The following is a 72,089-nucleotide window of genomic DNA, read 5'->3' as shown; positions in this document are numbered from 1 at the left end:
ATGCTGGAAGTTGTTTTAAAGTGATCTTAGTGTAAATGGGCTTAAGTGATTTCCTTTGATAAATTTGGGCTTGATCTTGGCCCTTTCCGAATGGGTATAAGTCATCAAACCCACTTCTTCAATTTGGCTTTTAGTGTTCATGGCCCAAACTCATGAATCCTTATCTGACCCACGTTTGAATCGGGCCGAGGGCCCGGCCCGAGTTACTATTTTCGGAATAAAAAAATTGCAAAAAATATGTATTTTTAAAAAGTTTCAAACGTTTTTATTTGTTTTTAAATTACAAAAATATAGTTTTTGAACAGTTTTCTCTTAAAAGGTGTGGGAAAATCATCTGCCTAAGATTGTTCATAAAATTGAACAAACTCTTGTGGCTTTAAATTAGGGTCTTAATTATCCTCGGATGCAATTGCCCTTGATTGTACGCGAGATGATTATGGAGGCAGCTTCAGGGGATACTACCATACTCTCTGGTTGATCCGCGCACAATGAGGGTTTTCCTGGGCAGCCATCTGCACTGGATAATGAGACGTGACTCAATGCACAATTCGGCAAAAGTGCCGGTGGCTTTTGTGGCTTTTGATATTCATACTGAAAACTCCGTGGCCAGCTTAGTTTTACAGACAATAGGTTTCCAATGTATTTAGCTATCCTGGGAGGGTGTCTTTGCTTTATTACTTATCGTGAGCAAGAATGGGGTGTTTGTGCGTGGATTATCAGTGGATATGGATCAGAAGAATCACGGGAGAGTTTGTTGAGGATACGTGACTACTTGATGGATGGGGTACTTCTCCGGCCATTGACAGTCGTCAAGTTTTGCTGCTGTACCATTGATCGGACTCTCATTTGGTACGATTTACTTACCCATGATGAAGAGCCATTCCATATTAACCGCATGTCAGGCTTCTTCGAAGTAGCAACTTGTTTTTTCATAGAGTCGCACTTCAAGCGCTCCATGATCCTCTACCTCTTCAGTGTGCATCCCCCTGAGACTCTACTCCTATCGATTTTTGACGGACGTGAAGGAGTCCTGAATGAGTTGCTGTTCCAGCCCAGGTGCGTGTCCACACGGTGGTGCTTGCGTTTATGGATTTGGGTATGACAATAGGAACGAAGAGTACGTGTTGTTGAAGCTGGTTCAAACCTTGGAGAATCCAGTTGTATCTGCACTTAGTATCTATAGACAAAGAGCTAACACGTGGAGGCAGCTTCAGGGGATATTGCCATACTCTCTGGTTGATCCGCGCACAATGGGGGTTTTCCTGGCGGCTAGGATAATGAGACGTGAAGGATTCGGCAAAAGTGCTAGTGGCTTTTAATATTCATACTGAAAACTCCATGGAGGCACACCAGCTTAGTTTAGGTTTCCAATGTATTTGGCCATCCTAGGAGGGCGTCTTTGCTTTATTACTTATCGTGAGTAAGAATGGGGTGTCCGTGCCTGGATTATCAGTGGATATGGATCAGAAGAATCACAGGAGAGTTTGTTCAGGATACGTGACTACTTAATGGATGGGGTAACTCATGTCTCATTATCCAGTGGAGACGGCTGCACAAGAGAACTCCATTCTACCTGGCCCAACCAGAAAGTATGGCATCCTTGGAGCCGCCTCCACGTGTTAGCTATTTCTCTATAGATGCTAACTTCAGATATAATTGGCCTTTGCAAGGTCTGAAACACCCTAGCAACATGTACCCTCTAGTCAGTCCATCATACCCAAATCCATGAACAGAGAGACCCAATCCACGGGATATCTCAGCATCTCAAGCCTAAAATGCCTAGGGTCGGTCTCCATAGAGCAACGTGGTCGTGGTCCACATTAGAAATGCAAAGTACACGATGGAAGGGGATCCACGCTGAAGAGGCAGGGGATCATGAACCGCTTGAGGTGCGACTCTATGAAGAAATGTTGCTGCTTCAAGAAGCTGGCATGCCGTTAATATGGAATGACTTTTCATCATGGTAAGTAAATTGTACCAAATGAGAGTCCGATGGTACAAAGTAGCAAAACTTGACAACGGTTCTCGAGTGGTGCGAGATTCGACAAAAGTGTTGGTGGCTTTTGATATTCGTATTGAGAGTTTGGCGGAGGTGGACCTGCCGAATGTTATAGATAATACGCTTCGCATGGATTTGGCCGTACTGCGAGAGCATCTTTGCCTTTCCATTTATGTTGAGCCAGGGCTGTCGATGTGTGGATTATGAGACAATATGTGTCCAACCGGGATTTGTTGTTCTCGCTACGTGACTAGTGGAGTTTCCGACCTGTCCGGCCATTGGCTTACTTCTAGTATGACCATTGAGTTTTGGTGGAAGTGGTCAGTGAAACTAAGACTCTCGGTTGGTACAATTTAGGTACCGATCAAGCCGAGCAGTTCCATATGAACGGCATGCCAAGCTCCTTTGTAGCAGCAACTTGTGGTATTAACATATGGGGTAAGTAGCTAGTTTTTTCGCGTTGGACTATCTCAGATTCTTCGTAGACATACCTTTAATAACCTGGTTAGCATAGTGGATTTTGCTTGAACTGCTTCCTCCTTCTTGCATGTTTGTGAAAATATGAAGTGAAAGAAACTTTTTTCCACGGCTTTTGGCATGGAATGAGGAAACTGACGTGAACATGATGAATATCCCACTTAAGGGCAGCTCTTTCTAGAGGAAGAAGAGTTGTTCAATTGATGCGAGGGACGATGGGATCCTCTCTCTTTTGTGGACGGGATAACTTTTGGGAAGTTGAGGAAACAACTAATGTGGTTTTGCGATCTAATTAATTTGAAAATATGGACAAAGAATGAAGGAGATGATTGAGTTATAAGGGGAACTCATGTGGGAATTGGGAACTTGGAATTGAAGATTACATTCCAAATTATGTTTCACAAACACATAGTTTTTATCCATATTTTTACTGATGAAAGAAAGAATAAAGCTGTTTGAAAGGAGAATCCCTGTTATGGAAGGGGAGTTTATGCATAATGCGGAGAACACATTCACTAAGGTTTCTGTGGAAACAATAGGTTAGAGAACATCTATCTAAGAGCTAAAACAGCCAAAAAAGAAAAAGAAAAAGAAAACATTTTTCATTGCTTTAGTTCGTAGCTTACCAATAAATAGGAATGAAGTTCCCTTCATTGCAATTAATGTTCCATTCAACATGTTAGGTTTGAGACTACGGAAATTAAGGGAAAAGGATGTGTGTTAGTCTATTCTGGTCATATTCCATCCATCGTACCGTTATGGCTGCTTAATGATAGATTTAATTGTCGGTCTGCTTGGTCTAGTAGTGGGGAACTGATACTTGCCATTAGTTATCATTGTTATATAGTGTCTGCAAAATATTGTCTCTGGTAAATATTTTGGTGACTTGGCTTACTCGCACCTCTCATTTTCACTCTTGTTGTTGATCTTTTAGTTAATTAGAAACTGCCTTCCTCTTGTCCACGTATGACTCCTGAGCTAATGGAGGCATAGTTGTGCAAGGGCAGTGAATCATCCCTGTGAACTGTGATTGCTCTGATAAGTGAATTTGCTAGAATATAACTTAATCTGGGTTGTCGATTTCTAAAGCAAGATTGTCGTGTTTTGGAGGGAGGCACACATTTGTTGTATCTGACTAATGTATTTAAGCATCAGATAGTGCTTTTGTTTTCTAGGTAAAACGTCTTATGATGACACATGCTGTCTTGGCCCATTTGTATGACATGGTCACGGAGAAACAAAACGTGAGCAAAGTTATAGCTAATTAGTACGATGGTGTTATGACAAGTGTGGAAACTGTGATGGAATTAAAACTGAGAAGAATAAAAGATGACACTGATTTGCACGGAAACCGTTGCAGGAAAAATTAGGGAAGAGTATAAGGAAAATCAACCATGAAAATTCAAGAATTACAAAAAGTGCCTCGAGAATACTGTCATGTTTTTCTGATGTTGCGATGCATATTTGCCATACTTGGTGTCGAAAAATGCCAGTGTTAATGGCTTTTCGTTTATGAACTTCTTTTAGATGCGGATTCAACTTCCAAACTTGTGGCTGTTTGCCTAAGGATGTTGATATTTGTGGGTAGCCTTACCAACTTGTCATGGATGGAGCTTTCCACTTTTTTTGGTTGCAGTAGTGTATCTTTGCTTTCTTATGCTATGCCCTAAACAATATAAGTTCCATCTATTACTTCAATTTGCTATATCTTTTCTGGGCTCTCTCTGGGATCTGATTCTAGAACCTCTAAGCACCAACCCCCCCAACCAAAAAAAAATAGAAAAAAGGATGGAACTTTCCACTTTTTCTGGTTGCAGTAGTGTCTTTGCTTTCTCATGCTTTGCCCTGAACAATATAAGTTCCATCTATTACTTAAATTTGCTTGTCTTTTCTGGGCTCTCTCTGGGATTTGATCCTAGAACCTCTAGTCCCCCGCGTCCCAAGAAGGAGATCTTGAAGGATTCTATTAGTGAGTTTCCCCATCATGTGTTTATGCTCTCAACGCTTCACCTTTTGTAATGCCTTTTTAACTTGCTATATATTCTGTGTTTTATTTTGTTTAATTTGATACTACCATGTTTGTCTGATGCTGTTGACGCGCTTTTGCCATGCTTGTGTTGAAAAATGTCAGTGTCAGTGGCTTTTTGTTTCTGAACTTTAAGATGCGGATTCAACTTTCCAGCACGTGTGTGTTTGCCTAAAGATGTTGATATTTGTGGGTAGCCTTACCAACTTGTCATAGACGAAACTTTCCATTTTTTTCTGGTTGCAGTACTGTATTTTTGCTTTCTTATGCTATGCCCCCAACAATATAAGTTCCACTATTGCTTCAATTTACTATGTCTTTTTTGGGCTCTCTCCGGGATCCGATCCTAGGACCTCTAAGTGGAAAACAAGGCTCCCAAGTACGTTGCGATGGTACCTCAAATCTAGATAAATGAAATGACCGATCTTTGCACATGGTACTGCTGCAACTGAACTGCAGTCGAGTTGTGTGATGCGGTTGCTGTGACTCTTCCGTTTCGTGATATGACTCCGAGGTCCGAATACAATGTGAAAAGTGCAGCATCCTTTTTGACCGTCGAATGTGTCTCGAAAAGCTGTATCGCACGGTCTCATGTATGAATCGCCTACAAATTTCCTCCGACAGTGAAACTCAATTGGTTTCTCATCGAATCAACCCCTCCTATTTCTTGCGATGGAGGGAAACGGAATGGACAGAAGGAAATGACAGTCAAATGGGTGATATGGCAGAGGTAGACGGGCACTCAGGGAAACAATGACGGGATAAATGAGTCAGAAAGGCAAACAACAATATATCTCGATTTCTAATAACCAAGAGGCAAGTTTAAGTTAAAAGTCCTGCTCCTGAACATCATGGGATCAAGATTAAGTTTGCTTTAGTTATAGTCTCTCATCATGTACTCGAGTGTTTCTCATGTTTAGATTTAAATCTTGTTCGCTGGGAAGTGTTCCCTTGCGAATATCTTTCACCAAAGTGGCAAGTCTTTGGCTTTTGCTTATTAGGACAGGATCACGTGTAGTTTGGGAAACGGAGTGCGATGAAAAGGAGACAAATAAGTCGACCCTGTAGATCTGCTCCTTCAAGTTCTTGAGCCCACGCTTCAATTTTCCCGTGGCCTGCAACACTTTGGTGAGATTTTTGTCGAAGGAGGACATGACCTCCCTCAGTTGAGTCCTCTTGGCACAAGACTCCACTTAAGCCTTTTCTCCAACAACAGCAATAGGGATAACATCTGATTCCAACATTCACTTGGTATGCACTACCAACTCTCTTAGCCATTCTCTCTGCTGCTCAATCTAATACCATTTGTCAGAGGGCAGAAACTTGAGATCGTGAACCGTGCAGCACCTAGGCTTCACAGGACTCATTCATCCCTTACTGTAATTGTCTAAGCTCAGCCTACCACTGAACTATTGCTCACTTGCTCACTTGGCCCATCTTGAATCATACGGACGAGTGTTTACACTTGAACCGATAGTTACTCTTGTAACTGAAGTTCCGACCAGCTAGCTCGCCCTTGACATCATTATCGACACCTCTATAAAAATTTAAAAAAAAAAAAATCAATGCTCGAGGAGGAGGAATGTGACATTTGGATTCTGCAACGTTCTCCCTAAGAATACTTGAATGTCCTCTTATGAAAATTACAATTGACTGCAGCAGTGGCAGGGTTTGGGATTTAGTCAATACTGATGGTCACAAGTTAATGTAGATTGGACGAGCAGATCCTTCTTCTGAAAATGACATTTTTGTTGAACCCAAAAGCGATCACGATCAGAGTAGGAAAGGTTTCATTCATGCTACTAGCGTATCCTTTGCAGGCTTTTAGCGATCAAATTGCCAAAATAAAAGTAAGCTGCTCCAATTTTTTGTCTTCCAGAGGAAAAGGTGACATGTAAGCTCTGTGGAGAGAAGTATGGTTAATCAGGCGTATTATACCGGCTCTAACAGCTGAAGAAGCTTTGTAACAATTCTAATCTCTTCTACGAGACATCATCTGGTTTCTGGTTAGAGTTGTAGATTGAATAGAATTACACGGAGAGGGAAAATTCCTACTTCTGGTTTGAAAGTGACTGTTGAGTTTTGCCATCTTGGTGTGTTATGCTTGGAAGTGTGCTTCGAATACAATTCAGTGGCAATGTACCACACGTGAATGTTGCTGCGGCCAATTTTTATGATAGTGCCTAGAACGCTATAAGAATGAAGCATCTATCTTTGGCTGGCCACGCCAATATAGCTCAGTCCAAATCCATGGGAAGCATTGTCCTATAACAAGCTCTGTTAAACATTCCATACCCATTGTGTTGAAGGCACTCTGATTGCCTGAGAATGAGGAATGTCGAACGATGTTGTTGATTAATGGGGGCCTTTTTCTGACGAATCAGGAATCGGTTCTTTTCCAAGGAAAGAGTCCCCTTATGAAGCATTGTTCTATAGCAAGTGTTAAACAGTACATACCCAATGGGCTGGAGGCACTCTAATTGCCCGAGAGTGAGGAATGTCGTGCAATGTTGCTAATCAAGGAGAGTTTTTGATGAATCGAGAGTTAGTTCTTCTCGAAGGAAAGAGTCCCCTCGTAACCTCAACTTTTGCGGGATCTTTCTTTTCCCGCTGAGAAAATCACGGAGCTTGGTTTCCAGGCGATGCTTCCAATGCTTCAAGCCATTATCACTTAAGCAATCAGCGTATCACGGGATAGTAGAGTTTCATATGGACAGATTGAAGATCGAGAATGAATCTTCTTTTTTCTTTTTCGCCCCTTCAGTGGTCCTACTAGAATGGGGGCTTGAGCACCTCATTTATGCAATATGCAGGGTTGGATATGTCAGCTTCTGACACGTTAATTATATAAGCTTGTATTGTTGTTCGTAGAGTTTTAGATTTCATCTAAGCGTTTGGAAGGATAATCAAAGATCTTTGTTGTAATCACCCAAAGCGAAGTCGAATCTGATGTACTCTGGAGTGTACTCCGAATGCATGTTGTGGTTTGAATGTACTTTGATACCAGAAGTTTCCGGCTTGTTGCATCCGCTTATTTGCTCTATCTTACTGAACGATGAAATTACAGTTCCTTCTCTTGAGGACAAGATAGGGTTCTTTAGCCTTTCGCGTCTTCTTCTCCGTTGCGATTGAACGGGGGAGCCGCACCAGAAGACTTGTAGTTGACTTATTATCATGACTTTCACTGCAGGTCGAATTGCGTTGACGGTCTTTTTTAGTCGTCCAGAGTCCCGTCATCATGCACTTTTTCCCCTGGAAATCTGCTCCGTGCATGGTACATGTGGGGCACTTTTGTCCGATCTGACCTGCCCTACCTTTGCATTTTCTCGGTCCAAATTCCTGTCCGAGGTGTGTCACTTTTGTATTTTCTCGGTCCAGATTCCTAGATCGAAACGTCATTGATGCTCTGGTCCTGTGGCATGCACCCCTCCCCTTTTCCCCTTCTCCTTTTTTTCTTTCCCTTTCTGTCATGCTTGCGCTTGGCCCTTTTAAATGGAGCTGAGGCCGTCCACTTTTCTTGTTCTCCTCTCCATCTTCTTCGGTTCGTCTCGAATTGTAAGGATTGCCAGTGAAGTCGCTACTTCGGTTCATGTGCGTGTCAAGGTAATGGCGTTCAGGAACATCTGAAGTTCTTCAATCCACGGATTCCTCCATATGTAGTTTCTCAAGATTTGCCACGTAAAGTTTGTATGATGGTAGAAGTTATTTTAGTTACTTTGTCAATTGTTCAATTTTGCTCGAGTTCAAGCATGCATGCAGGTGTGGCAAACAAACAGGAAAGCGTACATACATGGACACGAGATTAAAAGATTATCAAGTTTTTTCGTTCAAAGATATTTCCTTGTTTTTAGGATTCTCGATAGCATTTCAATATAAAATGACTTTGATGCTGTTTTCGTTAATTCGAACTGGCATTTTGACGTTGGCCGGCGGTTGTACTCCGAGCTAATGCTTGAAAGTGAACCGGTTCACGAGAGTGAGGGCATTGTTTTTTTTTTTTTTGGTAAAAAAAAAGACACGTATTGTTCCTTGGTAACCATTAGTTGCAAGCTCCAGCTCCGTGGACTCGCTCACACCGCAAACCGTCTCATCATCAGCAGCTGATAGTGAATTCTTTGCGCCGGTCCCGTTTTGGAAATAAAAAATCCAAACAAGGTAATTTTCTTGAACTAAATTTCATCTTGATACTATTGCCTAAATTGAAATATCGATGTCAATAGTGATTTCATCGAGACTTTAGGCATTATCCAATAGGATATTATTGGCAAAAAAAAAACTTTAATTGCCAATTTGATCAAGAAGATTTCCGATTATTTTTTTAATTATGTTGATTTTGATGATATTTTGACTTTAAATCATCAAAATTATTAATTTGATCCGTGAGACTTTGGATCAATTTTTAATTATTTTGATTTTTCTTGACTGTTGTGATGTTTAGGGTTAGAATAATTGTTAATTTAATTCATGAGACAATGGATTATTTTTTCAATTGTTTTAATCATTTATTTGATGAATATTGAGTATAATGCTTATATTTGGAAATTGCTTGTTTTGAAAAAATCCAAAAAAAATTCAAATTGTGTATCAAAGTTTCCTAAAAAAATCAACTCGCACTAGTAATCCTCTTCCCCCGATGATTCTCTCAAATCGAATCTTTTCCTTACAGATCACGTGAATCGACGTGCCAAAATCGAGCTCGGAGGAGGCGAGGCTTTTCACAAGGGGAGAGCCCATCGATCGCCCGATTCACTCGCACGTGGTGAGGGTCCGTTCCCGCACCAACAGGAGGAACCGCCAGCCTCCGCAGCGCTTCATCAGGCCGAGATATTGGACTTGATCGCCGGAGCAGGTGCAGGTGCAGGTGCGTGTCGTCCCTTTATAGACAGCCATCTCTTCATGGCGTGGACCCTCGGCCTCTTTCGCGAGCATCGCCCGAGCCTCTGCCGTATAGATCGGGGTTCCCGACGGACGAGGTGGAGAGGCGGTACCTCGGCAGTGGAGATATGTCGGGTTGCTAGGGTCTTGCCGTTCTACCTTTTGCATTGCTAATGTGGCCAACCGTGAGGTTGCTATCTCGGGATCCGATCTCTCGATCGCCACAGCATCTTGCCCCGATGCTGAGATACCCCATGGATTGGGTCTCTCTGTTTATGGATTTGGGTATGACGAATGCAATGTTGAGGTCGTGTTGTTGAGGGTGGTTCAGACCTTGCGAAGGCCAATTGTATCTGAAGTTAGCATCTATAAGTCAGAAGCTAACGTGTGGAGGCGGCTCCAAGGGATGCCATACTTTCTGGTTGAGCCGGGCAGAATGGGGGTTTACCTGCGCGGCCGTCTGCACTGGATAATGAGACGTGAGTGGGTGCGAAATTCGGCAAAAGTGTTGGTGGCTTTTGATATTCGTACTGAGAGTTTTGTGGAGGTGGACCAGCCTAATGTTATAGACAATAGGCTTCGCATGGATTTGGCCGTCCTGGAAGAGCATCTTTGCCTTACCGTTTATCGTGAGGGGTTGTCGAAGTGTGGATTATGAGAGAATATGGATTGAACCGACCATGGGATCTGTTGTTCTCGCTACGTAACCACTGGTGGAGTTTCCGACCTGTCCGGCCATTGGCTTACTCCCAGGATGGTGGTCAAGTTTTGGTGGAAGTGGGCAGTGAAACTACGACTCTTGGTTGTTACAATTTATGTACCAAAGACGTCGAGCAGTTACATCATATAAACGGCATGCCAAGGACCTTTGTAGCAGCAACAACTTTTTCGTGGTATTAGGGAACTGCCAAGATATGGGGTAAGTATTTCATGAAAAGAAGCTAGTTCTTTCGCGTTTCGTAGACAGGCCTTTAATTAATAACCTGGTTAGATGTGAAGCGAAATAAACTTTTTTCCACGGCATAAATATACTGCATGAGGATAGCTCTTTTTTGAGGAAGAAGATCTGTTCAATTGATGCGAGTAATGGTGGGATCCTCTCTTTTTGTGGACTAGATAACTTTTGGGAATTCAAGGAGAGCTACTAAAGTCGTTTTGTGATCTAATTAATTTGAAAATATGGACAAAGAATAGAGGAGATGATTGAGAAATAAGGGGAGCTAATGTGGGAATTGGGAACTTGGAATTGAAGATTACGTGCCAAATCATGTTTCACAAACAAAATAGTCGTGTACTCCTTTATTTTTATCTGTATTTTTGCTGATGAAAGAAAGGGTAAGGTTGTTTGAAAGGAGAATCCATGCTATAGGAGAGGAGTCTATGCGTAATGCATGTGAGTAGAACACATTCACTAAGATTTCTGTGGAAACAATAGGTTAGAGAACATCTATTTAAGAGCTAAAACGGACAAAAAAAAAAAGGGAACGTTTTCATTGCTCTAATTTGTAGGGTACCAATGAGTTGGATCGAAGTTCCCTTCATCGCAATTACTGCTTTATTCAACATGTTAGCTTTGAGACCACGAAAATTAAGGGAAAGAGACGTGTTAGTTTATTCGGGTTACGTTCCATCGACCGTACCGTTATGGCTGCTAATGATAGATTTAATTGTCGGTCTGCTTAGTCTATTAGCGGGGGACTAATACCTGCCATTAGTTATCATTGTTATATAGAATCTGCAACATAATGTCTCTGGTAAATATTTTGGTGACTTGGCTTACTCGCACCTCTCATTTTCACTCTTGTTGTTGATCTTTTAGTTAACTAGAAACTGCCTTCCTCTTGTCCAGGTACGACAACCTTCCAGACTATTTCTAGCTACTCTCTGAGCTAATGGAATCGTGTAAGTGGTTTTGCGGAACAAACTTCATCGAGCATGATATTTTGTAAACAGGACTTTGATTAGGAAAATACAGCTCCATTTGGGCTGTCTATCTTATTGAGGAGGGAGGCGGACAGTTATTGTACCTAATTAGTGAAATTTTTGCATTGGATAGTGTTTTCCTTCTCTTGATGAACCATCTTATGATGGCACATGATGTCTTGTCCCATTGGTATGACATGCAATGGAGGAATGAAACGGGAGCGAAAGTTTTAGATATCTAGTGTGAAGTAGATCTTGAAGGATTCTATTGGCGAGTTTCCCTGACATTTGCACTTTATAACTTGACATATATGAGGTGCTTTATGAAGTTTATTTGGATACTGTTGTGTTTGTTTGATGTCGATGATGCATCGTTCGTGATAACTTTTAGACATAAATTGCTATAAAAAATGAGAACCTTTTCTATTTACTAATTATTTCAAGTAAGCGATCATTTTTTCCAAATCGTTCATCTTTTGCAAAGTAAACAAAACCTTAAAGTCTTGCTTCTTTCCTTTGATTTTGCCTTGTAACATCATCACAGGAACATTCAAAGTGCTTCAATTTGAATTCCTCCTTATGTAGTTTCTTAGAATTGCCATGTAAAGTTTGTATGATGGTAGACACTAGTTACAAGTTACTTGGTCAACTGCTCAATTTGCTCAGAGTTCGAGTACATATTCAGGTGTGGTAAGAAACCAGGAAAGCGTTTATACATGGACTTGAGATTGGATGATCACCAAGATATTTGTTTGAACTTGTTATTTGAATTCTCGACAGCATTTCAATATGGAAAGGCTTCGATACTGTTCTCTAATCCAAACTAGCATTTCAATGCTGACCAGCGGTTGTGTAGTCTGACCAAAATGACTAGCTATGCTTGGAAGTGAACCAGTTCACGGAAACAAAGGCATTGCTAGTCACTCAAGCATCCTCATTCACCCTTTGCCTTATCACCAACTTTATGTTTTCATCCATAATACGACCTCAAGCTATCACATTGAATGAGCCGATTTATGAAGCCGTCCATTCTACAACGGTAACAATTTAAGGAGAAAAATGACTAAAAATCCGGGTCAGGTGAAGTAGAGGTAGCTAAATTTGTATTTTATATAAACGAGCCAATTTGAATTGGATCATTTTCAATCCTATCTAATTTCGATGCTATCCACTCATTTGACAGGTGTACCAATTGGCTACAAGCCCAATTGCTTCAATTTGCCACCGTTAATAGCTAGTCAATCCTCCTAAATGGCATAAGCTTATAACATTATTGCTTCCGATCAGTTTGAAACTTTCATCGTGTGAGAATTTTTTTTTCCATCCCAATTAATGATATCTTACGCGTGTTAGATTGTCCTTTTTGTTAGTAAAACTATTTCCAAAAAAACAACTTGTAAGTGCTTCTGCGTGGCCAAGGCTTGCCATGATTGCTAATTAGTTTTCCCCATGTGCCCTGTGTATTGGTCAGAGAAGGAAATGCAATAGGAAAAATGAGCCAAGAGGACGTGCCATAATTTTTGTACTACACTCATTTTAAACGTCAAAAAATTTCAAACAGTCATTAAGTGCCTTTAAAAGATGCCGTTGAAGTCCTTTCTTGCCCCCTTTAAGGATTCAAGACTAAAGTAGGTTGCAATTCAAAACCTAACCCCTGTTTCCACGTGCAAATCAAAATCAATGCTTCATCTCGAACGCCACGCCCCTCCTCCTTTGGCCACCACCACCATCATCATTTGAACTCTCTCTCTCTCCCCCTAACTGCTCGGTGCCCATAATTCCTCCTCCCTTCATTTTGAAAGCCACGTCGCATTATTTATTCTAAAACAATGGCACGTGATATTTTCGGCAACACAGGTGGCCAATATAACTTGAATGATCGATTTTTAGAAGTTGTGGCATTTAAATGATCGCCTGGAAAGTTACGGCGACAAGATGAGCATCGACACTGTTAGTGTCCTCCAAAGAATTGAGGACCCAAAAGCTAGTTGCTTTTTAGTAGTGGCATAAGTGGCTTAGCTTTTGACGATCTTTTGAAGGACAGGAGTCTCAATGGGAAAGGTTTGGCCAAAATATTAATGGATTTATCCGAACTGCATATTTTTACCTTTCCAAGCAGTAGAGAAGTAAAATTTTCGTTCCATGAAAACGAACGGCCAAAATTGCTGTCAGCAGAACGCAAAGAGGAACAAATTAGCACAAGAAAACCTACTGTCAGACAAGCCTGCTGACAAGAACCAAACAACTTGAAATTCAAGCTATGCAATGGCAAGATTCCCTGAAGATGGCATAATAGGTCTATACTTGAACCGATAGCTACTCTTGTTCTGGACTTCCAACCAGCTAACCTGCCATTGACATCATTATCAAAGCGTTTACGAAAAATCGATGCTCTAGAACTCTACAAGGGTGTGATGCCCCCACAGGAAGAATGTGACATTTGGAATCTGCAACATTCTCCCCAAGAATACTTCAATGTCCTCAATCAAATTACAGTTTACTGCAGTAGTGGCAAGGGTTGGGCCTACAAGCGTCCTCCAAATGGATGGATTGTAAGTTCCTCTTGAAAGATTTTTGTTAATAATGATTGTCACAATTTGATGTAGAGTGTATGAGCAGAGCCTCTAAAATTGACACTTTCATGGAATCCAACGGCAATCGCGATCTGTGCAAGGAAAGGGTCCATTCATGCCAGTAGCATATGCATGTAGACTTTTATTGAGGGAGAATTACCAAAAAAGTCCTAAACCTATTGCAATTATGCCAATTCAGTCCTAAACTTTTTTTTTTGGCCAATTTAGTCCTAAACCTTTTACAATTGTGCCAATTCAGTCCATCCGGCCAAAATTGGCGGCCGACGTGGACACCGGTCGTCCGGTGAACGGCGACGTGGAATTTTTATTTTATTTCGATTTTTTAATTTTTTCGATTTTTAAATTTTTTTCGAATTTTTGAATTCTTTTTGTTTCCATCATCTTCTTCGCCTCTGGCCGGCCGGAGGCGAGGGCCGGCGAGGGCTGGCGAGACCGCGAGGGCGAGGCCCCGCCCCGGATCCGCGGCGACGGCCTCGGCCGCCAACCTCGCCGGCCAGGGAGGGCGAGGCCCGCCGGAGATCTCGGATCGGCCGGAGGAGGAGTTCTGGGCAAGGGAGTTCCGGATCTACGAAGAGGGGCCGGAGAGAGGAAGAGAAACCGAGAGAAGGGGGCGGATCCGAGCAAGAAGGAGGCGCCGTCAACGTTGCCCGAACCCCCGACGCCGTCGCTGCACCGGATCTCCGTCGCGTCGGTCGCCCGCCAAAGCATCTGCTCGGCGTAGCCCAGCGCTGTCTCGGAGACAAATCCTGGTCTTGTCGCCATTTGCAGTGGCGCGCCATCTCGCCGACCAGCAACGCCGTTGTGCCGTACCCTCGCTACGAACAGGTGACAAGCTGCCGCCCGACGCGTCGTCGCCGTTGTCTTCCCCCGAAACCCTATCGGCCGCCACGTCTCGGTCACGATTGGCCGAGCATACTCCGCGCTTGCACCAACCGCGCCGCTTGACCCGTCGCCGTCCGCTACGTCGCCGCCGCTCCGTCACTTCAAACGAGAGAGAGAGAGAGGGATAGTCACCCGAAGATTCACCGGTTGAGGAGGTTGCCTCGCCGCTCTCGGAACCGTTCTCTCTCTCCGCCTCAATCCGTGCCTTGCGATTGCGCCTCCGGAGTGCGGCGAGCTCGCGGCTTCCCGATCGGCGCCGCATTGTGGACGGCGGGCGAGGCCCTACCGGATCTGGCGGGGCCTCGCCCTCGCCGGTGGCCGGCGGGCGACCTCGCCGTGAGAGGCGAAGAAGATGATGAAAAAAATAAAAGAATTAAAAAATTCGAAAAATATTTAAAAATTCGAAAAAAAATTTAAAAAATTCGAAAAAATAATTAAAAAATTCCATGTCAGCATTCACCGGACGACCGACGTCCACATCAACGCCGGCCGGCCAATTTTGGCCGGATGGACTTAATTAGCACAATTGTAAAAGGTTTAGGACTAAATTGGCAAAAAAAAAAAAAGTTTAGGACTGAATTGGCACAATTGCAATAGGTTTAGGACTTTTTTGGTAATTCTCCCCTTTTATTGATCAGAGTCATAAAATGAAAATAAGTTGCTCCAATGTTCGTCTTCCAAGAGGAAAAAGTGATGTTGTAAGAGTTGTGGAGAGAAGCATGGGTAATCGTGGGTGCGATCCTGGCTCTAGCAGTTGAAGAATCTCTGTCGATTCTAATCTCTTCTATAAGACATCATTTGGTATTTTGTCACTCACACATTGAATAGAGTTGCTGGTCAACGGAAGATACCTACATCCGGTTTGAAAGTGTCTGCTGGGAGTAGCCATCATGGTGAGTTATACTAGGAAGTTTGCTTTTGATAAGGTTGAATACTAATGTACCGCACCTGAAAGTTGCTGCCGTCATTTTGTATGATAGTGCCTAGAATACTATTAGACCTTAGCATTTATCATGGCTCGGCCACGTTCGATCTAGTTCAATACAAATGCATGTGAAGCATTGTTCCATAACAAGCTTTGCTACACTGTCCATAGCCAATGGGTTGAACACACGCTGATTGCATTGTCGTGGCAAGTTGTTGATCAATGGGAGAGCTATTTTCTGAAAAATTGGAAGTCAGTTGTTCTCCGGTGAAAGAGTTCCCTTATGACCTCAACTTTTGGAGGGTCTTTCTTTTGCTGCCGGGTCAACCACAAAGCTTGTTTTCCAAGTGATGCTTCCGAGCCATCTCTCGCTTGAGCGAACAGTATATCACTTATTATTAGAGTTTCACCTGGACAGATTGAAGATCGAAGTAGAATACTTCTACACTTTTTTCATCATTTTTGTTCATCATTCTATTGGCAAGTTGAATTAGCATTCTAATCCCGAACCCGTCAACTACCTGTGGACTGCTCGGCTACTCTTGTGGCGAGAGTAGGTTGCCAAATGCCAATCAGGGGACGGATTAGGAACGGCTCCTTCAAGGGCCTTCCTCGGACATTGAATAGTCAACTCAAAACTGGTATAGATAAGAGGAATCCAAGTGCTTAATTAAAACAAAGCATTGCGATGGTTCCTATGGATGCTCACGGAATGTGATTTCTACCCAATGCTTTGAATGTTAAAGTGAAGAAATTCAACCAAGCACGGTTAAACAAAGGAAGTAACTATGACTCTCTTAAGATAGCCAAATGCCTTGTCTTCTAATTAGTGATGCGCATGGATGGACTAACGAGATTCCCACTGTCTCTGTCTACTATTCAGTGAAATCATAGCCAAGGGAATGAGCTTGGCAAAATCAACGAGGAAAAAAGACCCTGTTGAGCTTGACTCTAGTCCGACTTTGTGAAATGACTTGAGAGTTGTAGGGGGAGCTACAAACGATAAAAGTGAAATACCACTACTTTTAACATTATTTTACTTATTCCATAAATGGAGGTGGGGCAATGCCCCTTCTTTTAGATCTAAGGTCCGCGCACATGGACTGATCTGAGTAAAAGACATTATCAGGTGGGGAGTTTGGCTAGGGCAGCACATCTGTTAAAAAATATCGTAGGTGTCCTAATATAAGCTCAACAAGAACAGAAATCTCGTGTATAACAAAATGGTAAAAGTTTGTTTGATTCTTATTTTCAGTACGAATACAAACCGTAAAAGCATGGCCAATCGATCTTTTAGATCTTCAGAATTTGAAGCTAGAGGAGTCAAAAAAGTTACCACAAGGATAACTAGCTTGTGGTGGCCAAATGTTCATAGTGATGTTGCTTTTTGATCCTTCGATGTCGACTCTTCCTATCATTGTGAAGTAGAATTCACCAAGTGTCGAATTATTCACCCACCAATAAGTAACGTGAGCTGAGTTTAGACTATCGTGAAACAAGCTAGTTTTATCCAACTGATGATTGTGTCACAATTAATGAGCCATTCATAGTTTCAAAACCTGAATTTGTTCATACTTATACATGCATAGCTTAATCTTTGAAACAAGTATATGATTACTAGCAGAATCAACCAGGTAGCCTTCCTTCACAACGTTCGCCGGGCATGATCGATTGCAAAGCTTAAGGGCTTTACTTGGTCAAAGATAAGGCAAGAGCGTCATTCCGGTGAACCAATAAATGCTTAACAATTTAGGAACAAGGGCCAATGACCCCATACCCATGAAGAGGTTCCGCATCCAAGAGAACAAGTAGGCATTCGTGGTCCATCTGAACAATCGAATGAGATCATGTTCATGGAACAGGAACCCTACTGTCTAGTCCAACCAAGCATCCTAAAGGATGCTGTGATGGAAGGGACAGCCAAAGGCACACATGTTCATCACAATAGGCATGCAACATAGGAACCCACGCTTTTTGCATATAACGTTAGCTCATGGAGCAACAACTGATCGAAAATGAGAGAAGAGTTCGATGCACCAACATAGAGCCTGCCAACACACACATTCTTATTGTCTTTCACATGCCATTGCATACACTAGAAATAAACCAAGCCAACTCATCCATAGCTCCTCAAGCATGAGAACCGAGGACCACATGGACTCATCGAATGAGGTCACATCTGCACCACTAGACGCTAGAACACCAATATCTTGTTCGGATCATGGCTTGATAGCGCGTGGCTCATTCATTCATGCCCGAAGCATGGTCTCATCTTACTAAAAGCCATAGATTCATCAATTCCCAAGTGACTCGGTCACCGATTCATCCTTTATGGCCGCTTGGCTTGAACACAACCCATGCACTTAGCCATGATGCCTGCATGAGGGGAGCCATTTCAGTTAAGGGCAAAGCACATTGAAGTGAAGTATCATCATATTCGTTAATTGATAGATGATGAGATATTGTCATTGAAGAAGACCTTTGGTGCAAGAAATCCAGTACATATGTTAACCAAGGCTATCACCGCTAAGAGATTGAGGTTGTGCATTGCCACAGCTGGCCTCCTTGGTTAGTAATGAGGAGACTACCGCACTAAGACATTTTTTGTTATAAAGACAAGTGAAGATATAAAAGACTATTGCCAGTTTAAAGATCACCCTCCAGATGGGAGATTGATGGAGTTGTGGGGTTCGATAGAGGAAAATAATATAAAAATAGAAGGGTTTTTCATTGTTAATAGCATACATGTAATTTATTTGTTATAGTAGAGAAAAATTATTGTTGCTAATGGCATATATGTAATTTTCATCATAACTTCGTATGCTTTAACTCCTACAAAATGGGACAATATCTTTTATAGTTGTAACTTGTAACTCCGAAAACCGCGAGCTCATGTGCTTTATTTTCTGATTTTGATTGGGCTTTCCATGTAAAATTTCGCTTGCCTTGTTCTCCAATTTCTTCTCATCAACGTTTCATGTTCCTAACATAAAGGTCCTGCATAATCAGCATAAGAGAATCATTGGAGAGACTCCTTTAGCATCTGCGTAAAAAGAGGAAAAATACTCTGTAACAATGCGATGTTTAATTCTGATAAGCTGAAATGGATCAAGGTTTGGAAGATTTGTCCACAATCCTAAACAGGTTCTTCTCAGAGATGATTGTCTTATCTTTTTGGCTGGACAGTATACGGGCCGTGGATTGGCGAGTAAGCGGGTCGGGCCTAACGGATCCTAGGTATAAAAAAAAAAAAGAATTAATGTTTTTAATATAAATTCATTCCGGGCTCTTTTTAATTATTTATCTTTTTTATGAATTTGAATCAAATTAATTTGATTAAAATAATCATAAAATGATAATTTATCATGTATATATAATATATAACATATCTGAACCTGTCGAAATTCTCTATTTTTGGAAAAATGACATATTGACGTGTCGTGTCGCGTGTTGGTGTCGATGTTATTTAGTTCATGATTATTCTCCTTTTTGTTTTGTCAAATATTGTGTGGCCCAACTCGACAAAGTTGAATAAAACATGCACGTTCTTCCTGTTTTCTTTGTCTCCTACATATGCAAAAAAATAAATGTAAAATGAAATCCATGGGCAATTTCTTCTTTTTACAATTGTGGTTGAACATAAATGCAATCATGAGTGGCTAGACTGAAGGAGAAGTCCCACATAATCACAAGGTCGGCCAATCTAATTTATTTAAACTAAATATTATTCAACAACTCAAACTCGAGATATATTTTAACATGTTATATTGCCAGCCATCACCCTATTCTTGTATACAACAGGAAGAATGGATGCATTCAAGTTCGGCAGATGAAGTCAGTGTCCTAAATCCTGAATGTCTCGATATCCTGTCATTTACACGGAAAAGGAAAAAGAAGCCACAACAGTAAGATCTAAATATTACCTATGAAAACGCGTCAACTTTGGAGAAGTGGAGAAGAAAAAGCCCAACCTTAGCGGGTCATGCAGGCTGTACTGTCAAAAATGATTGCTGTTGGGAGCTATAGGTCCCACTCAAACCATTTTGCTATTGCCAAACGAAACTCTTCTGGTCATTAAATACCACTATCCCAAAGGAATATTGGCATTTTGTGAGTGCGCTTACACAGAGGATCTAAGCACTGTAAGCTTGGTTCACAGTAATCCCATTTTTATCCCTTTCGATCTGCCTGTAACAGGTGAAATTTCCCAGGGCAATTTTCACAAATGGTTCTTGAATTTGTTCATCATTGTTCTTATGATTGTGTATTTGTGTATTCTTTGCTCGTCTGCTCGCTGTTTCAAGCACTTCAAAGCAGCACAATTTACAATATAACTGCATCAAGGCCACTCATTCAGAACCAAACCCTTGTCTCTCCTTGTAAAATCTTCGAGCTCGGGTTCTTCGGGCCTAATGGATCAGAAAAGCAGTACGTAGGAATATGGTACAAGAACACGACTTTCTCCAAAGTTGTCTGGGTGGCCAACAGGGACAAGCCACTTGGACACAAAGATCAATCTGCAAGTTTGATAATTGGCGGAGATGGAAATCTGAAGCTTCTAGATGGGCGAAAAAATGCTGTCTGGTCTACAAATGTCATGGCGAAGTCTAATTATTCTGCAGCAGTGCTTTTAGACTTTGGAAACCTTGTTCTTCAAGACGGGAATGCAAATAAAATGTGGGAAAGCTTCGATGAGCCAACCGACACTCTCCTGCCAAACATGAAGATCGGAGTAAATGTGAAAACAGGAAAGAAAAAATACTTGATTTCCTGGAAAGGTGAAGATGACCCATCGCCCGGAAGCTTTGTCCTTGGAGTGACATCAGAGACACCACCTCAGCTTTTCGCTTGGAATGGATCAAGTCCATACTGGAGAAGCGGACAGTGGGATAAATCCAAGTTTAATGGAATACCGAACATGAGCAACAAATACCTGAGCGGCCATCAGCTTGTGCAAAATATCAACCAGGGAACGACATATTATTTCCGCAATTATTACAACAACTCCTTTGGATATGTTTTCATCTCATCGGAAGGATCTATAGAGTCTGTTCGTTGGGGGGATGGATGGTCAACAAACTGGGAAGCATCACGAACTAACCGCTGTGAAATTTATGGAACATGTGGTCCTTTCGGAGTTTGCAACACGTTTAGTTCACCTATATGCAGCTGCTTAAAAGGGTTTAAACCCAGGTCAGATGAAGAGTGGAACAGAGGAAACTGGACTGGAGGTGCGTTAGGAAAATGGAATTGAATTGTCAGAAATACGCACATGCAGCAGCTATGACGACTGTGGAAAAAGATGTGTTCTGGCCAATGAAACATATGAAATTGCCTGATTCTGCTGATTATTTGTCAAACATAGCTGATGCAGAAGGATGTCGAAGTTGGTGCCTAGGAAACTGCTCGTGCTTGGCCTTTTCTTATGTGGAGACTGTAGGATGTATGGCTTGGTGTAAAAACCTCATAGATACTCAGCAATTCTCCAGAGAAGGCAAAGATCTATTTCTTCGACTTGTGGATGTGGATAAAGGTTGGAAAGGTTGAATTAATTTGCATTTAATCTTGCACTGCCTGTGGTTCTTATAATGTATTTTCCCAGTTCAGGTGTACCTCCGAAGACAAAACTCATCATCAGCCTAAGTACTATTTCTGGCATCGTGTTATTCGGAGCTGGCATTTCAGTGTGTGGTCTTTTCAAGTGGAGAGGTAATAAAAGATGTGCACTTCATGGCTGTGTAAGTGAGATTTCATGTTAACCAAGACATAAGAATATTGTATCATTTGTAAAGCAATGGCTTCAGAAGCTTGGCAATCACTACAATAGAAACACTGTTGCTTCTCATGTTCTCACGCTTATTATCAGTCGTTTTTGTTTTGTTTGTAAAATTGCAGGGAAATTTAGGAAAATGACAATCCCAAGGGTCCTTAATTCAAAGGCCACAGCCAACAGATCAGAGGAATTGCTGAGGGAAACTGCATGGAAAGGGAAAATGAAGCAAGGTGATGCGTCGGAATTAATGGTTTATGATTTGGACAGCATACTTCTTGCAACGAACAACTTCGACGTGAAGAACAAACTTGGGCAGGGAGGGTTTGGCCTTGTTTATAAGGTAAAGAAAAAGCCTTCGCCGAGGGAAATACGGAGATTATCCAAGATCTGATTGTTATGTTCGTTTGAAAACAGGGAAAGCTGAACGATGGTAAGGACATAGCTGTGAAAAGACTTTTGAGCAGCTCAGGCCAAGGCGTTGCAGAGTTCAAGAATGAGATCCTTCTGATATCCAAACTTCAACACCGAAATCTGGTGAGACTTGTTGGTTACTGCACTGAAGGAGAAGAAAAGATACTAGTGTATGAGTACTTGCCGAACAAGAGCTTGGACGCCTTTCTTTTCGGTTTGTCTCACTCTCTGAGGAACTTATTTCTGCTTTCAACAAAATACCGCAGTGAAACTAGATATTGTTTCTGTTTACCACCTTGTTTAGATTCAAAAGAGAAGGCAAAACTCAGCTGGGGCATCCGCTTCCACATTATCCAAGGCATTGCAAGAGGGCTGCTCTACCTCCACCGTGATTCTTGCCTTGGGGTCATACATCGAGATTTGAAAGTGAGCAACATTCTCTTGGACGAAAAAATGAATCCCAAGATTTCAGATTTTGGGCTAGCGAGGATGTTTGAAGGCACTCAAGTTTTCCTAAATACTCACAAAGTTGTGGGGACACTGTAAGCATTCTATCATCGGTCTTAAGAGTACTTACTCATGAGGCAATTTGTCACCTAGACAGCAGATTAGCAGTTTAATGTGCTCACCTTTCCCTTCATGCATGTTCCAACTATTGTCCTTTAATATGACCTAGAAAATTCTTCCATTTACATCCAATGGTTCCAATAAGCCAATTATGAGGTGGCTAGTACTATGACCTTGAGGGGATGAATGTGTGATTATGCACAATTAAAGCGGAATTTAAAACAATGAAGTTCAATATTGTGAAAGAACAACATTTGATGAAAACTACGAAGGGATTAGAACTATTGTGTGTAATAAAATATCAATAAAAATGAAAGAGAGGTTAAGGGCCAGAATATATTGCACATGACAGTTATAGTGGCAACAGTTATAGTAGTTTGGCTTATAGTAAGCTAACATCCACTCTCTCATTCCGAATTTCCGATAGCCTATTGGTTGGATTTCATTAGAGAATTAATTAGAGATTATAGAGTTTGAGTACTCTCCAGAATGTGTGATCGTATCTTCTAATCTCACATAGTCACTCTAAACGACAGCCTCTCAAAGATTACAATTTCAACTCAAAGAGACAAGTATGAAAATGTCGAGGTTCTCTTTGAACTTTAGAATTATAGACTTCAAATCTTGTTTTCTTTTAGCACCATGATCTCCTTTTATACTCTTCAATTTCCAAGCTGACCGTTGGACTGAGGATCATTCATCCAATCCTCCCGTTGGACCTAAATGATATGAGAAGATCTGATTGCTACTTGGATCACAAGATTAGAATCTTCTTATAATTCCATTGCCCATACAACAAACGTTGGGTTTCCATAAGTAGAGTTCGTCGTTAGGTAAGAGCGCCTCAAAATGATTCTCATATGAATCAGGAATCCTTAATGTTTTGTCAATCTTCAAAACATATTGGGAATTTTTCTCAACAAGTTTGTTCATAGTAATTATTAACCAGTTCTGTAACGCAAATGCTAAAAGGTATTAGAAAGGCAGTACTAGTCGATTTGGTTTCTGACCTCTCATGCCATCGTCCTTGAGTCTGATTTTTTGTTTGAGCTGTATTTCGTGAACCTTCCATTTGTATGAGTTTTTATACCTTTATTATGATGATGGCATCCTAGTATGAGAACATAACATGTCCAAGTCATACAGGGTTACATGTCTCCCGAATATGCCATGGGTGGGATATTTTCTGAAAAATCTGATGTTTATAGCTTTGGCGTACTGATATTGGAGCTTATCAGCAGCAAGAAGAACACAAGTTTAGATTACCATGGAGAGCATCTCAATCTCCTGACCTATGTAAGCGTCAGATCTAACTTCAAACTAATATCTCCATTCAGGTTTCAATCATCGGTAATCCCTGGGACAATCTAAAAATCAACCGGTTGTTACAGGTATGGCACTTGTGGCGTGAAGGCAGAGGATTGGACATAATGGATGAAGCCATTGGTGACGCATTTTTGCCTTCAGAAGTGATGAGATGCATTCAATTAGGGCTTCTCTGTGTGCAGGGACATGCCACAGATAGACCCGACATGTCAGCTGTGGTTCTAATGCTAAGTGGGCAGTCTGATCTTCCACAGCCAAAGCAACCAGCATTTACATTTCAACGCTCAACGACTCATGAAGTCCAATCAGAAGAAGAATACATTCGGTCCAGGAATACCATCACCATTACTATGGCTGAAGGAAGATAAAACTCTAATATGCATTGTCTCTGAATAATTCATCTTTCCAGGAATTCAGTGTTGATCAAATTATCTGCTTGAATAAATAATCCGTTGTTGCACTAATGCGTTGATCTATGATGTAAACATAGAGACAGTGAGGGGCTCCCAGTTGCCATCGCTCTATTAGAAGAGTTTTATGTGTGCACGAAGGCACAAAAATTCAGAATGTCTGTATGCATCGAGATAATCTCAATATGCATATGAATACTTTGAGTGTTCTTCACTGTGGAATTGGTATGTGACTGCGCATTCATTTTGGTTATCAAAATTGATACCATTCTGATGTCAAAGCATATTCTTGATTTGCTCTGAGAAGTCGATGTCATTTTGAGTGTCCTGTCCAATTGATGATACTCCCTCCTTGCAGTTCCAGTAACTTTTCCATCAAGTTTTGATTAAGAAGTGGAAAAAGAAAAGGAGAGCAGGAAAGTCTTCCTATGGACCTTTTTGTCTTGGAGATGGTCAATAGCCAAATTATGTGATCCAGGATCATTGTCACACACCCACTATCCTATATAAAAATAAGCCTTCTTTGAGCGAAAAGAGAAAGGGAGTTTTAGGAAAATGACAATCCCAAGACTGCTTAAGTCATTGGCGACAGCCCACAAATCAGAGGAACTGCTAACAGAATTTGCATGGAAAGAGCGAATGAAGCAAGGTGACACATCTGAATTGCTGGTGTATGATTTTGACAATGTGAAAAACAAACTTGGGCAGGCATGGTTTGCCCCGTTTATAAGGTAAAAATAAGCCTTCTCCGAGGGAAATACAGAGATCAACCAAGATCTGATAGCTGAATGATGGTAAGGAGATAGCTGTGAAGAGACTTTCGAGCATCTCAGGCCAAGGCATAGCAGAGTTCAAGAATGAGATCCTTCTAATATCCAAACTGCAACACCGAAATCTGGTGAGACTTGTCGGTTACTGCACAGAAGGAGAAGAAAAGATAATAGTGTATGAGTACTTGCCGAACAAGAGCCAGGACGACTTTCTTTCTGGTTTGTCTCACTCTCTGAAGAAGTAATTTCCATTTTCAACAAAATATGGTACTGAAACTAGATATTGTTTCTGTTTGCTACCTTGTTCAGATTCAACAGAGAAGGCAAAACTTCACTGGGCCATACAAGAGGGCTGCCCACTTATATACCAAAGGACAAAACCGTGAGACTCGGTATGGGATAGGCCAAAGCGGACAATACCTCGAGTAAGTTAATCTAGGGATGTCACAATATGGTATTATAGTAGGTACCTCTCTAATAGATGTGTGGTTTGAGGATGACTCGGGCAAAAGCTAGCGAGCCTTTAACGACCTAGTCTGACGAGGGTGGGGAGTGGTTGCCTGGGCTATATGACTTGGACAAGGAGCGACTCTTAGTAGGCTTCTAGGATAGCACATGGGGCAGGAATGAACCGAACTATGTACTGAATATATATAAATTAAAATTAACTCACTAATGCGACTTTTGACGTAACGACAAGCTTTGCTTTGGAACTCCAAAGTTAGGTGAGCCTAAGTTAGAGTACTATCAAGATGGGTGATCTCTTGGGAAAGTTTCTGTTTATACGCCAAATGATAAAACTGTGAGGCTTGGTATGGAACGGGCCAAAGTAGACAATACTTTGAGTGAGTTAATCCAGGGATGTCATGGTATATCCCAAATCCAAAATTAGATGGGAAAAGCCTTGTTGAGTCATATATAAGCTAACACCCATCTCCATATGTTCACGAGTTTGTGTGGTTATTTAGACTACTCATTTTGGGAGCTTGTCCTGTCACGCCCCGATCCTCGGGCACGCACACATCCTTCTCACTTGGTCGATTTTATAATGCGATATCCCAGGACAAGTATCGCCGACCCTTTAATTTATTAAGCACATGCGGAAACGTTAAAAATCCCCGAGACAATAAAAAACGATGGGATAGAAAAGCGGGGTCATATTTTTCATATTGAAATTTATAACCAAACTTTTATATAAAACACAAACCAATTCATAACTATTCACATCAATTGGAGTTCACGAAAGAAGATGAAATCTCAATCCTTCGGTCATACTCAAAATCTCTCTCGGGATTATCTTCTTCTTCCAAAAGCCTTCTACTCGGGTTTCACCTTCGAGTTCTCTTTCTCGAGTCCTCCTCGGCTCCTCAACGGGGTCCCGAAATGTTTTTCCCCAACCGGGATGAGACTACGTCTCGGCGAGTTCTACCCCACTAAGCCCGATTAGTAAACTACTATACTAAAGGCTGCCTAAACACGCACGTGAGGGGGACTTACCTTGGCCTCGATCCCACTGCCCGCAAGTCGACAATTCACATACCTTACGTATAGAATCGATACATCCAGCAAATTGAAACGCATCACTCAACTCAATAAATCACAAGGGTCCAGTTATATGGCCAAATCGTTATGACACGTCCCATTCCATGTCACACAATTTTGTCTCATAATCCGGCGCATCAAACTCAACCATCATGCGTTCCAATTGTTAATTACACCCCCTCAAGGGTACGGCCAACTCTATTGGCGGTCTTACGGCATTGCCGGGCATCGCCTCCCCATGGAGCGCGGCTTCGTCATTACGTCGACGGCATTCCCGAAGGAGCATAGGGTCCGAATCAATCTGCGACCGGCTTCCCGTTGTCCGGGGTATCCCACATAGGGATAACGTCCGGCTCAACGGCCGGACGATTTCTCATAACCATCACACGATCACTCAAATATGGCCCAGGGCATCGTGCATTGCACTCAAATGCTTCAATTAAAATGATGAGCCTGGCCTTTTTCTTCGTATTAAAAATTCACCTGAAATTACTCGTGCGTGGGTACACGGTCAACTTGATCCAGAAAATTGATATTCATCCTTTTTGAAATCCCACTATTTCATATAGTACCAAAAACTATTTTGGTGTCAAAACCGACACTGGGATTTTTACGAATAAATATCAAAATCCACAAATTTTGGAATTAAATACCAAGAATCCAATCAGCACTCAATTTGCATAATTTAACACTCAATTGCAGAATTTAACCACGCCATTTACTAATCCATAATTCAGTCTCAATCAATTCCAATCAATTTAGAGTAAATCTCTAAAATATCACAATTTATTTAATTCCATGCAACGTAAAGCTCAAATAAATAAACGGACTGCGCCACGATGATCAGCACGAGATTTCGGTCGTCGGCCATTAAAATCTTAATTTCCGAAAAATAAATAATTATTTAATTAATATTAAAAATTCAATTTAGCACAAAATAAAGCCCAATTAAATAAACGGACTTCACCATGGTCATCAGCACAATATTCGGTTAGGACCATCTCGTTGAATTTTCGGAAAATAAATAATTAATTAATGAAATTCCGAAATTTAATAATTAAATACTAAAAATCCACTTAGGCCCGAAAAGCCTAATTGGAGCCCACTAAGGGTCGGGAAAAATCCCAAGGCACTTCCAATAATTAGTAGACCACGTCTACTTGCTAATTGCACAATCAATTTATTTAAATCACATCACAATTGACTAATAATTGCTAATTTATTCTAATCTAACAACCTAAACATAATTAATTAAATCTAAACCAGCTTAAAAGCATAATTAGCCACTAATCCTGGATTAGTGAGATTACTCACCAAATCGCGCGCAAATCGGATCAATCCGACGGCGGCGCGAGGAACGATTGTCCCAAAGCACGGCTCGGGTTCGGGGCCGGAACGCCCCAAACGAGCTCGAACCAGTGGAAACCCATTTTCTGCACTCTCACGTGCGCGGCTGATTAAGGGCGAGGGAAGGCGGATCCGAAGCTTGGTTGGGTCGGAAATGGACGGAGGGGTCGAACCGAACCAAGGCGAGGCTTCACGGTGGCCGGAGGATGGGTGGGCCGGCTCGTGAGCTCCACCAAATCCGAAGCTTCGCCAAAACAGGGGGCGAGCGAGGAGAAGCCGAGGCGGGCGGGCACGGGACGGCGAACGGCGAGGCGGCGTGCGGCGCGACTGCGGCTCCCTTCCAAGCAACGCCGATCGTTGCTTCGCTCCGCCGGTCTGCTACGATCGAACCGAGAGGAAGGAGAGAGGGCGAGAGGCGCGCGGACGACCGTGGAGCGGCGGCGGTAGCTCCGGCTTCGGTGGCAACGACGGCGACGAAGCGGCGACGGGCGGGAGCTTCTTCGGCTTCTTCGGCTTCCATGGTGCCGAGCAACCAAAGAGAAGAGGAAGAAAGGGGTTCGTCGACGGAGGAGGAGAGAACAAGAAGAAGAAGAGAAAACCAATTTCTCTTTCTTTTCTCTCTCTCTCTCTCTTCTCATGTCGCCCATACGTGGGCCACTATGGTCACAACCACCCACATTTTCTTGTCAATTCTACCCCTTCTAGAAGCATTTAGGTAGGCCAAAATGTGGGGGTAGAGGTGGCATACGAATTTGCTATTTTTCCCTCTTCAATTTTACTTAAATTGGTTCACTTCTCAACAAACAATATTTCAATTGAAGCCTAAATAAATCCATCAAGGCATCCTTGTCCATTTCATGACTTTTCCCTCATATAATCTAACTTGCATCCCAATTTCGAATTCAAGAACGGTCCTCTTCAAATTTTCGATGAAAATGGCCCTACCTATCTAGTCGAAATTATGACTCGAAAAATCTGGATGTCACAACTCTTCCCCTCTTATAAAAATTTCGTCCTCGAAATTTAAACCTTTACCAATCCATAAACGAAAGGTGGGGGGTATTGCCGTCTCATCGAGTCTCACTTTTCCACGTTGATCATTCGGTCTCGTGGCGTTGTCTAACCACTTGACTAAAGAGATCATCTTTGTACACAAAATCCACTATTTCGAACCAACAACCGAACCGAGCTTCTCACATAAGACATTATGTCATCCACATCTGATCTCTTTTTCTCGACTCTCTAATAAACCTTCGAACCTTAACGATTGAAAATTTCTGACAATTCTGAGTAATCTATACTCTGACACTGATCTGACAACTGCAAACATTGATTACTGAGCTGACATCTGGACTTGCGATTTTCTAATTTCTGATCTCATCTCAACCGACTGAAATCCTGTACACTCTGCTTTGCACTGATTAAAAAGAAACTATCTGACTGATCTGCTCTGCTGAAACTGATATAACTCTGGCACTGATCTTGGCAACTGTAATCACTGGCTACTGTAATGACTTTGGCCTGAAATCTTTATTCACTTTCTTTTCACCACCGAAATTCGTACACTCTCGCTATACACTGCTTAATAAAGAACCCTCTGAAAACTCTGCCAACTTATAATCTCTGATCTAGATTCGAGATATAATTCATCCTCGACACTCCATGTCAGTGAACTATCCGAGACACACACTTCGGTATACCCACTTTATGGCAAGATAGGATCTTCACTTTCTGAGATCGAACTTAGATTGACGGTTAATTTCACTCCGACACGCTTTTAGTGTGACCTAGGCTACTGGGTAGTGTTCGAGCTTTTAGGACAAATGACCCGTGGTCGATTTTCTTCGAGCCACACCGAACCGACTCGACACATTGGCGACTCTCGATTGTCGTGAAAATCTCAAAGGTTCAAATACGGACACGGGTCCCAAAACGATAGAAACATCAAATTAGTACCGGTCGATGAGAATTTTCCAATTTAGTGGAGTCACCCACGATCGGTCATTCATCTCGCCGAGCCGATCTATTTCGATTTCAAATCGATTTTATATTGTGCCGCAATGATCTCTAAAGATGAGCACGGTCGGAAGTCGATCCATGGTCGAATTCTCAAGTCTATTTGCCTTAAGGTCCTTAATAACTCACCCAAATTAGGTCTAGTTATCTCATGAGTGGCCAACTCGAGAAAAACACCGTAATCGCATCGATGAAATGCCCAATTTATCTAATCGAAATCGAGCCTGAAACTGGATGTTACATACTCAAAACAAGATCTACTCATATTGTACCAAAGTGGACTAACTCCATCTATCGATCAACCACTATTCTCAAATGGTATCGCAATCCCCGAATTCTTAGTAAGCCATATATTTCCATTTCCATTGGGACTCTCGATTGATGCTAAAATCTTCCCGATTTGCATTCACCGAACTTCCACTCTACCGACACCTTTGACACTTGCAACCCGCTTTGGCGATATCTACCTTCATATCTATCTACCAATTTAGCCGACGTCGATTCGACTTACTTGCCCCATCTCGGTCAAAAACGTGATACTATAATGAACTTCGACAAGATCTTTTCCCTAAGTGTTACGTGTTAAGTGCACTCATTCCTCATGGAACCCGAACGTTCCATCCTCGGAAGTTTCAAAGTTAGATTCTTTCTTGCCGATCCTCTTATAAGATTTTCTTAACATCTCTGCTTGTCAACTAGGCGTCGATTCTAACTTGAACATTTGGTTCAATTTTGAGGGCGGCTATAAAATTTAAAAGGTAGCCTACCTCAAATTTGAAAACCAAATTTCAAATTCTTTTCAAGTAAAGTCTATACTTTAGCCGCCTCGCACATTGAAAGACTCTCGCTCAACACATTAATTACTTATTTCATTCTCCCAAGATAATACCAAATAACATCATTATAGTTCGCCAAAATTCTGATTCACGACACTCGTTTCATGTTCAACTTGTTGGGTCTCAACTAGCGGGACGGTATACAACAATCTTCTCATGTTGTATCAATACATACCCAATCGTTGGCAAGACACATCACTAAAAGTTTCATGCTTTCCGTGAGCCAAATGAAAAGTTTAGCACAAGTACGATAGCCGATCTTACTTAAGCTTTGGAAATTATCCTCGTACTTGTCTATGCCAATGAATTTCTCTTCTTTCTCAAGAGGTCAACCTCACAATGATGCTAATGCTGAAAATTCTTTCACAACCCTTCTATAGTAATCTGTCCAATCCCCACGGCTTCTGATCTCTGACACTGATGTTAATCTCAATCTGCTAACAACTAATTAGATCTTGGCTTGGCCCATGAAGATTCTCTTACCTGTAACCACACGACCATTCTTAGGGGCTCTCGTGATCCTCATCGCTTAATGAACACCCTAGAACGTCGCTACATCACACGATCACCATTGATCTAGGTATTCTTTGAACACTCAATTTGTCAAATCTATGACAAATGGTCAAGTGTTCACCGAGGCCAAACGATCTTACAATACTCTCATAAAGACCATATCAAGTACGAACGTTGTCTTTCTTACAACCTCCATCCTGGTTCATAACTAACGACTTCATAATCTCAAGTCGACCTTTAAAACATCAATACTCTTTATAACTAGTCACACCATTCATTGATCTTTTGTAAAGAACACTTGTCCTTGATCTTCACCTAATTGAGTTGACTATGGTTGATGCACACTCGCAACAAACCATCTTTCTTATTTTCACAAACAAAACTAATGTTTCCCCAAAGTAATACACGATATGCACGAATACCTCATTCATCAATCTTCACATCGGCATTTTCAATTCTACCGTTCGAACAACAACAATGGTAAGAAACCTTCGAGAATAGCTCCATCTTGGTGCTAGCTCGATCGCACTTTCTATCTCTTTCTTTGACGGCGATCTCGACGGTTCTTGTGATAACACATCTAGAAATTCTTAGACCACCGAGATGTCCTCCATCTCTAGTTCTTCAATCACCTACCCAAGACAATCGCTAAGCAACCTTGGCAACCTCCGTCTAACAAACAAGTTGCCTCCAGCCAATGAGATTAATGAAATCGAAGATTATTTTCAACTCCCAATAACTTCGACACTTTCACATGTTAATGGACTAAACTGGCTTACTCCAAGATTGTGATTCATTATCACTAAATGCCGCTTGAGCCCACACTATTCATGCGTGTCAAACTCACACCTTAGAACTAGTCAAGCACAACCGTTGATAGTGATTCCCTTCTCTTTCACTTTTACTTCAACAATTTAAGTTCTATTACTTAGCACAAAACTCTCGCGCTACTCGATAAAATCACTTTCGACACATTCTTTCTCTCGATTGGTGCAAGGTCCATTCTACTCCCATTCTTTCACGCCACAAAGTGACGATGTCCATGCCACCTTAGACTTCCACTGACAGTCCTTCACCTGATGGCCACGCTGGTCATCATCACAATAGGTTCTAGTCATATTCGGACACTGGATTCATCCATGCTTCCTTCTACAATTCTGACACTTATCAGGTGAGTCTTCTATCTCTTGCCAAGTGACAGTACACACTCTTCTCCCGGTTGTTCCATCGATCTGCTAAAACCACTCTCGACCTCGATCTTTTCCCCGACGATTTTCATTTCGCCCGAACGGATCTATACCTCGGCTCGAATGCAATGACTTCTCCCGATCACATCTCCACTTTGAATCTCAGCAGGTGAAGCGACAACGGCAGTTGCAACACTGACGGCGGTTCAATCCTAAGCCTCCTGGCTCATCCAGTTCCCAAGGAACACTTGCATCTGAACGATCCTATCGAACTTAGGATCATTCGACGCTGCTACACTAGTACCAACCTGCGGTGGTACTCTTACACCCGAGCCGGCCAAAGCCAACACTCGCCACAACCACCTCGGGTACCGACAATTGTCAGTGCTTTATCCCGAGTCACAGAGGACATTGTCCTCTTACTAGGAGTTCTCAGCTCCTGCTCGCTCATGGTTCAGTCTTTACACTGCAACCTGTCTTCCACATCCACACTGGATTGGAAGATGAGCGATTCTCACACGACAATCAATTCTAGCATCCAGCCAACACGAGACATGCACCAAAGATGAATTTAAAGGTCTTTCCTACTAACTATCCCATGGTCAACGCTCCTTATCACTCCAATCTTCAACTTAGCTCTGATACCACTTAAACTGGATGTCACGCCCCGATCCTCGGGCACGCACACATCCTTCTCACTTGGTCGATTTTATAATGCGATATCCCAGGACAAGTATCGCCGACCCTTTAATTTATTAAGCACATGCGGAAGCAGTTAAAAATCCCCAGACAATAAAACGATGGGATAGAAAAGCAGGGTCATATTTTTCATATTGAAATTTATAACCAAACTTTTATATAAAACACAAACCAATTCATAACTATTCACATCAATTGGAGTTCACGAAAGAAGATGAAATCTCAATCCCTTCAGGTCATACTCAAAATCTCTCTCGGGATTATCTTCTTCTTCCAAAAGCCTTCTACTCAGGTTTCACCTTCGAGTTCTCTTTCTCAGAGTCCTCCTCAGCTCCTCAACGGGGTCCTGAAATGTTTTTCCCCAAACTGGGATGAGACTACGTCTCAGCGAGTTCTACCCCACTAAGCCCGATTAGTAAACTACTATACTAAAGGCTGCCTAAACACGCACAGGTGAGGGGACTTACCTTGGCCTCGAGATCCCACTCCGCAAGTCAATTCACATACCTTACGTATAGAATCGATACATCCAAAGAATTGAAACGCATCACTCAACTCAATAAATCACAAGGGTCCAGATTATATGGCCAAATCGTTATGACACGTCCCATTCCATGTCACACAATTTTGTCTCATAATCCGGCGCATCAAACTCAACCATCATGCGTTCCAATTGTTAATTACACCCCTCAAGGGTACGGCCAACTCTATTGGCGGTCTTCGGCATTGCCCGCATCGCCTCCCCCATGGAGCGCGGCTTCGTCATTACGTCGACGGCATTCCCGAAGGAGCATAGGGTCCCGAATCAACTGCGACCAGCTTCCCGTTGTCCGGGGGTATCCCACATAGGGATAACGTCCGGCTCAATGACCGGACGATTTCTCATAACCATCACACGATCACTCAAATATGGCCCGGGGCATCGTGCATTGCACTCAAATGCTTCAATTAAAATGATGAGCACGGCCTTTTTCTTCGTATTAAAAATTCACCCGAAATTACTCGTGCGTGGGTACACGGTCAACTTGATCCGAAAAATTGATATTCATCCTTTTTGAAATCCCACTATTTCATATAGTACCAAAAACTATTTTGGTGTCAAAACCCGACACACTGATTTTCGAATAAATATCAAAATCCACAAATTTTGGAATTAAATACCAAGAATCCAATCGCACTCAATTTGCATAATTTAACACTCAATTACAGAATTTAACCACGCCATTTACTAATCCATAATTCGGTCTCAATCAATTCCAATCAATTTAGAGTAAATCTCTAAAATATCACAATTTATTTAATTCCATGCAACGTAAAGCTCAAATAAATAAACGGACCGCGCCACGATGATCGCACGAGATTTCGGTCGTCGGCCATTAAAATCTTAATTTCCGAAAAATAAATAATTATTTAATTAATATTAAAAATTCAATTTAGACAAAATAAAGCCCAATTAAATAAACGGACTTCACCATGGTCATCAGCACAATATTCCGGTAGGTTCGGACCATCTCAGTTGAATTTTCGGAAAATAAATAATTAATTAATGAAATTCCGAAATTTAATAATTAAATACTAAAAATCCACTTAGGCCCGAAAAAGCCTAATTGGAGCCCACTAAGGGTCGGGAAAAATCCCAAGGCACTTCCAATAATTAGTAGACCACGTCTACTTGCTAATTGCACAATCAATTTATTTAAATCACATCACAATTGACTAATAATTGCTAATTTATTCTAATCTAACAACCTAAACATAATTAATTAAATCTAAACCAGCTTAAAGCATAATTAGCCACTAATCCTGGATTAGTGAGATTACTCACCAAATCGCGCGCAAATCGGATCAATCCGACGGCGGCGGCGCGAGGAACGATTGTCCCCAAAGCACGGCTCGGGTTCGGGGCCCGGAAACGGCCCAAAACGAGCTCGAACCAGCTGGAAACCCATTTTCTGCACTCTCTGTGCGCGGCTGATTAAGGGCGAGGGAAGGCGGATCCGAAGCTTGGTTGGGTCGGAAATGGACGGAGGGGTCGAACCGAACCAAGGCGAGGCTTCACGGTGGCCGGAGGATGGGTGGACAGCTCCGGCGGAGCTCCACCAAATCTGAAGCTTCGCTGAAACAGAGGGCTGAGCGAGGGAGAAGCCGAGGCAGGCGGAGCACGGGACGGCGAACGGCGAGGCGGCGTGCGGCGCGACTGCAGCTCCTTCAAGCAACGCCGATCGTTGCTTCTGCTCCTGCTGGTCGGTTCTGATCGAACCAGAGGAAGGAGAGAGGGCAGAGGGCGCGCGGACGACCGTGGAGCAGCGGCGGTAGCTCCGGCTTCGGTGGGCAACGACGGCGACGAGAAGCGGCGACGGGCGGAGCTTCTTCGGCTTCTTCGGCTTCCATGGTGCCGAGCAACCAAAGAGAAGAGGAAGAAAGGGGGTTCGTCGACGGAGGAGGAGAGAACAAGAAGAAGAAGAGAAAACCAATTTCTCTTTCTTTTCTCTCTCTCTCTCTCTCTCTCATGTCAGCCATACGTGGGCCACTATGGCTGTCAACCACCCACATTTTCTTGTCAATTCTACCCCTTCTAGAAGCATTTAGGTAGGCCAAAATGTGGGGTAGAGGTGGCATACGAATTTCTTTATTTTTCCCTCTTCAATTTTACTTAAATTGGTTCACTTCTCAACAAACAATATTTCAATTGGGCTTTAAATAAATCCATCAGCATCCTTGTCCATTTCATGACTTTTCCCGTCATATAATCTAACTTGCATCCCAATTTCGAATTCAAGAACGGTCCTCCAAATTTTCGATGAAAATGGCCCTACCTATCTAGTCGAATTATGACTCGAAAAATCTGGATGTCACATGTCCCACGTGGACTAGGCCATCTTGTTACAATCATCCTCCAATATTTTCGTGTTTTGACTCTTGCCAAGCATCGAACGATAGGATTTCATCAATTTTCTTAGAATGGGTAATATCGTCGTTACAATGGTACGATTCTACTGTGATTTTCATACATATTTTAGATTATGCCTCTTGTTGCTGCAAGGCTATGACAATCTACAAGTCAATTTCAAATTAAATGAATAGGATAATTGCACAAATAGTCTCTGAACTTTGATTCAATGTACAAAGTCATCCTAGAACTTTTAATTTGTATAATTTGATCCTTAGAATTTAGGCCCAATGTGCAACGTCATCCCTAAAATTTTGATTTATTTAATTTTTAAAATTTTATGGAGCATACTGAATATTAGATCAAAATCTAGAGACTATATTAAACAAATTAAAAATTCAAGAATGACATTATCATTATACTAAAGTTCCTGGATTTTCCCCCAATGAAAATACGAAAGAAAGGACAGTTGTCAAAGTAACCAGAATGAACTTTTAACTCCAAGTTAACGTTACTTGACCCAAGCGCAATCAGCGCAAAATTTGTAAATGATCAATGGTCAACCCAACCCACAATAGAAGCAATTTGAACGTGGAAAAACCAACTTCAGGAGAAGAAAAACTTGAACATACAGACAAGGTCAGAGCAACGAGGGAGAGAGATGGTTTTCCTTTCTGTGAGTGTAAGTCCTTAGCAATTTTTAGGAGAAGAATAACACGGGTGTCACAACTTTCATACATCACTCAATTAAGTGCCATAACTTTTTGTTTGCTCACTTAATTTCTATATTAGAGTAAAATCGATCATTTGAGTGTAATTTCCTACAAATCATCAAACATGGATTTTTTTATTAATTTCCCATCCGACATTGATTTTATTGTTTAATTTTTAATTTTGAATTTTGTTTTTGTTTTCCTTTTTTAGGGCCAACGAGGATCAACAGTGGCCCTTGCCTAGTTTGGGTGAGGCCTTCATAGCTGCAAGGGTTGTCGGTGAACCTTGTTGGCCTTGAAAAAAAGGCAAAAAAGGAAAAAGAAAAGAAAATTTAAAATTTAAAAAATTTAAAAACTTATAATAATTATCATCATGGGTTTTTAGCTTTGTCAGCTTAGGATGAATATCACGTGCCACGTTGTGAATATGGCAGTCAAATGCATTCGTATTACAAGTGTGCAAAAAGTCCTTTCACTTTTTGCTTTGTGTGGCTGAAGCAAAGAAGTCATCCGGAATTCCATGCACATGCTTTGCTTTTCGACTCAATTAGGGGTCTTATGATCTAGGAAGCACCAACACTCTTCAAGAACCTTCGTGTCATATTGAACACTTCGACACATAGTTGACACTTTCGACACTCTTCAATACTCTTAAACACTCGATCAACATGTGTTGGATTTTTCGATACTTGGTTAACTCTTTTGATACTCTCTGACATGCGAGTTGGAAATTTCGACTTGTGAGTTCGGAATTCTGACATGTACGGGTCAATTTTAAAAATTTTCAACAAATGATAAGTCAAAATGTAAATATGTTAGGCGATGGATTATCAGCGTCGCTCTGGTTCGACAATTGGCATCCCGGGGGTCCTTTGAATTTATATTTCATGGATCCTCTCATCTATAGCTCCGGTCTCTCTAGGCAGGTTTTGGTTGCCGATCTCTTCTCTGAGGATGGACGAGCTATCAGAGCAGAGATTGAGTCTTGGGGTTCGCCGCTTCCTTCCTTGTCTGGAACCCAAGATCGGTTCTGTTGGAGGGAGGACTCGATGGGCTTGTTCTCGGTGGCCTCGCCTTGGGAGGCCTTAAGGAGGAAGAAGGCCAGAGTCAATTGGCATTGTTTCATTTGGAGTAATGCCATCCTGCCTCGCTACCAACTGAACCTATGGCTCATCACCAATAGAAGGTTACCTACTCAGTCTCTTCTCATGTCTTATGGTAGGATTGATGCTGTTTCCTGCCCTTTTTGCAATGAGGTGCATGATTCAATCAATCATCTCTTTTTTGGTTGTCGCATTACCTCGAGTATTGCCTTTTTCTGGGCTACTAGATGCAATCTTCCACGACCAACGGGACTTGGGAGGAGACTCTCCGTTGGGCCATTACCTTGCTCGGCGGCAAGGAGTTTTATAAGTGTGTTGCCCGGTTCTCCTTTGGGGCGTGTCACATCATCTCGGAGAAACAAGAATAATATTCTGTTCGGGGGAGCCGTTATCTATTTCGGCCATGAAGAAGCATCTCCTCAAGGTTGTTAAGGATAATGCCCTTACCTTTGAGAATGTTGAGGACTCTCCCAGGAACAGGTAGATGCAATGCTCGTGGGATGTGGACCCCATTATCTTCGTTTCCTCTGATTGTAGTTTGACTTAGGCTTTTCGGTGGTTGTTTAGGTGTTTTTGCCAGGCTTGTTTTGCCGTTGGCTTGATGTTGGTCGTTTTGTTTGCTTGTCCGCGGCTTCCTTTCACTCTTAATGAGCGTGTTCATTTTGAGTGTAAGCTTTTGGAGCCGTGTTGTTTGTACAGTTTGACCCCTATTAATATATTGCTTACTCTTACAAAAAAATGTAAATATGTAAGAAAATAAAAAATAATAAAAATAATAAATGGGAAAAAAAGAAAAACCTAGTCTTTTCTTCTCTTCCGACTCTCACTTCTCATGACACACAATTCATTCCCGAAGTTTATTTTTCTCTTTTCTTCCACCACACTTTGACACTAGAGTCCAGAATGTGGATCGCTTGTTTTTTTCCCTTTAAATTTTATGGATTATTGGAGCGGAGTTGAATTTGTCAAATTGAAACAATGAATGATATTAACAAATAATGGATTAATTTTTTTAATGTAAATTCATTTTTGGCTCTTTTTTATTATTTATTTATTTATAAAATAAAAATAATAATTCACCATTTATATATAAAAATATATATTTAATACATAACGTGTAGAAATTCTCTATTTTTAGAGAAACTATATGTCGGTATGTCGTGTTGCGTTGTGTTGCGTTGCATCACGTGTTGCGTGTTGACGTGGGTTCTACTTAACTCATGATTGTTCTCCTTTTTGTTTTGTCAAATATTGTGTGGCCCAGCTTGACAAAGTTGAATAAAACATGCACGCTCTTCTCGCTTTTTTTGTCTCCTACACATGCAAGAAACGGATGCAAAATGAAATCCATACGCAATCTTCTTCTTTTTACAATTGCGACTGAACAAAAATGCAATCGTGATTCTCTTACCTTTTACCAAAAATAAAAATAAAAAATGCAATCGTGAGTAGCTAGACCGAAGGAGAAGTCCCACAGAATCACGAGGTTGGCCAATCTAATTTATTTAGACTAAATATTATTCGATGAGTTCAAACTCGAGACATATTTTAACATGTCATATAGCTAGTCATCACCATATTCTTGTATACAAGAGGAAGAATGGATACATTCAAATTCAGCAGATGAATTCAATCTCCTAAATCCTGAATGTCTCGATATCCTGTCATTTATAAGGAAAAAGGAAAAGAAGCCACAAATACTTCTATTGGTTCAGTAAGATCTAAATATTACCTGTGAAACCGCGTCAACTTTGGAGAAATGGAGAAGAAAAGCCCAACCTTAGCGGGTCATGGAGGCTATACTTTGAAAAATGATTGCCGTTGGGAGCCCCAGTTCCCACTCAAACCATTTTACTATTGCCAAACGAAACCCTTCTGGTCATTAAATACCACTATCCCGAAGGAATATTGGCTTTTTGTGAGTGCACTTACACAGAGGATCTAAGCACTGTAAGCTTGGCTCACAGTAATCCCATTTTTATCCTTTTCGATCTGCCTATAACAGGTGAAACTTCCCAGGGCAATTTTCACAAATGGTTCTTGAATTTGTTCATCATTGTTCTTATGATTGTGTATTTGTGTATTCTTTGCTCGTCTGCTCGCTGTTTCAAGCACTTCAAAGCAGCACAATTTACAATATAACTGCATCAAGGCCACTCATTCAGAACCAAAACCTTGTCTCTCCTCGTAAAATCTTCGAGCTCGGGTTCTTCGTGCCTAACGGATCGGAAAAGCAGTGCGTAGGAATATGGTACAAGAACACTATTTTCTCCAAAGTTGTCTGGGTGGCCAACAGGGACAAGCCACTTGGACACAAAGATCAATCTGCGAGTTTGATAATAGGCGGAGATGGAAATCTGAAGCTTCTTGATGGGCAACAAAATACTGTCTGGTCTACAAATGTCATGGCGAAGTCTAATTATTCTGCAGCAGTGCTTTCAGACTTTGGAAACCTTGTTCTTCAAGATGGGAATGTAAATGAATGTGGGAAAGCTTTGATGAGCCAACCGACACTCCCCTGCCAAACATGAAGATCGGAGTAAATGTGAAAACAGGAAAGAAAAAAAATACTTGATTTCCTGGAAAGGTGAAGATGATCGATCGCCAGGAAGCTTTGTCCTTGGAGTGACATCAGAGACAGCGCCTTGGCTTTTCGCTTGGAATGGATCAAATCCATACTGGAGAAGTGGACAGTGGGATAAATCCAAGTTTAATGGAATGCCGACCATGAGCAACGCATATCTGAGTGGCTATGAGCTCCAGCAAAATATAGACCATGGAACAACATATTATTCCCGCAATAATTACAACTCCTCCTTTGGATATAGAGTCTGTTCGTTGGGGCAATGGATGGTAAAAAAACTGGGAAGCATCACGAACTAACCGCTGTGAAATTTATGGAACATGCAGTCCTTTTGGAGTTTGCGACACGTTTAGTTCAACTATATGCAGCTGCTTAAAAGGGTCTAAACCCAGGTCAGATGAAGAGTGGAACAGAGGAAACTGGACCGGAGTGTGCGTTAGGAAAATGGAATTGAATTGTCAGAAATCCGCACATGCAGCAGCCATGACGACTGTGGAAAAAGATGTGTTCTGGCAAATGAAACATATGAAATTGCCTGATTCTACTGATTATTTGTCAAACATAGCTGACGCAGAAGGATGTCGAAGTTGGTGCCTAGGAAACTGCTCGTGCTTGGCCTTTTCTTATGTGGATGCTTCAGGATGTATGGCTTGGTGTGAAAAACTCATAGATATTCAGCAATTCTCCAGAGAAGAAGACGGTGACGTCAGACTTGCCTGTCTACTTGAGGGAAGGTTTAAATCCTGTCTTCTTTGAACAACAATCACGTAATCATTCTCGCCTCTTATTGTTGGGTTTGGCTAGCTCATTTGCTTTCATTAGAAACTATAGTTGTTAGTTTGCTATAACAGGGCTTTTTGATTAGGAAAACCTATGAAAAGTGAACTGGATATCCCCTGTGCTTCAGAAGTTGGATTTGAAACAACTATACTACAACCTCTGCTCCTGACCTACCAAGCGCTAAGCGTACCTACATTAATCTACTTTCTTTCAGACATAGCTCCGGATGGTGTTCATTCTAGTTCTTTTGCAACTTATTATGAAACAAACTCATTTCGCAGTATAGGGCGGTGGGTTTAAAGACGGAAAGGAAGAGAGTTGAGTTAGATTCTCTGCCATTGATTGGATCACACTGGAAACTCTCACAGTAAGATTTGATAGTGGAGGGCAGGTTCTTATCCTATCTGAGTGGGACTGATTGGATTCCTTGACTGTTGATTCCGATGTCAATATGGGATTTCAAATTTATTCTTTTATCCATTCTCTTGCGCTGAACTAAGGGACAGGTGGGATTGATTTCACTAGGCTTAAAGGAAGTTGAAGGCTATCTAGAGTCATGAAGGAGAGTCTCTCTTTTCATTTCCGTGCTTTTTTGCTTGTGGAGCAGGCCTCTTTCTTGTACTTTGAGTGCTGAGACAAAGACCTCTCTCCAAGATCGTATAAGACGAGAGCCCCTCCCCTTAGTTTGAGTTATAGTCCTCGCTCCTTCGTAGGCTTATTTATTTATTTATTTATTGAACCTCTTAGACCATTCATGGTTGTGAACCTACCTCCAAAGGCGAAGAATTGAGCTCAACTCCAATCCAATAGTCTAAGACCGATCCGATCAAATGGTGAAGGCTCCATCACCAGTCGGTGAATTGAGTGGTCTCCTCTTTTCTGACTGACCTAGATTCTTTGTCTTCCTTTGATCTGGGCCTGATCAAGGATCCTGGAGTGCAAATTCCCAGTGTTCCTTATTTGTGAAAAAATGAATAAAGAGTTTTTCATCATAATGTAGTATAAGCAAATGGATAGGGCGATAAGTTAACCTCTTTCTTTCTGAGAGCTTTTTCCTTTCGCCCAAGCTTTCTTTCATAGCTTGATGTGAAGCTTCAGGGAAATAGTCAAATGGATTTGATTAGTATCCACTCCTAGTCATAGTTGCTTATCTTAGTCATCTTAGACAGCTCGGCAAGCACTAGCCCTTATATATGTGTGTGATGTGAAGAGGGTCTCTCAGTTAAGCCATCTAGTGTGCGTGAACCACTCGTTCTGTACATCTCTCCACTCCGAAACACTTCTCTGTATGGAAGAAGCCTTATGGATCAGATCGGGTGGATATAGATTCCTACTTTGAACCTTCCGCACTCTCTATTGGAAGACTTGAACAAGGCCCTCGCTTAGTGAGTTCGGTGAGGGAAGCTCGTCTGTCTTAGTTCCTGATCGGTACATTGAACATCGGTAGTTCTTCTTGTCTATAGCTCTTCTATTCCAACATTCTTCCCTGTCTTAATTATCACTTTAGCACTGTAGAACCTACCTTCCTTACTTAGACTGAGACAAAAATGATTTCGCGCATAAGAGTCCTTTGCTAACTATTACAGTGGATCCCGTGTGCGCTATTTGGAAACCCTTGTTGGAGCCCTTTTTGCTGGAGGAGATGGGGAAAGACGAGATCATGGTCTGATATCGCAAAAGCTATGACTGCTGAGACCGGTAGCTTTCTCTCATTCGCCAAACTAGCCAGTGGAAGTCCAGTTCGATGGTAGTCTATCCATGGTTTCTTAAGTGCAGACAGTGATCCTCGTCATCCAATTGCAAGCTAGCCCTGTGCCCTAACTTATTGGATTGCGTACATCCCCTCTCTTTTCGTCTCGAAAGGAAAGCTGTGCCCGGGAGTATAGTCTTGGGTAGGGACAAATTTAGCAATAGTCCCAGTTCTAGTTCAAGTTGGTCAGATCCTCTTGGCAGGGAAGAACCGGTAGTGCAATTGACTTGCAAGCATCGAATTGGTCGAGTTAAATAGACTATCAATCCTCTCCTGAGGGTCTCTCACCCCAATCACCTTCAATGGCTCCAATGGTCATCAATGGTATCCAAAACGTGTCTTTGTCTCATTCAAATGGGAGTGGAGTTCACCTTTCCAGGTCTTTCGATATCAAGGTTGAAAGCGCTTTTCAACATGAATGAGAGAATGCCTTAGTTCGACTCCCTTGAGAGAAGTTTCCTTCTATGTTCTCTATTCTAGAAAACTAGCTCTAGCGTCTATTCTCTTATATAACCAATCGAGATCTTATATAAGAGAAAATGAAGAAACTCTACTCTCTTCTAGCTGTGAGATAGGCAATAGATTCTATTTAGGATATGCCGGTATGTAGTTGGGGACTTCCATCAAGGCGGTGCACGAGTGACTGCGTGCGAGCTTTCCTTATTTAGCTCCTATCCCAGCCGTCAAAGTACCGGCATGATTGGGAGACAGCCAAAGCAGCACTCTCTCCCATATCAGTTGTGTTTGATCTGGTATTCCGGTTACTCTTTTGACTCAACACACATCTCTATCTCAATGTATCTTGCATCGAACAAGGAGCCCCTCTGCACAAAGAAATTGCCTCATAATTCCGGTACTGGATCCGCCCGGACAGTCTAGGTCAATGCTAGCTGTACGGTTGCTTATTCCAGGTCTCTTTCATCCACTTTCCAATGGATGTCCAATTAGAATAAAAAAAAGCTTTCCTTAGCTAAGACTGATTGATTCACCGCAGCTTCTCCGACTAGTCTAAATAGCAGATTGAACTAGCAACATCACATCATATAGAATGAAGATGGACAGGCATGTCAGAAGCAAGATGTCCACTAATCTAGGACATGTACTAGCAATCACGGAGCTTGTTTTCCAGGTGATGCTTCAATGCTTCCAAGCCATTATCACTTAAGCAATCAGTGTATCACGGGATAGTAGAGTTTCATATGGACAGATTGAAGATCGAGAGTGAATCTTTTTTTTTTTTTTCGCCCCTTTAGTGGTCCTATTAGAATGGGGGTTTGAGCACCTCATTTATGTGATATGCGGGTTTGGATATGTCAGCTTCTAATACGTTAATTATATAGGCTTGTATTGTTGTTTGTGGAGTTTTGGATTTCATTTAAGTGTTTGGAAGGATAATCAAAGATCTTCGTTGTAATCACCCAAAGCGAAGTCGAATCTGATGTACTCTGGAGTGTACTCCAAATGCATGTTGTGGTTTGAATGTACTTTGATACCAGAAGTTTCCGGCTTGTTGCATCCGCTTATTTGCTCTATCTTACTGAACGTATATGCAGGAGCACGATGAAATTACAGTTCCTTCTCTTGAGGACAAGATAGGGTTCTTTAGCCTTTCGCGTCTTCTTCTCCGTTGCGATTGAACGGGGAGCCGCACCAGAAGACTTGTAGTTGACTTATTATCATGACTTTCACTGCAGGTCGAATTGCGTTGACGGTCTTTTTTAGTCGTCCAGAGTCCCGTCATCATGCACTTTTTCCCCTGGAAATCGGCTCCGTGCATGGTACATGTGGGGCACTTTTGTCCGATCTGACCTGCCCCACCTTCGCATTTTCTCGGTCCAAATTCCTAGACTGAGACGTCATTGATCCTCTGTGCGAGGTGTGTCACTTTTGTATTTTCTCAGTCCAGATTTCTAGATCGAAACGCCATTGATGCTCTGGTCCTGTGACATGCACCCCTCCCCTTTTTCCCTTCTCCTTTTGTTCTTTCCGTTTCTGTCATGCTTGCGCTTGGCCCTTTTAAATGGAGCTGAGGCCGTCCACTTTTCTTGTTCTCCTCTCCATCTTCTTCGGTTCGTCTCGAATTGTAAGGATTGCCAGCGACGTCGCTACTTCGGTTCATGTGCGTGTCAAGGTAATGGCGTTCAGGAACATCTGAAGTGCTTCAATCCACGGATTCCTCCATATGTAGTTTCTCAAGATTTGCCACGTAAAGTTTGTATGATGGAAGAAGTTATTTTAGTTACTTTGTCAATTGTTCAATTTTGCTCGAGTTCAAGCATGCATGCAGGTGTGGCAAACAAACAGGAAAGCGTACGTACATGGACATGAGATTAAAAGATTATCAAGTTTTTTCGTTCAAAGATATTTCCTTGTTTTCAGGATTCTTGATAGCATTTCAATATAAAATGACTTTGATGCTGTTTTCGTTAATTCGAACTAGCATTTTGATGTTGGTCAGCGGTTGTACTCCGACCACCGTGATTGGCTAATGCTTGGAAGTGAACCGGTTCACGAGAGTGAGGGCATTGTTTTTCTTTTTTTTTTTTATTTAAAAAAGACACGTACTGTTCCTTGGTGACCATTAGTTGCAAGCTCCAGCTCCGTGGACTTGCTCACACCGCAAACCGTCTCATCGTTAGCCACTGATCGTGAATTCTTTGTGCCGGTCCCGTTTTGGAAATAAAAAATCTAAACAGGGTAATTTTCTTGAACTAAATTTCATCTTGATACTATTGCCTAAATTGAAATATTTGATGGTAATAGTGATTTCATTGAGACTTTAGGCATTATCCAATAGGATATTATTGGCAAAAAATTACTTTAATTGCTAATTTGATCCGTAAGATTTCGGATTATTTTTTAATTATGTTGATTTTGATGATATTTTGGCTTTAAAATCATTAACATTATTAATTTGATCCGTGAGACTTTAGATCAATTTTTAATTATTTTGATTTTCTTGACTGTTGTGATTTTTAGGGTTAGAATAATTGTTAATTTAATTCATGAGATAGTGGATTATTTTTTCAATTATTTTAATCCCTTATTTGATGAATATCTTGAGTGGATTGGATATAATGCTTATATTTGGAAATTGCTTGTTTTGAAAAAATCCAAAAAAAAAATCAAATTGTGTATAAGTAGATAGTTTCCTAACAAAATAAACTCGCACTAGTAATCCTCTTCCCATGATTCTCTCAAATTGAATCTTTTCCTTACAGATCACCTGATTTGCCAAAATCGAACTGGGAGGAGGCGAGGCTTTCGACATAGCCTGGGAAGTGGAGAGCCCATCGATCGCCCGATTCACTCGCACGTGGTGAGGGTCCGTTCCCGCATTAACAGGAGGAACCGCCAACCTCCGCAGCGCTTCATCAGGCCGAGATATTGGAATTGATCGCCGGAGAAGACGCTGCTCCGGTGCAGGTGCGTGTCGTCCCTTTATAGACAGCCAACTCTTCATGGCGTGGACCCTCGGCCTCTTCCGCGAGCATCGTTTGAGCCTCTGCCGTATAGATCAAGTTCCTTGACAGACGAGGTTGAGAGACAGTACCTTGGCAGTGGAGATATGTCAGGTTGCTAGGGTCTTGCCGTTCCACCCTTTGCATTGCTAATGTGCCCTTTGCATTGCTAATGTGGCTGACCGTGAGGTTGCTATATGAGATCCGATCTCTGATCGCCATAGCATCTGCAACTTGCAGATGCTGAGATACCCCATGGATTGGGTCTCTTTGTTTATGGATTTGGGTATGACGAATGGAATGATGAGTTCGTGTTGTTGAGGTTGGTTCAGACCATGCGAAGGCCAATTGTACCAATTGTATCTGAAGTTAGCGTCTACAAATCAAAAGCTAACGTGTTGAGGCGGTTTGAGGGGATGCCATACTTTCTGGTTGAGCCAGGTAGAATGGGGGTTTACCTGCGCGGTCGTCTACACTGGCTGATGAGGCGTGAGTGGGGTGCAAAATTCGGCGAAAGTGTTGGTGGCTTTTGATATTCGTATTGAGAGTTTTGTGGAGGTGGACTTGCCTAATGTTATAGACAATAGGCTTCGCATGGATTTGGCCGTCCTGGAAGAGCATCTTTACCTTACAATTTATGGTGAGGGGTTGTCGATGTGTGGATTATGAGAGAATATGGATTGAACCGACCATGGGATATGGTGTTCTCGCTACGTGACCATTGGTGGATGTCTAGCCATTGGCTTACTCCCAGGATGGTCGTCAAGTTTTAGTGGAAGTGGGCAGTGAGACTAAGACTGTACAATTTACGTATGAAGTTGAGCAGTTACACCATATAAATGTCATGCCAAGGTCCTTTAATGCAGCAACTTGTTTGTTATAATGAACAAACCGCAAATTGCAAAGATGAGGGGTAAGTATTTCGTGAAAAGTCGCTAGTTCTTTTGTGTTGGGCAGTCTCGGATTCTTCGTAGACAGACCTTTAATAACCTGGTTATTAGTATAGTGTATTAGTGGATTTTGGTTAGTGTAGTGGATTAGTGGATTTTGCTTGAATTGCTTCCTCCTTGTTATGTTTGTGAAAATGTGAAGTGAAAGAAACTCTTTTCCAGGGCTTTGGGAAGAAAGGTGTTCCATTGATGCTGAGGGATGATGGGATCCTCTCTTTTTGTGGACGGGATAACTTTTGGGAAGTTGAGGAGACTACTAAAGTGGTTTTGTGATATAATTAATTTGAAAATATGGACAAAGAATAGAGGAGATGATTGAGAAATAAGGGGAGTTAATGTGGAAATTGGGAACTTGGAATTGAAGATTACGTGCCAAATCATGTTTCACAAAACAAAACAGTCGTGTGCTCTTTTATTTTTATCCGTATTATTGCTGATGAAAGAAAGAATAAAGTTGTCTGAAAGGAGAATCCATGCTATAGAAAAGGAGTCTATGCGTAATGCATATGAGTAGAACACATTCACTAAGGTTTCTGTGGAAACAATAGGTTAGAGAACATCTATTTAAGAGCTAAAACGGGCAAAAAAGAAAAAGGGAACGTTTTTCATTGCTCTAATTTGTAGGGTATCAGTAAATTGGATCGAAGTTCCCTTCATCGCAATTACTGTTTTATTCAACATGTTAGCTTTGAGACCACGAAAATTAAGGTGAAAGGACGCGTGTTAGTTTATTCTGGTTACGTTCCATCGACCGTACCGTTATGGCTGCTTAATGATAGATTTAATTGTCGGTCTGCTTAGTCTATTAGCGGGGGACTAATACCTGCCATTAGTTATCATTGTTATATAGAATCTGCAACATAATGTCTCTGGTAAATATTTTGGTGACTTGGCTTACTCGCACCTCTCATTTTCACTGTCGTTGATCTTTTAGTTAACTAGAAACTGCCTTCCTCTTGTCCATGTACGACAACCTTCCAGACTATTTCCAGCTACTCTCTGAGCTAATGGAGTCGTGTAAGTGGTTTTGCTGAACAAACTTCATCCAACATGATTTTTGTAAATAGGACTTTAATTAAGAAAATACAGCTCCGTTTGGGCTGTCTATCTTATTGAGGAGGGGGGCGGACAGTTATTGTACCTAATTAGTGAAATTTTGCATTGGATAGTGTTTTCCTTCTCTTGATGAACCATCTTATGATGGCACATGCTGTCTTGTCCCATTGGTATGACATGCAATGGAGGAATGAAACGGGAGCCAAAGTTTTAGATATCTAGTATGAAGGAGATCTCGAAGGATTCTATTGGTGAGTTTCCCTGACATTTGTACTTTATAACTTGACATATATGAGGTGCTTCATAGAGTTTATTTGGATACTGTTGTGTTTGTTCGATGTCATTGATGCATCGTTCAGGATAACTTTTAGACATAAATTGTTATAAAAGATGAAAACCTTTTCTATTTACTAATTATTTCAAGTAAGCAATCATTTTTTCCAAATCGTTCATCTTTTGCAAAGTAAACAAAATCTTAAAGTCTTGCTAATTTCCTTTGATTTTGCCTTGTAACATCGTCACAGGAACATTCAAAGTGCTTCAATTTGAATTCCTCCTTATTTAGTTTCTTAGAATTGCCATGTAAAGTTTGTATGATGGTAGACACTAGTTACAAGTTACTTGGCCAATTGCTCAATTTGCTCAGAGTTCGAGCACATTTTCAGGTGTGGTAAGAAAACAGGAAAGCGTTTATACATGGACTTGAGATCGAATGATCACCAAGATATTCGTTTGAACTTGTTATTTGAATTCTCGATAGCATTTCAATATGGAAAGACTTTGATACTGTTTTCCTAATCCAAACTAGCATTTCAATGTTGACTAGCGGTTGTAGTCTGACCACCGTGACTAGCTAATGCTTGGAAGTGAACCGGTTCATGAAAACGAGGGCATTGCTGGTCACTCAAGCATCCCCATTCACCCTTTGCCTTATCACCAACTTTGCACTTCCATCCATAATACAACCTCAAGTTGTCACATTGAATGAGCCGGTTTATTGAGCCATCCATTCTATAAAGGTAACAATTTAAGCAAAAAAAATTACTAAAATTTCGGCTCAGGTGGAGTAAAGATAGCTAAATTTGTATTTTATATAAATGAGAATTTGAATCGGATCATTTTCAATCCTATCCAATTCCGATGTGATCCACTCATTTGATGAGCCTACCAGTTGGCTACAAGCCCAATTGCTTCAATTTGTCACGTTTCCATTGATAGCTAGTCAATCCTCATAAATGGCATAAGCTTATAACATTATTGCTTCTAATCAGTTTGAAACTCTCACCGTCTCAGATTTTTTTTTCCCTCCCAATTAATGATATCTTACACGTGTTAGATTGTCCTTTAGTTAGAAAAACCATTTCCAAAAAACAACTTGTAAGTGCTTCTGCGTGGCCAAGGGCCTGCCATGATTGATAATTAGTTTTTTCCCATGTGCCCTGTGTATTGGTCAGAGAAGGAAATGCAATAGGCAAAATGAGCCAAGAGGACATCAATAGTACCTACAATTCAAAACCTAGCCCCTGTTTTCACTTGCAAATCAAAATCAATGCTTCATCCCGAACGCCACGCCGTCTACCCTCCTCCTTCGGCCAGCACCACCATCATCATTTGAACTCCCTCTCTGTTTTCCTTAAGTCCTCAGTGCCCACAATTCTTCCTCCCTTCATTTGGAACGCCACGTCGCATTATTTATTCTAAAACAATGGCACGTGATATTTTCGGCAACACAAGTAACCAATGTCACTTGAATGATCGCTTTTTAAAAGTCGTGGCACTTAAATGATCGCTTGGAAAGTTATGATGACAAAACGAGCATCGTACGATGGCACCGTTAGTGTCCTTCTCTTAAGAATTGAGGACCCAAAAGTTAGTTGCTTTTTAGTAGTGGGATAAATGGCTTAGCTTTTGACGACCTTTTGAAGGACAGGAGTATCAATAGGAAAGATTTGGCCAAATTATTAATGGCTTAGAAATATTTATCCGAACTGCATATTTTTACCTTTCCAGGCAGTAGAGAAATAAAATTTTGTTCCTTGAAAACGAACAGCCGATACTGCTGTCAGCAGAACGCAAAGAAGAACAAATCAGCACAAGTAAGAAAACCTACTATCAGACAAGATTCCCTGAAGATGGCATAATAGGTCTATAATTGAACCGATAGCTAGTCTTGTTCTGGACTTCCAACCAGCTAACCTGCCATTGACATCATTATCGAAGCCTTTACGAAAAATTGATGCTGTAGAACTCTACAAGGGTGTGATGCTGCCAGAGGAAGAATGTCACAGTTGGATTCAGCAACATTCTCCCCAAGAATACTTCGATGTCCTCGATTGAAATTACAATTTACTGCAGTAGTGACAAGGGTTGGGTATAAACCAAATGGATGGGTTGTGAGTCCCTCTTGAAAGATTTTTGTTAATAATGATTGTCACAAGTTGAGGTAGAGTGTATGAGCAGGGCCTTCCTTTGAAAAATGACACTTTTATGGAATTTAACGGCAATCACAATCTGTGCAGGAAAGGGTCCATTCATACCAATAATGTTAAGGTGCACGCGTGAGTGAATTATATTAGAGAAATCCTACATCGAAATGTAGAGCAGTTAATATATTCTAGTTGGCCCATTACTCATTGGCTTAAGCTTTTTAGTTAAGATAGATGTAACTAGATATATTGATGGATTCAAATTTAGACTTCTTCTTAGCGATCTCCCCAAGTGAAGGTATCAGGATTTTGCTGCTTGCTCCCAATAGGTAGCATATGCATGTAGACTCTAATTGATCAGAGTCACAAAATGCAAATAAGCTACTCTAGTGTCTATCTTCCGATAGGAAAAGGTGATGTTGTAAGCCTTGTGGAGAAAAGTATGGGTACCCGTGCGTACGATCCTGGCTCTAGCAGCTGAAGAAGCTCTGTACCGATTCTAATCTCTTCTGTAAGACATCATTTGGTGTACCGTTTAGTCAGTTATATATTGAATAGAATTGCTGGGAAACGGAAGATACCTACATCTAGTTTGAAAGTGTCTACTGAGTGTAGCCATCATGGTGAGTTATGCTAGGAAGTTTGCTTTTGATATAGTTGAATACTAATGTGCCGCACCTGAATGTTGCTGCTGTCATTTTGCATTATAGTGCCTGGGATACTATAAAACCTTAGCATTTATCATGGCTCGGCCACGTTCGATCTAGTTCAATACAAATGCATGCAATACAAATGCATGTGAAGCATTGTTTTATAACAAGCTCTGCTAGATAGGCCCTAGCCAATGGGTTGAACACACTCTGATTGCAATGTCGTGCAAAGTTGTTGATCAATGGGAAAGTCTCTTCTGACAAATTGGGAGTCAGTTGTTCTCCAAGGAAAGAGTACCCTTATGACCTCCACTTTTGGAGGATCTTTCTTTTGCTGCCGGGTGCACCACAAAGCTTGTTTTCCAAGCGATGCTTCTAAGCCATCGTCCGCTTAAGCAAACAGTATATCACTCAAGATTCGAGTTTCACCTGGACAGATTGAAGATCGAAGTTGAATACTTTCACATTTTTTTCTTCATTTTTCTTCATCATTCTATCGGCGAGTTGAATAAGTCTTCACACCTGTCTACCAGAAAGCTTTCCTCAGGACTTTATTAAGTTTGAGTTACTTTTTGGTCATCTAGCAAAAGCCTAATGAACGGGGCTTGATTCAAGTTGGAAGAGAAAAGTGTTGATATGATCAATCCAACCACTTCCACCATTGCCATGGCATAGCAAGGCCTTGGCTAGCAGGTCCTGCAAAAGCCTTGGGCTAGAAGGTCCTGCAATTTGTGCCGGGTCAAAACTCATAAACTTTTGCCCTTTTTATATGGAAAAATATGAAGAAATAAAGGTTGTATCAGCTGAAATAATTCAATGAGGAGAATAATAAGCAGAGCTATGATGCCAAAATCACTACATCTCAATGCTAACAAGTCAGTCCATTTAAGAAAAACTAGTCATCCTCACAGAAGAGATTGTGCAACATAAACTAAACCCAATTCAGGTAAATGATGACCGCGCTCTTGGCAATAGTTACAAGGATATCATCTTTGTTTACATTAGCTTGCCTTCTAACGAACATTTTGTATGGTAAAAAATGGTTGACCCAAAATTCATAATATAGGAGTAGGAGGAGCACTTGCCTAGAACCGGATGCATGCCCACTTCTCCATTGAAAATCACGGCCGGTCTCGAAAGAGAAGGTGGTCACGTAGCCTAATTTAAAGAGTCGAGCTTTGTTATTTCCCTTCACATATTTGGGATTTATTTGCTGATTAGCACAGTAACTTGCAACCGGAGACGTGAAAATGTGTTAAGCTCCAAATTCATCTCACTTCCCAAGGCTGTCACAGTTATGGTGTAAGGTCATGTCTAATATGTTGAATTGAACAGATCAAGCAGGAAGCAAATGTTCTTAACATTCACTTGCAAGCAAATATTTATTCCGTCAAGTACCATCCTGGATCTAGCACTCATACTGCGGTGCGTATCTGCTTTTCTCACTCTATGATTTAACCAATGGATTTTCCACATTAGGACATAATAATTCTGGACAGATCAACGAGCCTTGTGCACTTTTGAGTTAAGTTGAGCTTGTCAACCTGACTTGACCTCTACCTTCAAACATGCTCAAGACAAGACATCTTGATTTTATACGCAACCGGAAAGTCTGACATTTGGAAACTCCACAGGTTAGACATATGTGTCATCATTGTCATAGATCGTCGGAGATATTGGTGATGGCACATCTCTCATGGACATGTCGTCAGTCTTTCTACACAGGCCATCGCCAATGCTGCTGCTCGGCATCAGTTTGCTTCTTCTGACAGGAATGAGACCGATGAGGATGCGAGTTCATATTTTATTTGTGCCGAGTTGGAAGAACGATAGTCCAGCCGCAAGCAGTAAAGGAACGATCAAGGTACTTGTCCTTGCATTCTGAATGGTAGGCTTAACGAATAAAATAATAGGATTCAATCATGAAGATCGCATATCTGCATGTTATGCTGAACTGTTAGGCATCAGATAACGCTGGAAAGTGATTTTAATGTTAAGTCTCTAATTTCTATTTTGAAGAGAGGAGAATTGCTCCTAGCTTCCCAAAAATGTTTGGTTAATCATCCCCATAAGTGAAGCGATACACTCAATTATGGGTTGGGCTGGGCGGCGTATCGCAGCAGTTCACCCTGAGGACGCTCGGGCTTTACTAGCATGGCCGAATTTCCCTCATCAACAGCTCATGCATGTCGTGGATTTGGAAGATGACCTCGGAGCTTTCGCATTCGCAGGCGCAGTACTCTTTTGCCCTGGCAAGCAGCTTGGCCGAGACCGAGACAAAGAGATTTTACACTCTCTACATGATAACGATTGTTCTTATGCCGTCTAAAAGCTTAAAATATTTTTAATAAAAAATCACGTATTCATTTAGCAACTCGATTTAGTTCGGTGTTGGGATGATCAAAACCAAACCTAACAATTCGGTTCTCAAACTTCACTCTAAAAGCGGCCACCAGCCATATTAAAAATTGGTGGACCAACTTTGATTTGTCTATAGCCTCTCCACCCTTCAAATAACAATCGGATTAATTTATCAATTTCCTAAGTTTCTAGGAACCGTCGTTCGGACCATTTTTACTATTCATTGCATCATCCATGGCCAAAGTTTAGCACAAATCCATTCCCTTCTCTTTCCTTTTTCCCCCTTTCCACGATTCATCAATTTTTTTCTTATAATTCTTGAATTTTGATCAAATATACAATGCATTTCATGAACTTTTAATCTGTTCAATATGATCTCTAAGCTTTTGTTGTGTATTTGATTTAGTCCCTAAATTACGTGAAAATATTCGATGTTGTCTCCGATTTTAAATTAATTGAAGAACAACATTGAACATTTTTCATATAATTAAGAGATTTGATTGAATACGTATGAAAAAGTCAAGGCTTACATTGCACGTTAAATAAAAGTTCAATGATCATATTGAATAGATCAAAAGTTTAAGGATTATACACATTAAGACCACTTGGGTTGTTATCCAAAGAATTTATCACAAGGGTCTCGCACAAGTACAAACCCGTCATGAAGCCCCCATCGACGTGTCAGGAATTCAGAAAGCCTCTTATCTTCCCACATGGTGACAAATGCTTGGAATACAAGCTCAATCAGAGATTCGCTCGCAACATGATCTGACCTCTTTTGAAAATGGCAATTCGATCAAGTAGTGGACCTAATAGGACACTTAGGCCCTGCATGGTAATGTTCTTTTTCTTGTTCATGAACAAAAAAATTGTTTTTTTGTTCCGGGAACAAAAAAAGAACGGAAATGAGAAACAAAAAAGGTTGTTTTTTGTTCCAGAAATACTTTTGAAGAAACACTTCTCTCTCTTTTCTTTTCTTCTTTTTTTCTTTGGTTGGTCGCCGGCCTCGGCCATGGCCGGCGACGCCGTCGAGGGTCGGCGACCTCGCCGAGCGTCACCGACCTCGGCGAGGCTCGGCCTCGCCTTGGCTGGGCGAGCTTGAGCATAGAAAATCCCTGTTGTGATTAAAATATTTTGTGATTATAAACTGTTGTGCATTCTTAAATGTTTTAGCACTACACATGGCACACATAACTCGGCCGCCGGACCTAGGCTGCCATAGGATATTTAGGATGGTGTTAAGAAAGATACGGCTTCGAACGTGAGACTGCGTTGTAGAGGTCGCATTTCTTTTCCCCGAATTTCTTTAGTCGAGGTTAAGAGGGTATTCTGCTAATGCAAGATTGCGACAGGCGGATACCTTTTTAATTTTAACAAACCTTGTCAGTTAGAAATTGAGCCACATATCCCATATGCATGTCTTTGTGCTTGTCGTTTTCTTTAAAAGCAATGTGATTTCTTTACTTTTATTCAATTTTTTTATTGGCCCATGGCAATTTAGGGTAAGCTTTTCGAGTCCCAGTTTATATGCGATGGGAGAAAACGATATCCAGTTTATTCCTGCTCCCAAACCAGAGCTCTTCAGATGGTGGGGTCAACTGGACCAATATGCCCAAGAGTGCGTGAAAGCTAAAGTCGGTCATCTCTTATCGTTAATTCAAATCACTTTTCATCCCGAAGTCATACAAGTCATGACACATTTCTGGTGCCCGAAGACATCCACTTTTGTATTCGGTGGGTTCGAGCTAACCCCAACTCTGGAGGAATATACCATCATCACTGGAAAGTCTCTTGAGAATCGGCTTGTTAGGCCACAAATAGGCATTGACCTGTTGCATAGGTTAGCACGACTTTTAAGAACTGAAGTTCATGTCGTGAGGCGAACTCTTGAAAACAACCATAATAGCTGCCCACTAGAATTTATGAATGCATGTTTTCAAAATCAACCTATGACCCAAAAAAGTGAGATTTTCCTCTTAGCCTTTTTCGGATTTATCATTTTTCCCCATCAAAGAAACTCCATAAGTCCCTCAATGGCATGGGTGGTTGATCAGGTCTCGAGAGGGCAAAATTGCGCCAACATGATTTTAGCCGAAACTTTTTTGTCTCTAAAGAAAACACGGAAAAAATCATGAGAGCCTCCCCAGAAATTTTGCAGGTTTTGTTCTTTTCTTACCTAAGCGAATTTCAAGGCCTCATGCAATCATCCGAAAATGATTTCGAAAATCTATTACAGAAATTTGTGATCCTAGGACCATATATTCCCAACCAAAGCTGTTTTAATTGGATAATTTCTTAAGAGACCCCGCTCCTGAGATATTCTAATGGTGTGCTGGTTAGTTTCATGAAAAGAGAGCTTGCTTTGCTTACAGATGTAGTCATCCAATTCCATTGCTCAGCCTCACCGACGGCACTCCCTATTATCCATATAGGGTGGCTCGACAGTATGGAGCCCTTCAAGAAATCTCGCTGCTTTCTAGGAGGAAAATACATCCACTCCGTTTTACCCATCCAAGCTGTGACTACGCATTCGAGATTGCCATTGTCGAGGAAACATGGAGCAAGTGCCATTGCAAAAGAATCGTGGTACTTGAAGGGCTTGAGGGAGAAGAAAAAGCCCACCACACCTCTACGTCCTACATCCACAACCATCGTATTCTGACAAAATGGAAACCATTGATCCCTCACTCAATCAGCAGAGCTTATGCAAAGGGATTTGGGAATAAACTATATACATATCTTAGAGCTAGTCCAAGGAAGCAGGCATCCTCGTAAGAACAAAGCTCCCCGTCGCATATAAAATGACAATCATGTGCCCCTTAGTGTTAATATTGTGAAAGTTTTGTCCCATTGTTTAGGGGCTTTTGTTTAATACTAAGTATTTCATTCTGTCATTTTATGGGTGTTAGAAGTCTGTGGTTTATAAAATCCTCTTTTGATAAGTAAAAGCAGTTAGACTATTGCCATGGGTCAATCTTTGTCTACTTTCATGCTCATTCATGATTTTTGCGATACCAAGTAATTATGAATCGCTAGCTATCATCCACCTGCGAATGGTCCCACATGATAAGGGCCGATTAGAATAATGTACAAAATCGCCTCGCCAACATTGAAGATGGCGTAGGATAGATGTCCATTGTCCTTCGACAACTCTCGAGGCAAATGGAATCCACTCAAGATGAGCCCAACTCCGTAGCTGCTTTAAGCACCGTCATGACACCTGTGAATTTACCAGAGAATAACCAACACCATAGACAGTTTGAAAAGATCATGAAAAAATTAAACCAGCTGCAGGGGCAGAATCCCATGGACCTGTCCAATTACGCCGGCATTGAGATCCCTAAAGAGCTCAAAGCACCTGAATGCGAAAGGTATGCTGATATATCCCGCCCAGAGACCTACTTGCAAGCTTACCTGGTCCGAAGAATGATTCAATCATACCAATCAAGCTTGACTGGCCCCGCCTTGCGATGGCACATTGTTAGGAAGATTAGTCCCCTTAAGACTTGGGGGGAACTAATTCATGTTTTCTACCAAGAATATAATATTGACGTCAGCCTTGACATTGCCTTGCTCTACGAAGAACCGATGGTTGTGGAGCACGAGGAGCCGTTAGTCGCCAAAATAGGAGAATAAGATGTCAATGAAGCCTCGCATGATAAATGGGTGACTGACCAACGTCCTATTGCTGAAAAGTTTCCCACTGGGAAAGGCAAGGAGCCTATGTACGAGGTTAAAGACACAAAACCTGTTCAAGATCGGGGCACGACAAGACAATTCCCCAAGATTACTGCAAGAGCTAGGGTTCAAAGAATACCGACCCCTATCAATCTAGAGAGGGAAGCAGAAAGTGAAGCTCCACTATCTCTCGCTCCCCTTGACAGAATTGAACTAGCAAAATGAATGACCTTACTCAAAAGGTCTAGACTAGGAGCCAAGAAAAGAAAGCCTAAACAAATCAATTCAACATCTACCACTGAGTATAGGCAAAATTTGATAGCTGATGAGTCGTCGCACCAAAACTTCGAGCATTCCCTGGAATACAACCTTGAAGGCTACCATCCTCTAGAGTACAACCCTGAAGACTTCTAGTCCCTAGGATACAATCACAAGGACTACTGGTGTTATATAGATGAAATCAACCATTCATCGTATAATTGCTTTCTACTCGCACACAGGGTCGAAAGCCTATCAGAAGAGGGAACATTCGTCCTTATTTGCTATAATCCCAATGAACTACTAAGCTTGTCACCTAATCATGAAGATAGTTTAAATGCCTCATCCTTGTTTGGTGATTTTGACCCAAAAGAAAGTAATGGGATAATCTCGGCAGAGTCCAGTTTCCTTGAAACAAAAAAATTCACTACTACAATGAATATGCAATGGGAAAACCAGTGGCCTAACCAGGATATATCAAGCCCGTCTTGCACTCATAGGATCATGACCCCTGGAGTGATGTGGATACCTAATCTTTGCAAGTATAATGACACGACTTGCCCCGTGGCTCATTTGCAATATCTCCACGCTGAAATGAGTCGGTACTATAGCTCGATGTCATTCACAACTCGAGCCTTCCAAGAAAGTCTTACAGGGTCTACATTGCAATGGTTCTTCACAGCAGATATCTACCTCACGAGAGATTGGAATGAGCTGTCTTCTGCATTCCTGCTTCAGTATCAAAGCTAGATTGGAACTGAACTGCCTTGGGAGAACTTTGTTCACTTTAGAAGAAGACTAATAGAGGATTTCCGAGCATATGCAAGGAGGTGTAAGGCTTTTATGATGCAAACCTACCCTCAATTGGCCGAAGAAGAAATGATGAAGCTGTTCATAGGAGCTTTACCTCGCAAGTTGCACTTCCGTAGCTTCAATGAAGTGGTCCTCTCATGCGAATACTTCGAGTCTACAAGAGGCGAGGAACTCAAAGGCGCTTGATTTCAGAATCAGTACTATCAAAATGCTCATTTTCATAGGAGTTTTCATGGGTTTTTGCTTGTTTTTATAATTTCATGTTTCTCATCTTGTCTAGTGTGCTACCGTTTTATTTTCCATTCAAGTAATCTAATATACAGTTCTAATATTTTGTTTTGAAAGCATGAGATAGTATCCCAAACCAGCCCAGTGATACTATCCAACCATGAAAAAAAAATATCATCAAAAGAGAATACTAAGGGTTGGGCTTCCTCATGCTTCCCCCCCAAATATATACTTTTGAAAACGAAAAATGTTTCTTTACCAAAAGCTTTCGTCAAAACAAGATGTTAAATTTAATTATGTTTGTCTTTCTGACTCACTCACTTAGTGTCTCAGAAAATCATCCCCTTTGACTTAGTGTGACCAGGAGGCATTTAAAGTCGGCACATCATGTGAACTTGCCAAATTCAATAGCACCCTTCCTAGAAAGCGGGGGCAAACAGAAAGGATCATCACGATTCAAAAGGGTAAGTCCTATTCCCTGAACATAATGTCGAAAATGGCATCCTCTTTGTTCCATCTACAGGAGACGAAGGATGGGACGTAATAGGCACAGGCATATTATCAAACTTGAAGCATGCATAACATGATAGCTCAAGGCAAGGTGTCGCGAGTTCATTGATGGGACTTCCAGCTTCAACGAGCCACGATGCACAAAGAAGAAATTTCTTATCTTCCTTTGAATTAGCTACTGTCAACAGGAAGGAAATCTAGACAGTTGAGGTAGTCTCTAGCCCCTTATTTCAGACAATGACTTAAGGTCTAGAAACCTCACTTCATGCTCCAGACACATGCTCTCCTAAGAAGTGATTGCCATCAGAGAATTAGAAGTTTTGATTGTCCATTTCAGATTTCATAGAAGCGTGAAGTACATGACTTTGCCCAATGCTGCTAATGGTCATATAGTCAAAGATAGAAGAAAATTCCACAAAAGGAAAGCATTGAAGATGAATCAACGACCATCAATCATGCATACAGGGCCACAAATGAGGAGGGCCAATCGAAAGAAATGTCGAACCGTGTCAAGACGAAGAGGCTGTCATCAACATACAGAGATCCTTAGGAGCTAACAAATACAAACTCTGGGGAAGAGTAATTTGGTATTGTTTCCAATATTCCCAGTGGCTGAACTCACTTTTGACATATTTTCTCCTATTAATAGGAAACAAAGGATTCAAGAAGCAAGCTTAATAGTTAATTTGGGCAAATCAAGTGACCCATATCGATTTACCCAACTTGGTATGAAAGGACGTTTCGTCCGAGCCGAGTCGATTAAATGAAAAAGAAGCGCCCTATGGACATCGTCGGCCCCACTAGCCAAGTGGTACCCGGGAAGAAGCAAAACGGTCCGAATTCGAGGGTTCGAATCCCCGACGCGGCAGTTAGCTGCTTGGTAGAAAAAATAACAAAAAAAGTTTTTGCTTCTCTTGCGCCTGCAAATTACGAGAGAGTAGGTGACCTAACAAAGCAAAAGACATAGGACTTCGTGTCCCACTCGCACTTCAGGTCCATCCAATCATATGCAAACCAAAGTGAAGGGATCATCGACTATAAAAAACAAGGATAACAAATCAATAAGAGACATGACGAACTCTCCTAAGCGAAATGGCATCCTAAGTAATCACCAAAGCAAATGATAGAAAATCTTCAGGTATCAACTCACATTTGATTTTGGCTAGACTAATTGATTTATTTATACATTTTCTCTTCTGCAGGGGCAAAAGCAGAGATGCTCAATTAGATTCCCAATCTTTGGCTGATCATTCATGTATCATATCCCTAATCAATAGGGACAACCATCGACACCCATTTGTGAATAACCCTTTTGATGTTCAAAATCTAACATATTTGGAAATACCATTATGTTAACCCCTAAAGTTGTTAATAGGGTCTTTTTTGAGTCAAAACCATTCATTTGTTTTGAGAGTACAAACTCCATCACATTTAAAATGCTGCATGCCTTTTCCAAATGGATTTTGCATGATGATTTTGTCTGTCTAAATCACTGATTCTACAAGGATTATTAGAGTAGACAGTTAAGTGAAAAATACAAGATTGATCGAACATGCTGGATGAGGCGCATCAGGATGATGAAAGGTAAGCCATATCCTACACACAGTCCTCATCTATACACTTGTGAGATGAGTGTAGAAGATTTCATGGCTGCAGGGTAAAGAGTTATTTTGCGAATGGTACGATAACCAAAATAGTGAGAGGCATTCCATTGCTCACCCCATTGAGCCCCATACACTGGTGAAATTTCTATCCTACCCTCGTCAAGAACCATCCCACACTGGGGCAGATCGGAGGTAAAGCAGCATCACAAGGTGAGAAGAGAGATAGAAATTTTCTTGCTCGCACTTGCATCAATCTTTGGGTGTCTTTATCACATATGAACACTCACATTAATTTAAGTGCCATAGAATGACAAAGAGCATTTCTTTCTCTACGCACTTGTATTCATTGTACAACCCAAGTGAGTCTGTAATTTTACCCTCACATTGAGACAAAGCATAAGTCATTGCCATAGCCTAGAATGCAGGCTGAAGATGAAGACTCAAGAGTCTAATAACGGTGCTTCGATTGAACTTGCCTAGGCTAGTTCCTCCAACGACAAGAAAAAACAGGGGCATAAAAAAATAGTGTACCTGGTAAAAGCAAGGTCAATGTCCATAAATGAAGAACTGGAATAAAAATAGGGGCATGAAAAAGTAGTGTGCCTGGTAAAAGCAAGGCTAATGCCCCCCAGTCAAAAATACAGCCAAGAAAATGTTGTTGTTGTGGTCCATAGAACCTCCATCTGACAGTGAGAAGAACGACCAGTGACAAATGTCAAGGCAATCACCAACTCTTATCTCGTTACACATGAGTCAAGCCTACATTGCGTCGCATTGAAAAAGTCTCTTCATATTATGGCACTTCAATTAACGTAGGATTTCATATGTTTATAAGCATCGCTTGAAGAATTACGAGCAAAACTATTCAATCTCTTTTTGCAGGACTCTTGACTTGCAAACCTGGAGATGATCGTGCGGCACTTCGTTCATAAGCCTTGATCTTGACAATCCCATTTGATGAGCCATTGACCAAGTCTTCATCACAATTTCAACAAAGACCTCTCATATTGGTAAAGTCGTACCATTTGCGAGAATACTCGGACCCTTGCTGACATGATGACAGTGAGATAGTGTGGTCCTTATAAATCCTGCATCAATGGTCAGGATAGCATTTTCCATGAGAGTGAGTGAAAAGTCCTTTCAGACTGAAAGTCCCTCATCTGGCATGCTCAAGACATCTATATTCTAAATAAATGTTGTCTTTCAAAATTTTCCTCAGTAGAACTCAAATGATGCAAAACTAGCAAAATTGTCATGCATGAATCACATTTAAATTCATAAATTTATGGTACATACAATTATGTTGCATATTGTGCAAATAGCAGACATACTCTCAGAGATCAGAGATATTACCAGGTAAGCATATCCCTATCCCCATTTGTCTTAAAGTACCTACCACTATCTAGGTACTCTCTTCTTGCCACTCGACCTATTCAAGTCGTCCCTTGAGTTTGGGTGCTTGCAATTGTCTAAGTATCCCCTTGTTTTTGAGTACCCACCACTTGCCGGGTACTCCCTCTTAATGACACTCGACCTATCTGAGTTGTCCTCATAGTATTGATACATGCGATTGTCCAGGTATCCCTTTGTCTTTAGATACCTCCCACTGTCTAGGTACCCTCTTATCGACACTCGACCTGTTCGAGTCGTCTTCGGAATTTAGATGCTTGAGACTAACTAAGTATCCCATCGTCCATGAGTGCCTATCATCATTTGGGTAATCTCCCTTATTGACACTCGACCTGTTCGAGTTGTCCTCAAAATATTGATATTGGTAGCTGCTTAAGTATCCCATTATTTTCAAGCACTTGACGCCCTCCAAGTACTCCCTTCCCATGACACTCAACTTGCCCGAGTTGTCCCCAAATAATATTAGTAGCTGTTCAAGCACTCCATTGCGTTGTGCACCTGCGGTTACCTAGGTATGCTCTCTTATCATCATGACACTTGGACCAACTTGAGTGGTCCTAGGTCATACCATTAAATACTTGTGTTCATCCAAGTATTCCAGTACTTTGTACACCTGCGGCTACCCAGGTGTTTCAGCCCTTTTGAGTGCCTGCAGCTTTCCAGGTAAGCCTTGTGCTACATTCAAGTTTATGTTGCCAGGAGGTGAGAGACCTTCACAAATATGCGGGGCACGCCCTCGATATTCCCATTACCAAGAGGTGAGAGACCTACACGAATATGCAGGGCATGTCCTCGATATTCCCAATTACCAGGATATGAGAGACCTTCATGAATATCTAAGGTACGTCCTTGATATTCCCATTACCAGGAGGTGAGAGACCTTCACGAATATCTTAGGTATGCCCTCGATATTCCCAATTCCAGGAGGTGAGAGACCTTTATGAATATCCAAGGTACGTCCTTGATATTCCAATTTACCAGGAGGTGAGAAACCTTCACGAATATCCCAGATACGTCATCGATATTTCCATTTACTAGGAGGTGAGAGACCTTCACGGATATCCAAGGTACGTCCTCGATATTCCCAATTGTTAAGAGGTGAGAGACCTTCACGAATATGCGAGGCACGCCCTCAATATTTCCAATTGCTAGGAGGTGAGAGATCTTCACGAATATACGAGGCACATCCTCGATATTCCCATTTACTAGAAGATGAGAGACCTTCACGAATATACGAGGCACGTCCTCGATATTCCTATTATCAGGAGGTGAGAAACCTTCATGAATATGCGAGGCACGTCCTCGATATTCCCAATTCCTAGGAGGTGAGAGACCTTCACGAATATCTAAGGTACGTCTTCGATATTCCCAATTGCTAGGAGGTGAGATACCTTCACGAATATCCCAGGTACGTCCTCGATATTCCCATTTACCAAGAGGTGAGAGACCTTCACGAATATGCAAGGCACGCCCTCAATATTCCCAATTGCTAGGAGGTGAGAGACCTTCATGAATATGCGAGGCACGCCCTCGATATTCCCCTTTACTAAGAGGTGAGAGACCTTCACGAATATACATAGCACATCCTCGATATTCCCATTATCAGGAGGTGAGAGACCTTCATGAATATGCGAGGCACGTCCTCGATATTCCCAATTCCCAAGAGGTGAGAGATCTTCACGAATATCTAAGGTACGTCCTCGATATTCCCAATTACTAGGAGGTGAGAGATCTTCATGAATATGCGAGGCATGCCCTCAATATTCCCAATTACCAAGAGGTGAGAGACCTTCATAAATATCCAAGGTATGTCTTCGATATTCCCAATTACCATGAGGTGAGAAACTTTCATGAATATGCGAGGCACGACCTCGATATTCCCAATTATCAAGAGATGAGAGACCTTCATGAATATCCAAGGTACGTCTTTGATATTCCCAATTACCAGGAGGTGAGAAACCTTCATGAATATGCGGCGCACGCCCTCGATATTCCCAATTACCAAGAGATGAGAGACCTTCATGAATATCCAAGGTACGTCCTTAATATTCCCCAACTACTCGGAGGTAGGAGATTTCCATGAATATCCCAAGTATGTCCTTGATATTCTCATTACCAGAAGGTGAGAAATCTTTACGAATATCCCAGGTACGTTCTCGATATTCCATCTACCAGGAGACTTTAAAAAACGACCAAGTATTCTCTAGAGTTTGGTACTTATGATTATCCAGGTACCCCTTGATACATGCGAACGTCTAGGTATCCTCTAAAAATTTGTACCTGTGATCATCCAAGTACCCCTTCGATACCTGCGAATGTCTAGGTATCCTCCAAGAGTTTGTACTTGTGGTCATCCAAGTACTCTTTCGACACCTGCAAGCAATCAGGTACTCCTTCAATGCCTGCGAACATCCAGTTACCCTCCAAGAGTTTGTACTTGTGACCATCTAAGTACTCTTTTGATACCTGTAAGTAATCAGATATTTTCTAGCATCTAGTACTTGTGATCATACATGTACCCCTTTGATACCTATGAACGTCTAGGTATCCTCCAAGAGTTTGTACTTGTGATCATCTAAGTACCATTTTGATGCCTGCGAAGGCCCAAATATCCTCCAGGTTAATACTTGTGAATATCCAGGTACTCTTTCAAAATGCCTGTAAATGTTTAGGCACCCAATAGACAGATGCCCTGAGAAAGGTCAGCGCATCTCTCGAGAAAGGTCGGGTATCAACCAGTATCCTCGACTGAGGTCAGGCACCCCCAACAAATCGATGCCCTGATAAAGGTCGGCGCATCTCCTGAGAAAGATCGGGTATTAACCGGGGTCCTCGACTGAGGTCAGGTACCCCCAACAAATCGATGCTCTGAGAAAGGTCAGTGTATCTCCCGAGAAAGGTCGAGTACCAACTAGTGTCCTCAACTAAGGTCAGACATCCCAACAAATCGATGCCCTGAAAAAGGTTGGCGCATCTCCCGAGAAAGGTTGGGTACCAATTGGTGTCCTTGACAGAGATCAGGCACTCCACAAATTGATGCTCCGAGAAAGGTCGGCACATCTCCCGAGAAAGGTCGGGTAAACAACTTATTACTCTAACAGGCGATCGAAGAATGGTTTGGGCCCTACAAGAGCAATTTCCCGACAAAGCGACCGAATAAAGGTTCCGATCTTAGAGGAGCAACCTCCTCACGTTACTAGGTAAGAGCATGCCTTGATACTTACCAAGCTCGAAATTCGCACCCTTATCTCGCTCGTGCCCGGTAAGTAATTATAGGTATCTTTTTATCTGTCTTAATATTATATTGCTCTTTTCTACATAGGATAATAGGTCCCAAATAAGATATAACATACTACATAGACAAAATTTAGGTATCAGTATGTCTTTGAATACAACCTCTGCAAGCTCACCTTCAAAGAGAGGCCGATGTTGACATCTAAATTTCGATTAGGTTTTTAATTAGGCTTTAGCTTCTATATTTTCCTCCTTTTAAATAATAAAAACAAAAAAAAAAAAAAATAAAATAAACAAAAGCAAAAAAAACAAAAAGAAAAGCAAAAGTCAGCAGCCATAAGGGTTGGGCCTTCAAAGCCCAACCCCTCTCCTCTTTTCTTTTCCTTTGCGTAGGTCTGCGAGGCCCAGCCGTGACCTAACCCGACCCATGCCCTCCTTGTCTTCTTCCTCCTTGGCTTCTCCCTTCATGCCTTCGCAACACACACGCAAAGAGCGGCAACTAAGGTTTCGGCGCGCGCGTAGGCCAACGATAACAGATGGGACGTGCCTACAAAGCAAGCAAATGGGCGGCGAGGTGACGCCGGTTCGATCGCACCAAGGCCGGTCAGCACACGGAGGATCAGCAGCCAAACCTCTCTGTCAACTGGACTCCCTCGCCTATAAATAGGCCGGCACCACCTCCATTGAACGGACAAGGAAGTGGCAAAAGATCGAGGGCTGCAGATCTTCTAAACCTCCCATTGAATTCCTCGGGTTGCGACTCGGGTCGGAACCGGTAGGGTTTCCACACAGGTCGGGCACATACGTGTGGGCTGACTTGCGCTAGGTTAGAATTTTTGTGAAGTGGGCTAAAAAATATGTTTGGGCTTTTACGCTTAAAAAAAAAAAAAAGTCGAGCCTACATTGCAGGCCCGTCGGCGTTTTGAGCAAATAGCCCGAGTTGGACCCAACCCGGGGATCCGACCCGGTTCGTTTTTTTTTTTTTTTTAAATATTATTATAATATAAAATAATATTTAAAAATTTTAAAAAATTTTAAAAATTTTAAAAATTATTTTCCAGAAAATAAAAAATTTAAAATATCCCATATTTTCCCAAAAAAAAAAAAACCAAAAAGTCAGAAAAAGCCAATTTTTTTTTTATTTTCCAAAAATACCAAAAAATTAAAAAAATTCCTTTTATGTCAAAAAATGAGAAAAAGACCAAAAATGTTTTTCCTCCACAAAAGCATGGAAAATCCCTAAAAAATCCAAAAGCCTTAGAGTTTAAACAAGATTAGGTACTGAAAGGGCATTAATGATTAATTAGTGTAATCAAGTCTCCAATCTTAATTTCTCTGGTTGCGCAAGAGCAAGTATTTCTCTCAATACTTCGCTTGGGTTTCTAATCGACCTGCCCCAAATTGATTAGTAGCGACTCTGTTTTAAAATTAATTTATAGGTAAAAAAACTTGAACCATTAAGTCGTGAATTGGTGGACTTGGGAGAGTTTGGGCTAAAAAGACATAGCCAAACCATTTAGCCTTCGCAAGGCGCCCGCCCCTAATTGGGCGCTGAAAAAAAAAGAGGTTGTGACAATGATCTCTTGGGAAAGTGCCCACCTATATGCCAAAGAACAAAATTCTGAGGCTCAGTATGGGATAGGCCAAAGCGGACAATACCTCAAGTAAGTTAATCTAGGGATGTCACAATATGATATTAGAGTAGGACCCTCTCCAATAGGTGTGTGGTTTGAGGATGACTCAGGCAAAAGCTGGCGAGCCTATAACGACCTAGTCTGACGAGGGTGAGGAGTGGTTGCCTAGGCTTATATGACTTGGACAAGGAGCGACTTTTAGTAGGCTTCTAGGATAGCAAATGGGGCAGGAATGAATTGAACTATGCACCGAACAAAGAGAAAGCGATTTTAATATATATATATAAAATTAAAAACTAAAATTAACTCATGGATGCGACTTTTGACGTAACAACAAGCTTTGCTTTGGAACTCCAAAGTTAGGCGAGCCTAGGTTAGAGTACTATCAAGATGGGTGATCTCTTGGAAAAGTGTTTGTGTATATGCCAAATGATAAAACTGTGAGGCTTAGTATGAGACGGGTCAAAGCAGACAATACCTCGAGTGAGTTTATCCAGGGATGTCACAGTATATCCCAAGTCCAAAATTAGATGGGAGAAGCCTTGTTAAGTTATATATAAGCTAACACCCATCTCCAAATGTTCATAATTATGTGGTTATTTAGACTACATTGGGAGCTCGTCCCACGTATACTAGGCCATCTTGTTACAATCACTGTCCAATATTTTCGTGTTTCGACTCTTGCCAAACATCAAGCAATAAGGATTTCATCAATTTTCTTCTTAATGGGTAATATCATCATTACAATGGTACGATTCTATTGAGATTTTCATACATATTTTAGATGATGCCTCTTGTTGTTGCAAGGCTGTGACAATCTACAAGTCAATTTCAAATTAAATGAATGGGATAATTGCACAAATAGTTTCTAAACTTTAATTCAATGTGCAAAGTTGTCTAGAACTTTTAATTTGTATAATTTGATACTTGAATTTATGCGCAATGTGCAACGTCATCCTTAAACTTTTGATTTATTTAATGTTTAACAGTTTATGGAGCATAATGAATATTATATCAAAATTTAAAGATTATATTAAACAAATTAAAAGTTCAAGAGTGCCAATTACACCAAAGTTCCTGGATTTTCCCCCGATGAAAATACAAAAGAACGGACAGTTGTCAAAGTAACCAGAATGAACTTTCAACTCCAAGTTAACCTTACTTGACCCAAGCGCAATCAACGCAAAAATTGTAAATGATCAATGGTCAACCCAACCCACAATAGAAGCAATTTGAATGTGGAAAAACCAACTTCAGGAGAAGAAAAACTTGAAGCATACAGACAAAGTCAGAGCGACGAGGGAGAGCGATGGTTTTCCTTTTTGTGAGTGTAAGTCCTTAGCAATTTTTAGGAGAAGAATAACACGGGTGTTACAACTTTCGTATGTCACTCACTTGAGTGCCAAAACTTTTTGTTTGCTCACTTAAGTTCTACATTAGAGTAAAATCAATCATTTGAGTGTAATTTCCTACAAATCATCAAACATGGATTTTTTTATTAATTTCCCATCCGACACGGATATTTTATTGTTTAATTTTTCAATTTTGAATTTTTTTGTTTTGTTTTTGTTTTCCATTTTTAGGGCCAACGATGGTCAACGATGGCCCTTGCTTGGTTTGGGTGAGGCCTTCACAGCTGGCAAGGGTTGTCCATGAACTTCATTGGCCTTGAAAAAATGGCAAAAAAGGAAAAGAAAAAAGAAAATTTAAAATTTAAAAAATTTAAAAACTTATAATAATTATCATCATGGGTTTTTAGCTTTGTCAACTTAGGATGAATATCACGTGCCATGTTATGAATATGGCACTCAAATGCATTCATATTACAAGTGTGCAAAAAGTCCTTTCATTTTTTTGCTTTGTGTGGCTGAAGCAAAGAAGTCATTCGGAATACCATGTACATGCTTTGCTTTTCAACTCAATTGGGGGTCTCATGATCTAGGAAGCATCAACACTCTTTAAGAGCTTTCGTGTCATATTGAACACTCCGACATATAGTCGACATTTTCCGACACTCTTTAATACTCTCGAATACTCAGTCAACATGTGTTGGATTTTTCGATACCTAGTCAACTGTCACGCCCCGATCCTCGGGCACGTACACATCCTTCTCTTGGTCGATTTTATAATGCGATATCCCAGGATTAAGTATCGCCGACCCTTTCATTTATTAAGCACATGCGGAAACAGTTATAAATCTCCAGACAATAAATCGATGGGATAGAAAAGCAAGGCCATATTTTTCATATTGAAATTTATAACCAAAATTTTATACAAAACACAAACCAATTCATAACTATTAACTTCAAAAGGAATTCTCAAAAGAAGATAGACACTCAGTCCATCCAGCCGTACTTAAGGCCCCTCTCAGGATTATCTTCTTCTTCCAAAAATCCTTCTCCTCAAGTTTCAACTCCGAGTTCTCATTCTCAGACTCCTCCTCATCAGTTCCTCATCGGGGTCCTAAAATGTCTTCCCCAAACTGGGATGAGACAACGTCTCAGCGAGTTCTACCCCACTAAGTCCGATTAGTAAATCATTATACTATAGGCTGCCTAAACACGCACAGGGCAGAGGACGTACCTTGGCATCAGTCTCAACCTGTAATTCAAGGTTATATACAGATACTTCAAATATTTCAATGTACAATCAATCAAATCACAGATCGAAGCATCAATCAAGTCAACCTAGTCAATTACATGCCAACGAGATAACTCACGGTCATTTCCATTCAATCAAGCAATTCGCAACATCAGATCAAAATAATGCTCAATCGACCTAGTCGATTTCATGTCAGATGGACCATTCTAGGTCAATACTCTCAGGCGTCAAGTTCGCCAAGGTGGCTTATCCACTAGACAATTGCTTGCGTTCTTTAAGGCGCCATTTTCGCCAGTGATATCCCAAATCACCGAACTACATATGCCTACAATGATCTGTTCAATAGACAATTGCGTGTGTTCTTTAAGACGCCGTTTTCGCCAGTGACATCCTTAGTCACCGAACCACGCATGCCTATAACTATGTACTCAATATACAATTGTGTGCGTTCTTTTAGGTGCCGTTTTTGCCAATGAGATCCATAATCACTGAACCACACATGCCTACAACAATGTATTGAATAGACAAGTGCATGCATTCTTTATGGCGCCATTTTCGCCAGTGATGTCCTTAATCACCGAACCATACATGCCTATAACAATATGATACTAGACCGATACGTGCGTTCTTTAAGGCGCCATTTTCGCCAGTGATATCCCAATCACTGAACCACGTAGGTCCACAATAATGTATATACTAGACCGATACGTGCATTCTTTAAGGCGCCGTTTTCGCCAGTGATATCCCAATCACTGAACCACGTAGGTCCATACATCGTGTCTGATCGGTTCAATCCCAGAATGTTTCCAATTCTCTCATAAATCCATCCACTTTACAACTCAATCAAAGCATTATAAATGCTAAATAACATACTTGGCCATTTACCAATCAACAATTCAATCTCAATCAATTCCAATCAATTTAGGATAAATCCCTAAAATATCACAATTTATTCAATTCCATACAACGTGGAGCTCAAATAAATAAATGGACTGCGCCACGACGATCAACACGAGATTTCGGTCGTCGGCCATCTCAATCTTAATTTCCGAAAAAATAATTAATTAATTAATATTAAAAATTCAATTTAACACAAAATAAAGCCCTATTAAATAAACGGACTTCACCACGGTCATCAACATAATATTCTGGTCATTTACCATCTCAATTGAATTTTCGGAATATAAATAATTAATTAATTAATTTCGAAAATTAAATAATTAATATTAAAAATCCGATTTAGCTCAAAATAAAGCCCAGTTAAATCAACGGACTTCACCACGGTCATCAGCATAATATTCCGGTCTCGAGCCATCCCAGTTGAATTTTCGGAAAATAAATAATTATTTAAATTGATTTCGAAAATTAATATTTAAATACTAAAAATTCCACTTAGGCCCGAAAAGCCTAATTGGAGCCCACTAAGGGTCGGGAAAAATCCCGAGGCACTTCCAATAAGTAGTAGACCACGTCTACTTGCTAATTGCGCAATCAATTTATCTAAATCGCATCACAATTGACTAATAATTACTAATTTATTCTAATCTAACAACCTAAACATAATTAATTAAAACTAAATCAACCTTAAGCATAATTAGCTAACTAATCCTGGATTAGTGAGATTGCCCACCAAATCACACGCAAATCGGATCAATCCGACGAGGGCGACGCGCGAGGAACAATTCTTCCCAAAGCACGGCTCGGGTTTGGGGCCCGGAAACGGCCCAAAAGCGGGCCCGAAGGTGCTGGAAACCCATTTCGTGGGTTGCTGGTTGGGGTTGGCCGGGGCTGCTCCGGCGGCCAAAACGGCGAGGAAAGGCTGGCGGAGGGCGAGGGGGACGCCGGGGAGGTCCAACGGGGTCGAACGGCGGCCAGAGGTGGCCCGGACAGGGCTGGACGGAGGCTGGGCAGCGGCTAGGTCGCGCGGGGAAGGCCTGGTGCGAGGGACAGGGCTAGCGGTGCACACACGGGCGCGCGTGCGGGCGTGCGGCGGTGGGACGGGCGGCGACGGCGGCTGGCTGCTGTCTCGGTGAGCTGTTGTCTTCACTTCAGCTTCTCCTTCTGTTCACTGGTTCCACAAAGAAGAAAAGAAGGAGGGGAAGAAGTGTTCGGTCACGTGGGATGAGGGAGAAGAGAGAGGAGAGATAAGAGAGAGAAGATAAGGTTGGACCGGTCAAAAGGGGAAAGAGAGAGAGAGAGAGAGAGAGAGAGGGCAGGCGGTGGGGAATTTCGCACGAGGGGGAGGGAAAAGGGGAGAGAAGAGAGAGAGAGAAAAGAGAAAAAGAGAGAAAAGAAAA

At 41.4% G+C, this 72,089-nt stretch overlaps 3 protein-coding genes across 3 annotated transcripts; all 3 read left to right on the top strand.

The window, feature by feature from the left end:
- The first annotated feature begins 19,781 nt into the window (after nucleotides 1-19,781).
- Nucleotides 19,782-24,469, top strand: LOC104429861 (G-type lectin S-receptor-like serine/threonine-protein kinase At1g61490). Its single transcript, XM_039313099.1, has 8 exons — nucleotides 19,782-19,898; nucleotides 20,006-21,234; nucleotides 21,309-21,410; nucleotides 21,597-21,814; nucleotides 21,889-22,099; nucleotides 22,190-22,427; nucleotides 23,661-23,748; nucleotides 23,844-24,469. The coding sequence occupies exons 2-8, from the start codon at nucleotides 20,946-20,948 to the stop codon at nucleotides 24,144-24,146; spliced, it is 1,449 nt and encodes a 482-aa protein (XP_039169033.1). The 5' UTR covers nucleotides 19,782-19,898; nucleotides 20,006-20,945; the 3' UTR covers nucleotides 24,147-24,469.
- On the top strand, nucleotides 19,927-20,888 carry LOC120294090 (G-type lectin S-receptor-like serine/threonine-protein kinase At1g61390). The gene is made up of 2 exons (XM_039313997.1): nucleotides 19,927-20,751; nucleotides 20,871-20,888. The coding sequence occupies exons 1-2, from the start codon at nucleotides 19,927-19,929 to the stop codon at nucleotides 20,886-20,888; spliced, it is 843 nt and encodes a 280-aa protein (XP_039169931.1).
- Nucleotides 24,470-24,973: 504 nt separating the features above from the next.
- LOC120294089 lies at nucleotides 24,974-38,236 on the top strand. The gene is made up of 3 exons (XM_039313996.1): nucleotides 24,974-25,177; nucleotides 25,268-25,383; nucleotides 37,624-38,236. Exons 1-3 carry the CDS (start codon nucleotides 25,136-25,138, stop codon nucleotides 38,234-38,236), a joined length of 771 nt encoding a protein of 256 aa, XP_039169930.1. The 5' UTR covers nucleotides 24,974-25,135.
- Nucleotides 38,237-72,089: the final 33,853 nt, after the last annotated feature.

The sequence above is a fragment of the Eucalyptus grandis genome, chromosome 5 (genome assembly GCF_016545825.1).
Source record: "Eucalyptus grandis isolate ANBG69807.140 chromosome 5, ASM1654582v1, whole genome shotgun sequence".
NCBI classification, from domain to species: Eukaryota; Viridiplantae; Streptophyta; class Magnoliopsida; order Myrtales; family Myrtaceae; genus Eucalyptus; species Eucalyptus grandis.
Note: the sequence above shows the minus strand (reverse complement) of the source record. Positions and strands in the feature narration are given on the sequence as shown.

Coding starts and splice junctions, on each gene's coding strand:
- LOC120294090 (XM_039313997.1), top strand. CDS start 19,927: ATGGTTCTTGAATTTGTTCATCATTGTTCTTATGATTGTGTATTTGTG.
- LOC104429861 (XM_039313099.1), top strand. CDS start 20,946: ATGGAATTGAATTGTCAGAAATACGCACATGCAGCAGCTATGACGACT. Junction 21,235..21,308: donor ACTTGTGGATGTGGATAAAG/GTTGGAAAGGTT, acceptor TTCCCAGTTCAG/GTGTACCTCCGAAGACAAAA. Junction 22,428..23,660: donor CACAAAGTTGTGGGGACACT/GTAAGCATTCTA, acceptor TGATGTTTATAG/CTTTGGCGTACTGATATTGG.
- LOC120294089 (XM_039313996.1), top strand. CDS start 25,136: ATGAGTACTTGCCGAACAAGAGCCAGGACGACTTTCTTTCTG. Junction 25,178..25,267: donor CCAGGACGACTTTCTTTCTG/GTTTGTCTCACT, acceptor TACCTTGTTCAG/ATTCAACAGAGAAGGCAAAA. Junction 25,384..37,623: donor CAAAGCGGACAATACCTCGA/GTAAGTTAATCT, acceptor CGGTCTCTCTAG/GCAGGTTTTGGTTGCCGATC.